At 45.7% G+C, this 72,089-nt stretch overlaps 1 protein-coding gene across 4 annotated transcripts; it reads right to left on the minus strand.

Annotated features, from left to right (window-relative positions):
- Positions 1 to 2,265: 2,265 nt before the first annotated feature.
- Positions 2,266 to 34,439, minus strand: CTDSP1 (CTD small phosphatase 1). 4 transcript variants are annotated; one of them, XR_008596500.1, is made up of 8 exons: positions 34,133 to 34,439; positions 12,727 to 12,875; positions 11,721 to 11,822; positions 11,314 to 11,370; positions 8,826 to 8,918; positions 8,142 to 8,327; positions 7,036 to 7,235; positions 2,266 to 5,018 (listed from the first exon to the last, which is right to left on the minus strand). XR_008596500.1 is itself a non-coding variant. In XM_054970812.1 (7 exons), exons 1-7 carry the CDS (start codon positions 34,197 to 34,199, stop codon positions 7,107 to 7,109), a joined length of 783 nt encoding a protein of 260 aa, XP_054826787.1. In that variant the 5' UTR covers positions 34,200 to 34,439; the 3' UTR covers positions 2,266 to 7,106. The 4 variants fall into 4 exon arrangements, 2 of the variants coding, with proteins under 2 accessions (XP_054826787.1, XP_054826788.1); XR_008596499.1 differs by having other exon boundaries at positions 6,509 to 7,235; XM_054970812.1 differs by having other exon boundaries at positions 2,266 to 7,235.
- Positions 34,440 to 72,089: the final 37,650 nt, after the last annotated feature.

Here is a 72,089-nt window from a genome sequence, read left to right on the forward strand (position 1 = left end):
AATGCAACATCAAATGACCACTTCTGCGTGGTGCTGGATCTACAAAAGTGGCTTCGCACAGAGCTTTCCTGTTACCATATATGTCTCAAAAACAATACTTACCAATGGAAGCAGTTCATACATTACACTGCAAGTCATTGGGCAATTTGTAAAAAGTGTGTCTATAAACTCAGATTATGGTAGGTTTTAAATCAGCTAACTTGGATCCTTGACAGAAGTTTGGGTCAAGTTCTATATTGTTTTGTGCAGTTTAAAGCCACTTGTTTACTGGCATCAAAAGAAATTAAATTTGTATGTACAAAGGAGGAACAGCCATTATATTTTCCTCATTATATTTTCCTCACATATTCCTGTGGAATATGTCCACAGAACAAATGCTTAGTGGTTACAGTGAAGCAAAGTGGCCTGGAAAGACGGCATACTGTGGCTGATCTCTGCTCCTGCAATTTAGTTCCACCCAGCACAACCTGGTTTCCTCCTTTGTAGACGAAAAAGCATGTTGTGTCTAGGAGAAACATAAGCCTTGGGTACCACGGTCTCAGCTTGTGAGTTAAACCAACCCATGACTTGCAGAAGCTGAGGTTCTGCATAAAAACCACCATGTTCTCCATCCACCCACCTAGAGAAAGAGCACCTTCTAGAGGCACAAGCTGAAATTAACCTCCATTTAAAAGCCCAGACAGAGAGTGGGACATTTCATTAGACTACCAGACTTCTTGGCACAATTCTGTTATTTTCAAACACAGGACTTGCATATGTACCTTCACGTAATGATACCAACAGCTGCTAAACAGCCATACAAGATGCAAGCAGAGTTAAGGAATCAAAATGATCAATAGGAAAGTGAAATTTCTTACTCCTTATCTGCCAGTCATTAGACCATATAAGGCTAGCACTCCCTACCTCCAATCTCCCTGCTTATTTGTTTCCTAGAGTATTACGAGGCCAGTTGTTTTTGGGGTCCCCTGTTCCAATGACGTGGAGGAATGCCAGAATTGGCTTTCTTTGGAGGAAGATATGCTTTGGGGAATAAGCAGATGGGCGCCCACAGGTACCATGCTGTGGATCACTATGCTACACTAAGCAATATAAATTAAGTAAGAGGATCTGTTTTCAGGGAACTTCTTCTACTGGTGTTATAGGTAATTGTTCACACAAAGTAACTCAGCAGACCAATGTGTTACTTATAGTTGTACACAGAGTGCAAGACTGGTTGAAGATGTCTTTTCAATCGCCTTGCTAAATTGGACCAAAACAAAGCTAGAACATTTTATTTCAACAGTGACTAGTCAGACACCCATCAGCAGCACAAAACTGGCAGCCCTCCCTCTCATTTGCTTTCAGCGTTTTGTATTCGTTACATTTAGTTTTATGGCTAATAATCACAGATAGAAATATCCTCCATGAATTTGTCTTATTTTTTTAAAAAGTCATCTAAGGTAGCAGATATACAGCGACAATAAATCCCGCAACTCCATTATGTGCTGTCTGAAATACTTCCTTCTGTCTACCCTGAATCTAACATCTTTTATTGACCCGAGATCCAATATTTCCAGAGAAATAGTTTTTCCACATTGTTCATATGCTTGTAAATTGATAAGCATGTCCCCACCTTATTTCTGTTTTTCCCCCAAGCGAAAAAGCCCCAAATGCTTTTGGTCTTGTTCACAGGGAAGATGTTCGAAGCCTTTATTTAGGTTACCCTTTTCTATACTTTTCTATCCTTTCCCCCCATACTCTTTTTGAGATGGGGGTGACCAAAATGGTAGATTGCATTTCAAATTCAGCTGCACTGTAAATTTATGTAAAGGCATTATGGTAGCGGTGGTTTTATTTTTCCATGGGCTCAGGAAGCCGGCTCAAGGTTGACTCAAGAAAATGTCGTGATGCAATGTTTCCTATGGGTCAGTAATGACTTGGTGCTTGCACAGGGGACTACCTTTACCTACTTTTACCTCCAGTTGAGACCTCAAGATTTTACTTACTAGGGCAGTGAAAGCCAATTTAGAAGCAAACAAAGCTTCTAATAGTCCGAGTTAAAAGCCAGTTGACCAACATGTGTGTGAGGGGGAAAGTGTTACACACCTAAGCATACAAACATATACAAATGTTGCTACAGTTAGAACCTATGGTTCTAAGCAATCCAAACTGAGCATATTAAAACAAAGCTGGAACAATAACTAACGGCCTTACTTGTTCTGAATTTCTTATTACTGATTACCAGTAATTACATAAGATGCACAAAAAAGACAGAGACTACTCTCATGGGTTTGATTTTCTTTTCTTTAAAGATTATTTTACAGTTTGAATCATATGAAAAGGCACTTTGATTTGTGATTTCTCACTCTCTTCCATTGTTAAAAGATCAGCTTGTGGTCAACAGATACCTATGTGACAGTATGAACAGATGGGGTGGGGAACAGCTTCTTCTCCAAACACAATAGCTTGCGGGGGTGGGGGGAGGACCAGGCAGTAGAGGTGTAACTTTAAGAAGCAAAGCATTCAGCTACAGGAGAGACTTCTTATGAAATAGAGAGTATGAAGTGGCACCTTACTCAGCCAGCCCAGGAAACACAAGGAGTGTCTGCAATGAGCCTTGGTCACACCAACATGTTTTGTAGATAACTTGTGTCTCTTCGTAACGTTCAGTTGGCACTGAGAAGACATCTGATTTTCCTTCCCCAAATAAAGTGCTGAGTTTTCCAATACTGTGTTAGCGTATTTTAACTTGCTATTCCTCGTGGCTAGCCCTGAGTCGCTACACCTTACCCCCAAAATAAGAAATTAAAAAGTTAAATTCGATAAAGGAGGAAAAATTCACCCTAAGGAATACCACTCTTAGGGGGACATGCTTGCTACCTCTCAGTCATTACCTTCTGGGGTAGACAACTAGCATCTTATGAGAATTTGGAGGGGGAGAAAGAAAATGGCCAAGAAGAGATGTGTGAATTTCTGTTGGAGGAAAAGGGATATGGAGCAAGGGCTTGAAATCTGATTTTAACCCTTGGCAAACACTGAGGCTACTGAATACCATAAAATGTGTATGTGCTGGGGTGCAGGGAAGGAGCCACAGGTATTTGGAGAAGAACAGCATGCTCCCCAATACAGGTGTCATCTCATGGGCAAAATCACTCCCACCCCATTAATGTTTACACCAGGAAAATTGACAACCAACCACACAAAAATAATTACCATCTCCCAAGAACATTGTTAAAAATACAGCTATAAAAATCCTCTGATGGTTTTTTATCCATTTTTTCAAGTCCCCCCAACTATATACACATGATACATATTTATATAATCTAAAATGTGCCCTGCTAGAATTGTTCTTCAAACATCCTTTAGAAAAGTCTTCTTGAATGAGGGGCAGCTCCCACATCAAATTTGTCTGAACGAACCTTAGAACTAGAGCAGTTTGTCTGCTGGGATTGGTGGGTCATTAGTGGTTCACTGGTCCAGAGAAAAGGGTATCTGAGGGCCAACTAGATGTGACCGCAGCATCGTAGCTGCCATGAAGACACTGCGGCCATTTTAAAGTTATTTAAAAATGCCATGAAGGCTGGATCTTGATCCAGCCCACTGTGCAACAGGCTGTGGTATTCGTTTCCCTCCTACACCTTATCCCCATGGGGGAGGTGGCTGTTTCGGCACTTGAAAAGGCCTGGGGGGGGGGGAGAACACTATGCTGTGGGCCAAATCAGGACTGGGCCCTTGCAGCATTTTTAAATGATGCTAAAATGGTGATGGCATCCTTGTGGCAGCCATGAGGATGGTGTCACATCTAGTTTTGCCCTGAACACTGCCAGAGCGGAGCAAATTGCTAAATGTTCTAAGCCAGAAGAGTGACAGTTTTTCTTACACTGAAATATGGTGTGTGGGGGGGGGGGGGGTTGCGGGATGTTTGTGAAGGCATCAATTCAATCTAGTGTTTTGGTAGATATTATCTGATTTTTGTGCCATTTAACAGTATGGCAGTTGATCCGGGTGGAAAGAGACAGGCTTGCAGTACAATCTTAAGCAGAGTTACTCTACTCTAAGCTCACTGGAATCAATGGGCTTAGACTGGAGTAACTCTTCTTAGGATTGCATTGTTAATTTAACTTGATATAGATTGACATTTATGTTCACATATATTGTGATAACAGATCCCATCCCCATATAGTAAGAAGGAAAAAACCCTCAAGTTTTCCCCTTTCAATTGTATTTTCTCTGTCTCAGTTTAGGTATACCTAGAATTTGGAGGTGGAGGGAAATTTGGAAGAGATAGAGTAATTAGGGTGATGTGGCTTATATTGTTCCACTGAACAATTATTTTTTAAAACCAACAATATTTAAGTAATAAAAAATTAAAAACATTCAAAGGGACCTCTCCCCACCGTATTATAATTTGCAGTTCTCTGTGCTGAGGAACAATATTACCTTAACTGTGCTTAAAACCAAACATGGATGTTCCTGAAGGATAAATCCAGCAGTAGCTATTAGACAATGTAATCACGTTTTTGTGATCGTTGAAACTTCCTGTATCCCCCCCCCCACACACACCCATAAGAAACTGGGACTGCCAGGCCCAACCTGACAGTGAAGAGGCCCTTCAACTATTCCTGATTTATTATAATACTCATTTTAGTAAGATGCTTTAAGTGCAATCTGGTGTGGTGGTGAATGATCTGCAAATGATGACTTAAATGCTCCCTGACAGTGAGGCTCAACATGACCCTTTGCTCCAGATCAACAGACTACGACGTGACCCACTCTCCAGAGTCAAGGCCTGCTCCGTCACGAAACATTCCATCCTGATATGGGGCGAAGGCTCTAAAGATTTGCTGCATCATGTCCTTTCTTTAACAAACAGCCGAGAACAATCATAAAAGGCACAAAGAATTCTTGAATCCCAACATTTTTAAGGCAAATTCAAGGTGGCACTGGAGAGAAACTGAGGAAAATCCAGATCTTGTGGAGGCCGCCGGCAGAGCGACCAAGGCAGCTAGCTCAAGGTTCTTTCTTGTTAAATGAAGCTCCTAGGTGAGGTGGGAAGAAATGTAGTTAAACAGGTGGCAGGGCTGGCTTGATTTCCGATAAGCAGTCTTTGGGAACCCAGAGCAACTGGGCCATTGACAAAGCAGTGGAAACAGAGGTCTTGCTCACCAGCACTCCCCCCCCCCTCACATTATGTGCTTTTCATCATTTCTCTCAGTAATACCAGCTGATCATTCATTTCTAAAAGGCACAATTTCCCCACATGCCCCTGCGAGCCCAAGAAGGTTACAGAAATCCAACTACAGCCCACAGCCAATTGTTGCATCTCAGGGCAGATTCAGTTGGGAGATGATGGGGTTTAAAGGCACTACAGCGTAAGAGACAACGCCACTGTGGCACAGGAAAAGACTGCCATCTCTCCCTTCCAGCCTATGCCCATATTATGTCTGGTCACAGCTACTGGGAGGGGAGAGGTAAGGGGAACTGAAGAACGGGCCTAGGAGAATCCAGGGTTTGGAGCAGAAAACTCAAGACTGGCATGGAATATGGAAAGGCTATGAGAAGGATTCTTAGGCTGTGTCATACCTGGGTACTAGAAGGCAGAATCATCAACCACACTAATAATCGGAAACCAACTGGACTGTTGTAGGTGGCAAACTTCCTCTATAGTGTTTATTGACCAACAGTGCTCACCTTGCCTATAGCCCAAGCATGATACGGACCACTCCAGAAGCCACTCCATATTATCTTAGTCCCTCAAAAACCATTTCTCTCAGATGCAACCAATCACAGAACTGGCTTGGGGCCCCTCAAAACAGTGGGGTTAAGCCAGGCTTTGATTGGGCTGTGGATCGGACTTGGGGCTGTTCAATCCATTGGATTGGTCATTCCCTCACCTCTAAGGCACTTACAAATGTGAGTGTACAAACTGACAGACCTAGTTTGCATTGCATCTCAGCTGGGAAAAGCTTCCTATCTGCTAGTGAAATGTCTCCTCCTGATCCACTTTTTTGTCATTTCTTCAGAAAGAAAATGAAGAGAAGCTTGGGTTTCTTTCACCCTCCAAAAGGGAATGAAAAATAAATATGACTATTTTTTCCTTTAAAGGAAATTTTCAGTGGAAAGCAAGACTACAGAGCTTCTGTCCCAAGAAATGGCTGAAAACCATTCTTAGTAGGACAACATTGGGTTGTATTCTACACTTAGCTAAGGATGGTACATTCCAGACAGGCAAAGTGCGTCCTACTGGTGGATCCTGCTAACCTTGTGTTAGCAGGATGTGCCTAGTGGCAACACAACATGCCAGCCTTAGCTGAGCAGAGTGACAGGAGATGGCCCAGCATGTCCTAAGTCACACAGCACACGTGAGTACATTATCTCGCATAAGATACAATCCTCAGACACCAGCCCAAAAATTATCAGCTGAGATACAGACACTCAGCTCCCTTTACAGATACAGCCAAATTTCTCTACATATTCTACCTTCTTAATGTATTTGCCCACAACTTTTCAGTCCCCCAATCAGCTATACCTTTTCTCTTGTGTCTCCCTTTCCCTCTTCAGTATTTTCCACCTTGGGGGATTCCTTAGCTCTTAGTACTGTCAGTGACCACCACCGGAAATATGGCAGTAGCACCAATAACCCTCCGCAGAATCTAGGGCTCAGCACCTATTAAGAAGGGGAGGAGAATATCAGGCAACAGTGGGATACAGGGAATTCCTGGGACCAGTCACTGCATGACCCTTCCCAACCTGGTGATAGGGGAATGGGCCAGGATGCCTTTTCCCTTTGTAGGGGACGGGGCCGAGTTTTGGTCCCACGGTGTGTGAAAAAAATGGGCTGAGGGCCTGGTCCCCACAGCCATAATACAAGGGGAACAAACCGTTTTTTAAACACAGCAGCAAGGATGATTCCTCTTTGGGGTTCAGGGTTCAAGGTGACATTCAGACATTGGTGTCTGTCCTGGTGCCCCATGGGAACCAGTGGCTCTCTGCTGCCCCCTGCTGGGTTTCCTGTGCACTGCTATGCCAGGGGCTAGGCTGGGAGAGCAGACTGACCTGCTCAGCAGAAGGAAGCGGCTAGATGGGCATACACCCCTCCTTCCCCTGCCCAAAGTCCCCTGCAGTCACTAGCTACTAGTCCGGTGCTGCTTTAGCACTGTATACACATCATCCACTTTGCTGAGTCTCTCAAAAAATGGCAACAAGTCGAGTAGCTCTGTGTCAGCCATGTTGTCAAACCATGAAGCCACAGGCACCTGCCAAGGAGGAAGACAGGAGAAGGTTAGGTTTCCCTGCTGAATTAGTAAAAAAAAAACAAAACCTCTCCATATATAGCAACCATAGATGTCAGATGTCTAAGAACCACTGACAAGAGGTGCCTGGGAAGCCAGAGGATCCTTGTATATTTCACTAACTCTGCTTGAAGGATGTGGCTTGTCATCAGCATCTGTAACAGAGTGGTGGATGCCTTTCCCCATAGTCGTATCTCAGCACTGGGTGTGAATGATCCCTGTATAAATAGAGCTCCATTCCAGAAGAAGCTGTATTTTAGGGCCAAACTATACCATGACAATGTTGGATCCTAAATTTGGAGCACCCATAGAAACAAGGGTCTGGGAGTAAGATATGAACAGCAAAAGTAGTACACAGATGAGTGGAGTTGAATCCCACCCTAGGGTTGCCAGTTGTTTCCCTGCTTTCTGTCTCCTGGCCCAGAAGTTTTCTCCTTTGCTGAGTTCCAGTACTGGAAGTGAGTTGCATTTGGGGAAAGGGGCTTGAAGGAAAGCAACAGGGGAGCAAGGGGAAGGTTAGCACTCTCATCTGCATGCACTTCTGGCTGTTCACATCAGACCCCTGCCCTCTCACATAACTGGAGGAGATCTATGATTAAAAACCTTAATCTGCTGCTTCCATCATGTCTAGCTTGGCTTTCAACACTAACCAAGTGCAGAGGTCTGGTGTTCAGCTGCATCATAGGATGTCTTTTCAAGGTACAGGAAATATACCATTCTGCCTGAGTCCCTGTTTGTCATGTAAAATGTTGTCCCTTTTCTTTTGTGGGGGCCTCATTAAACAGCATTGGGGCCCAGACTGGAAGCAGCAAACTAAATCTACAGCTCCTGCCCCAAGGTCTGAAACCTGCTGTCTGTCTGGCTACTTACAGCATTATCAGGGTGGAAGACGTAGGAAGCAGGTGAATTGTCCACAATGATAATACGCGTCAGGTCACGGCCTAGGCGGCTGAGATCCTTGACGTAGTTCCCCCGGTGGAAGACACACGACTCACGGAACAGGCGGGCACGGAAGGCTCCCCATTTATCCAGCAAGTCAGCAACAGGATCTGCATACTGAGGGTGGGAGGAGACAGAAAGATTTCTTATTGCACTCACCAGGTGCACATTTTTGGGGGGGAGGGATCTGTTATAGGGATGTGACACTGTATTTTGGAAAGATTGGATCATCTTTCTCCTGCCCTGTGATATTCCATTTCAGTTTCTCCTACTGCATCAGGTGTGTTTGGTTCTTTCCAAGATTTCTCAATTCTTTCCCCAGGTTGGACAGGAGAATTGGGATCTACACTAAATATGTCTTGATGGGAAGTAGCTAACAGCAGAGAAAAGGGGATAGAAGTCAGGATTTCTGGGATCAATTCTCAAAGTACCGTGGCATAAACAAGGTGGAATGTGCATGCTGGGGGGGGGGGAAGGGTGGGTTCTCCCATCTTCCCATATATCTCATTTTTTCTTCCCCATTTCTCTATATGGAAGTCACTGAGGGAGTGAGGCTGATGATCGCCAAGTCAGGAGGTGGGTTAATGGACAAGGAAAGGACAAGGAGAGTCTCACCTTTGCCAGACTAGCGGTGAAGAGCACACACTCAAAGAGCTCACCCATCCGCCGGAGAAACTCGTCCACATGGGGTCTCTTCAGCACATACACCTGGGGAGGGGAAGGGAGAGTGTGGGGGTGGGGTCATGGGGCACAGATCTGCTCACTACCAAGTAGATCCTACCTTCTTGGCCAGTTAAGAGCTTGGCTCCATGGTGCCATGCTGTGATGTCTTCTTTTGAGCAGCGTTATGTTGCGTATGAGAAGAAAAAACCTTCTGAGGATTGTACAAATGGTTGGGCAGTAAAAAAAAGTTGCCCAGACCCTGTCTGGATATTTTTCTACATAAAGCTTGAATAAGCACTTGTCTGAGAAAGTTGAGCTCTAGGAAATCTTCCCATGGCAAAGTGCTGGATCTAGAGAACTGTTAGCGCTGCTTCCATCTGTACATTATCCTGTGTCATTATCTAACCCCTAGAACAGTGCTATGTAATGTCAACAGAAACCTGAGTGGAAGAGTCTATGAGAGCATCCTGCTGAAGGAGGCTAGAGCAGGGGAGACTGTAAACTGACATCTTTCCAGCTGGAAATATGAAGACTGAGAGTTGGGTAGGAAGTTTTACTGGGCTTGGATAATTTTTGCTTGAGACATACAGGAGATGGGTCCTTCATGGATATCAAGTGACGATGGCCTAATGGAGTTTGAGGTCTGGCATTTTCAGAGTAAGGTCTACAGGCACATAAAATTATACTCTGAAAAAAGAACAGGAGGTCATTGCTCATGTATGGATACCTGAATACAAAACATGTGTGCTTCTTATCAACTCAGATGAGAGAAGAGCGCATGTGACATCAGCACATATAAGTTTTAAAAAGTCAAAAGCATGACTATGACGCTTTTGTGGTTACCACTTTCAAGTGTTGTATGTATCAACTAAAGTTTACACATGGATACCCTACAGGAGACTTATGGAGAGGCGAGTGTTTTTCATAATGGGGAATCCATAACCAAGTGCAAAACACAAGGTGAGAATCATCCCAGAATTAGGCAGTCTTTATGGAAGGATAACTGAAGGAACTACTAAATTCTGATTCCAAGAACTCCAGATTAAGAGGACATTTAGAAACAAAGTGCATTATAGATGGGGTACATGTGCATATGTGAAGGTTTAGACTTCTCTAGTAAAAGAGAACAGAGAAACAACCAGAAAACTCTACCACAAATTATGCAGTTGAGTTTCCCAGATGTGGGGAAATTGCAGGGGTCAACACACCCGGAATACAAAATAAATCATGTACATCATGTGATATTTGCACTCATTCCAATGGCATAACACCAGAGTAGTTTACAAAGTGTTTTCCATTTTAGATGGCATTGGAAAGGAAAAGGGATTATGTACATATGTGAGCAATACATGTGTACAAGCAGATCAGAAAGGACTGAGTAACTGTTAAAAAATCCCAAATGAGTCAGTTATCCTTCAGCTTTCTGAACATTTAGGAGAAACTGCAAGAAATTTACAAAGTTCCCCTATCTATGATGAGGACTAGAAACTTGTTCTTTTTGTATAAAGTAATAGAGATTCTCGTCTAAATCAGTTCTTAAAAAGTAGGGCCAGTGCTACAAAGCATGCAAAGCATGATCACAATCATCCTAAATTCTCAGCATCCCGGCCAGCCAGTTGCTCTCCATGACCACAGTTAAAGACTTTGGGAAGGAGGATACAACAAAGATTAAATAAATCTCTGAGAACAGAGGAAACTATTCATGACGCCTGTGGAATTCCAAGAACTGAGAAAAGAATGACAAAGGCCTGCCAGGGATAACTGAGGATTCCCTGCCTCTGTGCAGAAGAGTGTGTTCAATTGGCTCTGGAGGTCCTCCCTGGACTTAGCAATACAACCACAGGAGGGACTACCTGAAGACCAGCACCCTGATTCTACATCACATGCTGTTGTTGATTCATGGGCAAAACATCCTTGGAAAGGACCAAAGCAAGAGGTTCCTTTCCACATTCCAGTGAGTAACACTCCGTGGTTAAGCCAGTGTTGTTTCTGAGATGCAGCCAGCTCTGGAATTTGAAATGCTGTTGCGTAGTTGCAATCATTCAAAGTACGTGAGCCGTGTGCTCTGTGTTAAGCTGGTGTCTGCATTGTTATCTCCATTCTGGTGGAGGCTGCGGCTGCTGCTGGCTGCCTCCAAGGCCAAGTAATCAAGAACAGGCTGATTGCAGCACCCACAGCCTATCCTGGATTACTTGAAACTGGCAACAACCTTTGGAAGGAGGGATGATGGGTGTGACAAGTACAGAACAATGTGAAAGATGTAAAAACCCCACGGCTTCCACCAATGCAATCATTCCTTATAAGCACTGCATCCCAGTATAACTTTATAGCCTCAGTTGGCAGTTGGCTCATGGCTAAAAAAAAAATCCCCCACCCCAGACATCACTGCCATGACCACAGGCTCGCCCACCACCCCTCATTTCCCATTATGCCCCCATACCTGGTGTGTGACTCCGTCAATCTCCACTGGGATGATGAAATCAGCATTGTTCACTGGCTGGGAAAGGAAGGGGAACCCAGAGAATCTGTAAGACGGACTGCCTCCGTGGGGTTCCCTGTATTTCCCTCCCTCTCTCTTCCTACACACACACTGATTCTCACAGCCACACCTACCTTCTCATCATATTGGTTAACTCTGACGACTTCAAGCATACACACTATTATTTAGGCTCCTGTAACACAGCTGTTTGAGTCCCCTACCCTTTCTACAGAAAGGAAATGTAATATCACACTGTCCGTAATGACACACACATTCTGCTAGGGAATGGCTAGAGTGAAAAATCAGCAAAGGGGCCAGAAAACAGGTTGAGCAGGTAGTGGAAGCTGTATGTCTGGGGGAAGACTGACCTTAAAGGAGCTATGCACCAGTGTCTCATCCAGGTCAATGACCACACAGATTTTGCTGGCATCTTGAGGCTTGATTTCTGGCAGGAGGTATTTGATGGTGGCCTGCAGAGATAGGTATATAGGAGAAAGACCTGTTAGACCTTATAGGGCAAAGAGAAAGATTGTGATGGAAACAGGAGATGACGAATGCTGCCTCTAACAACTGACATAGAGGTGTCAAAATGCAGGGGCATTCTCTGGGTTCTGACACTTCTGATATAAATTAGGCATTCAAGACCACTGGCTTTCTCCTTCTGTTATATAGAGCACACTATGCTCTTTCTTTTAATCTATGAGAACTCCAGAGTTCTGGATTAGTGTTAGGGCTTGCTATGGTTGCCATGAAGAGCCACCAGTCTTCTGTTTCATTCTACCAAAGAAATCAGAGAGTTGCAGTTACAAGACTGGGCACCAGAGGGCACTAGCCGCAAGGCTCAAACTAAAAATCTTTTTCACTTTGGCGGCCCCCTTGCATGGCAGCCCATGATGATGCAGGACTTGACCAGCAGCCTTCTTTAAGCAGCAACCCTGTGCTTTCCTGGCTGTGCCATGGGATGAAAACAGTACTGCTGTCAAGTATGCTCTCTTAGTCCAGGATCAACGAGCATCCTACTAGATGTCCAGAAGAATGACATGAGGATGGAAGGATCCAGGAAAAGGCCACACAAGCTGGCTTGGCAAAAAAACCCCCAACATTTGGGTCTGTTGCTTGGAAAGACCTACACCATTTAGCTGGAGATGACACCAAAATATTGGGCACATATCTTATTGAAGCAGGAGACCACCCTGGTGGTCAAATCCCCCTCCCCCAGCAGAATTTCAGGCATATCGCACTACAGATAGATCCCTGTAACCAACCAGACCTCTCTCTTCAAGGAAGACGAAACCTGAGGAATCCTACTAACCAGGATCCTCAACCAGAGTCCTAACTCTTCTCTCTTCTTAGCAGTGAAGAAAGTTGGCCTACCTTGGGCACCGAACCGTTTTCCTCAACCAGCAGTGGGGCATTGTTGTTGACAGGGATAGGCTCAGAGTTGTCATGGCAAAGGCAGCAGAAGAGGGACTGGAAGATGCTGCGGTTCCTGGGCTTCTTGGAAGGTGACGGGTTCTGAGCACCTGCAGGGGGACAGAGACAAGTCAAAAGGGAGGTAGGACCTTGCCGTGTGACCTGGGCCAGTCACTCATCCAAAACTATCACACACATTTATGATGGGGACAAAATAGAGAAGGGGACGATGATATTGTAAGCTGCTTTGGGTTGCATTGGGGAGAAAGACAAGCTATAAAGATCTAAAGAAACATAAATAAATTTAAAAGATATGAAAGCATTCCCCCTCTCATTTCATGAGAAGGACATACACATCATGAAGACAAGGGCCGTTTTCATATGCACCCTGGGAGATCATGCAAACGCATGGCATGAAGAGTCTTCCTAGCACGATCTCCCGGCACAATCCCCTTTAATGGCCCAATGACGTCAGAAAAGGGGCCATTAAACGGGATCGTGCCACTAGGAAGACACTTTTATGCTATGAGTTTTGCCCGATCTTTCAGGTGCGTGGCTGTGTGAAAACAGCCAAGGTCTATGGTTATGATTCCCTTCCAAAGATACACAAGGTGAAAAATCGAAAATTGTCACTGCAAGGGAGAAAGAAGAAAGCATGGAGGCATCAAGCACTGGCCTTCAGTAGATACATAATTCAATCCACCACTAAGAGCTTGCCACAGCTATCAGCTAGATAGGTGTGGACTGGGAAAGAAAACGGACAAGAGATATAACAGCTCAATGACTCTGACTAGACTGGGGGGAAAGAGATGCCAGGAACACAGAATGCTTGCTGAAAAGAAGAGATACCGGGCTTGATGGGTCTGGCTGCAGATAATGGAGAAGTGCCAGGCAAACTGGACCTCATAGAGGTGATAAGGGATGGAAGAGGGAGACAAATGCTAAGTAACCCAGTGCTAAGTAACCCAAAAGCTGATGAGGAAAACTCAGCATGGGTTCTGTAAGGGAAGATCTTGTCTCACCAATCTGTTAGAGTTCTTTGAGGGAGTGAACAAACAAGTGGACAAGGGAGACCCGATAGATATTGTTTATCTTGACTTCCAGAAAGCTTTTGACAAAGTTCCTCATCAAAGGCTCCTAAGTAAGCTCAGTAGCTATGGGATAAAGGGCCAAGTCCTCTTGTGGATCGAAAACTGGCTAATTAATAGGAAACAGAGAGTGAGTATTAACGGGCACTTCTCACAGTGGAGGGTGGTGAGCAGTGGGGTGCCACAGGGGTCGGTATTGGGTCCAATGCTTTTTAACTTGTTTATTAATGATTTGGAATTGGGATTAAGCAGTGAAGTGGCTAAATTTGCAGATGACACGAAATTGTTCAGGGTGGTGAAAGCCAGAGAGGATTGTGAGGCACTCCAAAGGGATCTGTCGAGGCTAGAAGAGTGGGCATCCATGTGGCAAATGAGGTTCAATGTAGCCAAGTGCAAAGTAATGCACATTGGAACCAAAAATCCAAAATATAAATACAAGTTGATGGGGTCTGAACTGGCGGAGACTGACCAAGAGAGAGATCTTGGAGTTATGATAGATAACTCACTAAAAACGTCAGCACAGTGTGCGACTGCCATAAAAAAAGCTAATGCTATGCTAGGGGTTATTAGGAAAGGGATTGAAAACAAATCAGCCGGTATCATAATGCCTCTGTATAAATCGATGGTGAGGCCTCATTTGGAGTACTGTGTACAGTTCTGGTCGCCACACCTTAAAAAAGATATCATAGCACTGGAAAAAGTACAGAGAAGGGCAACTAAAATGATTAAAGGGTTGGAACACTTTCCCTATGAGGAAAGATTGAGGCGCTTGGGGCTCTTTAGCCTGGAGAAAAGACGACTGAGGGGAGACATGATAGAGGTTTACAAGATAATGCACGGGTTAGAGAAGGTAGAGAAAGATGTGTTTTTCTCCCTTTCTCACAATACAAGAACTCGTGGGCACTCTATGAAATTATTGAGCAGTCGGGTTAGAACAGATAGAAGAAAATACTACTTTACACAAAGGGTGATAAACACATGGAATTCGTTGCCACAGGAGGTGGTGGCAGCTACAAGCATTGCCAGCTTCAAGAGGGGACTGGACAAATATATGGAGCAGAGGTCCATCAGTGGCTATTAGCCACAGGAAATAGATGGTATTCTCTTTGTGGGGAGGTGGTGCTCTGTTGTCTTGGTGCTGGAAGGAAGGCAGTGGGAGGGCTTCTGGTGTCCTGGCCTCACTGACAGTCCTTTAGATGGCACTGGATTTCTAGCCACTGTGTGTGACAGAATGTTGGACTGGATGGGCCACTGGCCTGATCCAACATGGCTTTGCTTATGTTCTTATGTTCTTATGTCCAGTCCATGCAAGGGATATGTAGTAGGACAGGTGGACTTAACGGGATGAGGATGAGAGAGATTGGACCATGGGGGTGGGGAGAAGCACTGGGGCGGGGAAGCGGACACAAGGCTATCAGGCTTTCATCCTTGCTGGCAAAAGACTCTTCAGGAACAGCATCTTAATAACTCTGTCATTATTGGCCTTCTCCACAAAGGAGAATTTTGCCTCTCATACAGGTCTACCTCCTCCACCCACCTTTCTCATATCTAGCTAGATGAGAGATACACCCCCATCTTCCCTCAGTCCCACATAATACTCTGGGCATGAGGAGAATTCGTCTCTGTGCATGTGTGTCTATGTGCCATCAAGCTGCAATCAACTTATGGTGGCCCCAGCAAGGGGCTTTCAAGCCAAGTGAGGAGCAGAGGGGGATTGCCAGTGCCTTCCTCTGCAGTCTTCCTTGGTGGCCACCCACCCAATACAGATTCTGATGAACTTTTAAGATCTGATGAGATTGGGCTATATATCCCATGCCACCTTCCCTCCGGAGAACTTGAGGCTGTATGAAGCATGTGCCATCTCTACAGTTCTGGATTGATTTCACTTTCCCCTTTGCAGCGAGTGGCTCCTGCTTCCTAAGCTGGCCCCAGATAATGAGATTCTCACTATTCTTGGATGCCCTGAACCCTGAATCTTAGAAGCCCTGGCAAAGAGAGGCCAGGACCAAGCAGCAAGGAAAGCCAGCCAGCCAACGAAGGGTGCAGGCGTTGGCAGCCTCATCAGCTCCAGCACCTGTGTTCTGGAGTCAAACACCCTCTGGCAAACTCCAGCTCTACTGCTTTTTTCATTCAGACCCACAAGCCTTCTACTATTCTGTGTTCATGCCCCACTTCTGCCCAGCCAGCAGCAACCTGCCATCCTAGCAACACTCCAAGATGACTGCTGAATTTTGTTTGATGTGGGGAACAATCACCATTTGGGGAAGAACCCCGCTAAAACCTATTTCAAAAAAGGATGAATAGGATTCAAACAGAACCATTATGAATTAACCTAGGGGCAGGAGACAGTTCCCTTCCGCAGCTCATTTCCATCACACTCTCCAAGTCGCACTGTTTTAGGCCTCATTCAAACATGTAGGAGAACAAGGTGGAAAAGCTCTGAGGTGGTAGAATGGACTGCACCATTGCAGACTTCAGAAAGGGGATTCCAGTGGTGAATATTGCTTCACATGGAAAACTCAGTGCAAACAGAAAACTAGCAGAGCAAGAAGAAAGTTTCTCCTTTGTAGTTGTGCTGATTTTTTATTCATAGGGAGTTTATACACGTAGAAGAGCACTGCAAAAAGTGATCCTCCTCCAGCAGTATTACGTGGTGCATTTCCTTCCACCACCTCAGGATCTTGCCACTTCATTCTCCCTGCAAGTCTGAGCTGGGCCTCAGATAAGTGTGACACAGGTTGAGCCAGGGGTCCCTTTTTCTCACATGTGTATCAGAGAACTGACTTTTCCAAGAGTTGTGTGCCTTCAGGCTTCCTCCCCCTGCTGTTTTCCAAAGATGAAACTATCATGGGGGAGCTGTTTGCTTACGTGGACTTATCTTGTTAATTGTTAGACTGGAACCTTGGTTTGAAACAGAAGTCAGAAAAGGATGTTATGTATTTGCATTGTTACTGGATGCTATGAATTGTATAGGATGTTGACGCTGGATCATTTAAGTGATATTTTGCACTTTATATAAACACTTATAGATCCACAGTTACAAATGGTATTTAATTGCTCTTGCTGAAGTGAAACTTCTATTCCCTATGAAGCATTTATTGTCGGGGTTCTCTTCTGTTATCTCTGATTGCCGTGATACTCCTTTCTTTTGTACTCTCTTATGTGGAGGCATGAGTAGGTCACATTAAACATTAATCTTACCCAGCATTCTGTTTCTTACATAGGCCAGGTAGCCCTCCCAAGCCGCACCGAGATGCAAATTGGCAAGCACAATTATTAAAAGAGAAGACTGTAAGCAGAGGTCATTTCATAGAAAAAGAGCAGCAGGAACTCATTAGCATAACTCATTAGCATATGCCACGGCCCTTGACATCACTGGAAGTGTGCCCTTAGCATAATTGATTTGCATATGCCACACCCCCTGACATCACCTATCCTGGCTGTTTTGGACCCAATCCTGGCCATTCAGGGCTGAAAGTAGGCCCAAAATGGCCGAATGGGGCTAAAAATGGCCGAAAAGGGGCATAAAATGGTCAGGATCAGGCTGCTGCTGAGCAGGAGAGTAATCCACCACCCATCACAGGTCTGATCCTGGAGTTACTCCAGTCTAAGACCACTGATTTCAGTAACTCTGCTTGGGATTTCACTGTCAGACTCAAAAGCAGCTTCCCAGGAAGGGACAACATCAAGCAGGGCCATGATGCTTCTCCCCTGTACCATTTACCTCATCAAAATGACTCCTGCAGATGCTTTCAACCCCTGTAGCAAAAGAGTACAATACTGGCATCTGTCTTTGTTTTCCGCCTGGACTAAAAGCAGTCTGGGGACGCAGTTTGTGTCAGGGAAACAACACAGGGAGAATAGATTTAGAACTCCATCCTAAGCACCACAAGCTCGCTCCATACTCTCCCTGCCACAAGCCGGTGGCTGCTTTCTAAGATTTAAGGCTGCATTTGGAAATCGAGATGAGATTCTGTTCACAGTGGGCATGAACACGGCTTGTTTGTTGTGGTCATGCACTGGAGGAGTGGGGAATCAAACCTGGTTCTCCAGATTAGAGTCCTGCCACTCCTAACCACTACACCAAACTAGTTACAGGATGTCTGTGCATGAAAAAAGATAGAAATAGTAGTGGACAGCATCAGTCTATTCTAGTAGCTCAAAGTTAACATCAGCCTTTTGCTGCCAGTGCCCTCCCCTGTCATAAATGCCAGTTTCCAGGCCTATGTTTGAAAGTAGTTGTACAAGCAGCCTTTTGAGACAAACATGCATATGTCAAGAACCATACAGAAAATAATAAAACTATATCTAAAAAGAATGTGGTTGGACCGCATGCCAGTATCTGCTTAAAGATGCCCACTTGATATTTACCAGAACCTGATCCTTTTCCATAGTGGCCTTTACCTTGCAAATCAGTGTCCTGGGGTGGAGGGCGGGGGGGGGGGGGGGGTAGGAGGCATGTAAGGCTATCTTATTTGTTAGGGTTTTCAATGGAGTTTGAGCTGCAGGCATTTTGGTGGGGGGGTGGAGTTTTATTGTATCATGTATGGCTTTAATTTGGAATTGTATGCTACCTTGAGGCCCAGAGGAAAGGCAAGGTATACCTAACTGAATAAATAAATAAAAGCAGCTAAACCAAGCTACCCATAGACAAGTTGGAGTTTTCAACATTCTCAGGGAACTCTGTAGATATGGAGAAAAATATTGCCTTTTAAACTAATGAAAAGGATCTCCTCCCTCAAACTGATGCAAAAGGAACATCCAAAGCTGTGCAACACACATAATAGGAACATGGAATGTGAAAAGTATGAAGCCAGGTAAGCTAGAAATCGTAAAACAAGAAATGGGACGTTCAAACATTGCAGTCCTGGGTGTGAGTGAACTAATGTGGACCGACTCAGGACATTTTCAGTCAGAAAATCACACCATGTTTTACTGCGGAAATGAACTCAAAAGAAACGGTGTTGCCCTAATAGTGAGGCGAGATATAGCACAAGCAGTCTAGAGCTACAATGCAGAGTCTGATCATGTAATATCAGTCAGACTTCAGGGAAATAAACCAACGAAAAGGGAACAACTTCCCAACACGTTCCAAAACAAAAACAAAGAGCACGCAGGCTCAAGGAAGTCACAACAACATGCGTATTTATGCTGTACAAAATCACGACTATATCATATAGTCCCAATTTACAATATGACAAAGCCCAAACAGTAAACTGTTGTGCTACCAATCAAACATTCAATATAAAGTTTCCATTCAGTATAAGTTCTGCTGTTATGGGGTAAATTCACTTATTAGCTGTGTACATGGCAAAATCCTGGGCAAAGTGTCCAAAGTCAATATTATTAGCTGCCGAAAAGAATATCCACGGCAAAGGTTATAATCAGGGCAGTTTGACAATATTAGCAGCCGGAAGAAATATCCACGGCGAGAGTTATGATCACGGCGACGAGCTGCACCGGTCTTTTCACTTTTACTCGTTTCAACAACGAAAATTAGGTCGATACATGATGATACTAATTTTCGTTGTTGATAGATGGATTTGTGGCTAATAGATGGTAAAAACTAACGGCCTGAAGAAGAACAATCTGTTGAAATGAGTAAAAGTGAAAAGACCGGTGCAGCTCGTCGCCGTGATCATAACTCTCGCCGTGGATATTTCTTCCGGCTGCTAATATTGTCAAACTGCCCTGATTATTACCTTTGCCGTGGATATTCTTTTCGGCAGCTAATAATATTGACTTTGGACACTTTGCCCAGGATTTTGCCATGTACACAGCTAATAAGTGAATTTACCCCATAACAGCAGAACTTATACTGAATGGAAACTTTATATTGAATGTTTGATTGGTAGCACAACAGTTTACTGTTTGGGCTTTGTCATATTGTAAATTGGGACTGTATGATATAGTCGTGATTTTGTACAGCATAAATACGCATGTTGTTGTGACTTCCTTGAGCCTGTGTGCTCTTTGTTTTTGTTTTAGACTTCAGGGAAAGCCTGTTAACATAACCATCATTTAAGCTTATGCTCCAACTATAGTTGCTGAGGATGAAGAAATCGAAAACTTTTATGCAAGTGTCCAAGAAGAAATTGATCATATACCTAAACAAGATATGCTGATAATCATAGGTGACTGGAATGCAAAAGTAGGAGATAAAACAGAATCAAACATAGTTGGAAAATTTGGACTAGGATCATAAAATGAAGCAGGAGAGCGACTCATAGAATTTTGTGAAGCCAACAACCTGTTCATTGCTAATACATGTTTCAGGCAACCAAAAAGACGATTGTATGTGTGGAAATCACTAGGTGACTGATACAGGAACCAAATAGATGGCATAATTGGAAGCAGAAGATGGAGAAGCTCTATTCTCTCTGCTAAAACAAGACCAGGAGCTGATTGCACTACAGGTCATGAGTTGCTAATATCAAATATCAGAATAAAGCTGAATAGAAACACTAAAAGAATCATAGTGCCGAAATACAATCTTAATAATATTTCTGAAGAATTTAAAGACCAGGTAAGGAACAGATTTGCAATACTAAGTTTAATTGATCGTGAGCCAGAGGAACTATGGACTAAAACCAGAGATATTATCAAGGAAGAATGTGCAAAGACTACTCCTGTAGCTGAAAGAAAGAAGAAGCCTAAATGGCTTCTGAGGAAACTCTTAAAATTGCTAAAGATAGATGAGAAGCAAAAACAAAAGGTGACAGAAATAGGGTCAAAATTCTAAATACAGCTTTTCAGTGACTTGCACACAGAGACAAAGAAATTTATTATAATAACCAGTGCAAAGAAATAGAAGACAAAAACAAAAAAGGAAGAACAAGAGATCTGTTCCAAAAGATCCAAGAAATCAAAGGGAAATTCAAGCCACAGCTTGGGATGCTGAAAGATCAACACGGAAATACACTATCTGATCAGGACAAAATAAACGAAAGATGGAAACAATACAGTGAAGAACTATACAAAAGAGATGAAGGAATGACAGATACTTTCATCAAAGAATCCTTTGATGAAGAACCAGAAATCCTAGAAAGTGAAGTAAAAGCTGCACTCAAAGCAATTAGGAGAAACAAAGCACCTGGAGTAGATGGAATATCAATAGAGCTATTTCAAGCTACAGAAATGGAGTCCATCGGAATCTTAACAAAAATCTGTCAACAAATATGGAAAACAAAACATTCCAATTCCAAAAAAAGGGAATGCCAAAGAGTGCAACAGCTATCAGACTATCACATTAATTCCTCATGCAAGCAAAGTGATGCTCAAAATTCTACAGCAAAGACCTTATGTGAACAATGGAACAAAAATGCCAGATGTTCAAGCTGGATTCAGAAAAGGAAGAAGCACCAGAGATCACCTTGCAAATTTATGATGACTAATGGAACAAACCAGGGAATTTCAGAAGAAAATCAGCCTGTGTTTTATAGATTACAGCAAAGCTTTTTGACTGTGTGGATCATGAAAAGCTATGGAGAATCTTAAAAGAAATGGGGGTGCCACAACATCTGATTGTTTTGATGCGCAACCTGTACTCTGGACAAGAGGTTACTGACAGGACAGAAAACTGAGGAAAGAGTTGAGGAAAGAGTACAGTTGGCACAGGTGTCAGACAAGGATGCATTATTACCTTCCTACCTGTTCAATCTCTATGCAGAGTAGAAGTGGGCATGAACAGCAATATGAACAAAAAAAAGCCACAAACAGCCCAATCAGCTGTTCATGAGCAAGCTGTTTGTGAGGCCCAGTTCCTGATGAACATGTGTTCGTTCCAAGCCCTGTTCGTGGTGTTCATCAGCCGTTTGTCAAGCCAGACAGTCTGGAGCCTTTCAATCAATTCCCTAGGCAACAGTAAGCAGGGACTTTCTGAACTCTGTCTGAACTCCTATTGCCCTGGAAACCCCAATCTAAGCCCAGGGGCACATCACCCCCGACTCAGGGCCAAGCTACACATGACGAATGACACTTGAACGGCAAGTGTATTTCTCCCTGTTCACTTGCCCTCCACTCAATCCACTTGCCATTCAAGTGTCATTCGTCATGTGTAGCTTGGCCCTCAGCTGCTTGTCAGGGGAAACCCTGACAAGGGCTGAGTGCAGCCTGCTGGGGTTTAAATTTCCCTCTCCCTGCTGCTGCGCAGCACAGGAAGAGGGACATTTAAATCCCCCACTCAGCTGCTTGTCAGGGAAACCCCTGACAAACGGCTGAATGCAGCCTGCCCGGGTGAAATGCCCTTCTCCCTGCTGCTGCACAGCAGCAGGGACAGGGGCAGTTCCCCCCCAACTCAGCCGCTTGTCAGGGGTTTCCTGACAAAGTCTCCACCCCCTCCCTCCAGCCAGCTGGAAGGAGGGAGACTTTGATGGGAAGGAGGTTCCCCACGCCATTTGCAAACTGCGCAGGGAACTTTCTTCCCTTCCAAGTCTCCCCCCTCCCTCCCACGAACAGCCACCCATGAACATGTTTGTGAACAGAGTCATGTTCATGGTTGTTTGTGATTCCCTGTTTGTGGATGGCAATGAGCAACAAACATCGTGTTCCGTTTTTTTCCTGTTCGTGCTCACCTCTAACGCAGAGTATATCATAAGGAAAACTGGATTAGATCTAGAAGAAGGTGGAGTGAAAATTGGTGGAAGGAACATTAACAATTTGAGATATGCAGATGACACTATGTTACTGGCAGAAAATAGTGAAGACTTGAAATGACTACTGATAAAGGTTAAAAGAGAAAGCACCAAAGCAGGATTACATCTGAGCATCAAGAAGACAAAAGTAATGACTACTGAGGAATTACACCATTTTAAAGTCGACAATAAGAAAACTGAAATTGTTCAAGATTTTCTATTCCTTGGCTCAATCATCAACCCACAAGGAGACTGCAATGAAGAAATCAGAAGAAGACTGAGACTTGGAAGAGCAGCTGTGAGGGAGCTAGATAACATCCTTAAAGATAGAGATGTCTCTCTGGGAATCAAGACCAAGATAATCCAAACTATGTTATTGCCCATTATTATCTATGGATGTGAAAGTTGGAAAGTGAAGAAAGCTGACAGGAAGAAAATTGATTCATTTGAAATGTGGTGCTGGAGGAGAATTTTGCAGTTACCATGGACAGCCAAAAAGACAAATAAGTGGGTACTAGATCAAAACAAGCCTGAATCCTCCCTAGAAGCTAAAATGACAAAACTGAGGCTATTGTACTTTGGTCGCATAATGAGAAGACAAGATTCTCTGGAAAAGTCAATAATGCTAGGAAAAGTAGAAGGCAGTAGGAAAAAAGGAAGACCTAAAATGAGATGGCTTGACTCAATAAAAGAAATCATGTCCTCCAGTTTGCATGATCTGAGCAAGTCTGTTAATGATAGAACATTTTGTAAAAATTTTTATTGGATTAGAAACATTGCATATCATTTACAATCACATTCCCTGAAATTTTCCAATTCTAACCCCCTCCCTTCCCCCCCTTTTTATTGACTTCCAACAGTTTTCCAACCCCTCATTCTATTTTCCCTTTACTCATATCAACTTTGATACATTTGTTAAAATATACTTTCAAATTCTTCTAAGCTTGTCTATCATAATTGTGCTATTTCTAATTCCTTCCCTTACAAATAAATAATACTCTCTTAACCTATCTTCTTCAATGATACTAATAATATTCATTTTAATACTCTATGCTCTGTCTTATTCTTTCTAGTCTCTTCAGTACGGGACAAACAATTTGCCCCTCGTTATACATATCTTCTAATACTTCTATAAACATTGCATACATTCATGATAAATCAATCAATTTGACTTATATTCTATATGTTGCTCTTTACTTCCTTTTACATATCCTATCTATCTTAATTATCTTATTTCACCATTGTAAAGCTATCTGACAAAAATAATCAATATATATCCATTTAACATAAGTCAGTCTATTAAATCCACATTCCGTATGCTAGTCTATATTCATACTCCCTTGTACAATTATTGTTTGCTTTCAGAGAAAACATTTAATGTAATTTCTATCCTTATAATTCTTATAGTAATAGCACTACTAATACTCTATATAATAATTGAATATGATATTTGCTTAGAATTATTCTGTTAACTCTCCACCCCCGGTATAGTCACTTCTCTCTTCTTATATTATGTTTCAGTAATTTTCAAACTGCCACAGTTCTCCTCCCACCTCCCATTTTTTCACCAGATATTGTTTCAGCTTCTCCCAGTCCTTGTTAAACTGCCCTGGGCCAAGGTCTCTCAATTTTCTTGTCATTTTATCCATCTCCGCCATGTACAGCAATTTGTAGGTCCAGTCCTCAATAGTTGGCACTTCTTGTACTTTCCACTTCTGCGCATACAAAAGTCTAGCTGCTGCTGTCATATAAAATAACAATGTCCTATATTGTGCTGGGATATCCTCCATTCCCAAGTTCAGTAGCAGGAGTTCTGGGTTCTTATTAACTTGAAATTGTAAAATCTCACTCATTACTTTTGTTATTTCCCCCCAGTACTGCCTAGCTACCTCACACGTCCACCACATATGATACAAAGATCCCTCATACTTTCTACACTTCCAGCATTTATTAGACATATTCAGATTCCCTAGCGCAATTTTCTTCGGTGTCAGATACCAACGGTAGACCATTTTATAGACATTCTCTTTAATATTAGTACATGTCGTAATCTTCAAGGTATTTTTCCACAAGTATTCCCATGCCTCCATTGTTATTTCTTTGTTAAAGTTTATAGCCCACTTCACCATTTGCACTTTAACTACCTCTTCTTCAGTATACCATTTTAACAGTACTTTATAAACCTTTGAGATTTCCTTTTTATCTTCTTGTAAAATTACTTTCTCTAATTCTGAATCCTCCATTCTTATTCCTCCCTTCGCACAGTCCGATTCTCTCAAAAGAATTTCCTGCAATATCTGGATTCTGGAGTCATTCAGTGTGAGCAGGTATAGTTTACCAGCAAAACCTCCTCTGAAAAACTACAACACAATCCATATACAGGCACAGATAGGCAATTTTTTAAAAAAATGTAGAAGCCATGGAGGGAGGGATTCTTATTTCCCCCTAGAAAACTGATTTTTTTTAAAAGTTGAAATATATGAAATGTTTACTTTGTTATCAAACCTGAACTCATTTTACCCCTTTTATAACATAAAAATGCATCATTTATAACTCAGGTGGCATACGAAATTGTCCTATTTGGTATATTTATGAAGTTTTAAAGTATAAGTACACTGTTTAAAAGTATAATACAATGTTTAAGAGTACACTGTCATCCTTAGGCACTTATATTTTGAATTTTTAAATAAATATGTTGTTAAAGTAATAAAATAGGATTGGGTTTGATAAGAAAGTAGGAATTGCATAAATTCTATTTATTTTTTTTACATTAATGGATTTAGAAGGGTGTAACTCTAAATCCAGCATAGTGCTGTTAGCAGGGCTTTTTTGTGGGAAAAGAGGTGGTGGATCTCTCTATTATCACGTGTGCGCGCGAAGCGTGCGTGCGCCACCGGAAACACACAATGATGTCACTTCTGGGAAGTGACGTCACTTCCAGAAGTGACCTCGCAGCCACCCCTCAGAGCGCTCTCTTGATTCAGACCCGCTTGCCTCCTCGCCCCTTATCTGGCAGCAATGTTCCCTCTAAGCAGTGCAGTGTTGTGAGCCAGAAATCTATTTTGTGAGTAGAAAATTGCAAGTTTGATTACGCCTTTTCCAAAACCAGAATCCATTTGAGGGGGGGGAGGAAGGGAAAGGCCGGGGTAGAGGCTGGGGAAGCAGGCGGCCCAGGAGAAGCTCCACCCGGGAAGACAGCCCATGGGTCTTTGGACACCAGGGGCGGAGCCACCTCTGAAATCAGAGGTGCCGGATCTCAGATCTGGGGAGATCCCACTGAAAAAAAGCCCTGGCTGTTAGTTTTCTAGAAGCATAATTGTGAACATACTCAATACTAGATAGAGGGGAAGAGAGCCAGAGCTGTCATCTGCTGTCCCCTATGCTACCAAAGAACTTATAGTTCAGTTTTAAATGTCACTAGAGGAAGGCAAGTGGCAATCCGCAAGGAAAAAGGACACCTGTATACTCCTCTCACAAAGATGGCAGCATTCCTTAGATGCAGAAATGCATTTTAGATCGGAGTGTTGTCTACAGGAATTAACATTCTCTAATGTTTCAGATTGTCATACATTAAAAATCCCGCATTCTACTACACATTCCAAGTGAGTAAAATCTGACATGGAAAATTTTGAAAATCTATACAACATGGCAGATTTAATATCTAAAACACTAATCCTGGCTTCTCAACAAAAAACTGGTGTCAGCATCTATGGATTTGAAATATTTTTCAAACTCTGAGTTAGAAGATCATAAACTACTGAAACTAGAATGAAACCTACCGTGAGGTTTCAGCATTCCCTAGACCAAGGAGCAGTTAAACAACAACAAATAGTCTGTTAGACCAGCCACAAAAGGAGAGGACAAGAACAAATCAAAACAAGCAACCAGCAGAGGCACTACAGATTTCTTCTCAGAACCATTACACTTGCAAATTAGGTCACCGCAGAGAAACACATCTAAGTCTGGCACTCACTGAGCACAGAATGTAGAGAAGATGGTAAAAGAGTCCCAGACCTAGAACACAAGTGGTGGTAAGTTCCAAACACTAACGGGGGGTTCAGATTCTCACAGTGTCACAGGCATCTCTAACCACAGCAAACAAAAAGCAGGAGCTCAGTGTCTCCTGCTTTTGCTGCCTTCTTGAATCTGCAAAAACAGTGGGCTTGTCAAGTATCTTGCCATCCACATTACATGGTATTCAGGTTGGCATGCAGGCTTGCGTTCACAGTAAGAGATCAAATACCAGGCCACGATCCAGCATCAGAGTGTGCTAAAATACACTGAAATAAGGAAAGTTATTTCCCAGCATGTTTACTCAGAAGTAAATCTCACTGAGATTGGTAGGACTTACTCCCTATTAAGTGTTTTTAGAATTGTAACCCAAATGTTCCTACTGGACTGTGGTTCAAGGTTCTGCTTTGTTTTGCTTTCTCCAAGATGTAGTTAGTTGGCATTAGAGTCTCCATTCCTTTGTACACGATGGAGCACTGATGTCACTCAATACAAGCATCAGGATGCTCACCAACTATAGAGTCACTAGTAGTTCCAAGTCCTTCCACAGAACCTTATTTAAGTAAAACATTTAGTTGCTTGTACAAGGTGAACAATAGCGATGCCACTGTAAAATGGCAAGCCCAAACTTGGCTGAGCATGACAGGATTCAATACTGCAATGCTGGGAGAAACGATATCTGCCAAACCTCCTCCTGCCATGTAACAAAGGCAGCCCAAGGCCAAACAGCTACAAAACCATCTTTAACCCCCCCCCCAGCAAAATGTAACCATTTCCCAAACACACCTACACCTTGTAGATTTTTCTGAATGTGGGCTTATGTGCATGAACATACTCTGAAGTTCACATTCTGAAAAGTCTATGAAAAAATATAGATTTCTGTATATGAGTATGTTCTGAACAAATATCTTTACTTCTGCTTGACAAAATGTATAACATTTGATTCTTTTCCTAAAGTGTCTTTCCATAGTCCTAAGCAGTCACTTAAGCAGCAATCCATCTTGAAATATGACACTGGTACTCCTCAGAGGTACTTCTGTACAATGGACCTGCAATATTCTTTCCTCTCAATAAAAAGAGGAGGGGAAGGTCATGCTTTCATATATGCATGAAACATATACGTCACACGTTACTTTAGGTGACAAGCACATGTCCACTTCACAACCATGTAAGCTGAACCACTGTTAAGATCTTATTGAAAGGTCTAATTATGTCATAGTAAGCAACATATTATTTCAAGACAAAATGACCTTACTGTTGCCCTTCTTCTATCACCAATGAGGATTCTGTCATACTGCTAAGATGCCCAGCACACATGGCATAGATGCTCCACACATATGGGGAGGCCTTTTATGGGCTCTCCCCTCCTTTACTGGCTTGAAAGGGAAATAAGAAAGGAAAACAGACCTCCACCAAGATCCTGCGTTGCTGGATTTATCTAGTGCTCCAGGCCAACTTTTTCATGTTCCTAGCTTGCTGATGAAAGTAATCCAAGATTTTTACACTATGGCACATTTACTTGTGTTACACTGGGAAATATGAAAGTCTACGGATGGGATATGAACAAAAAAGTGATTAAGAGCATGGGAAGGTTTGCAGGTATGAGGAAATTGTTGATGTCCCACCAGCCACCTCATGTACTCCTACAGCTTGATTTATATCTAATGATTGTTTTGCATTTTAATAGTGCATTTCAGGCGTACAGAGAGTTTCACGTATCATCTCCCAAGTAATCCTTACAAACAGTCCTGTAAAGTAAATAATACTATTAGCCCACATTAGATATGAGGGTAATGGTTTGGCTTAGGCCACCTATGGAGTAGCTGAGATGAGATCTGAACCTCCTCCTCCCCTATACACACATACATATTTACAATGAACATTCACATGACAATTAGACGGGGATGACTCTAAGTTTTGGGGATCCTCAGACAAAACCCACCAAAGCTCCTTCATAACCTTTCAGGGGCAGAGGGAAAGAAATGTGTGTATGACTCAATGGTGCACTGTGAACATTCCTTCTTTTTGGCATTCCCCCATGCCTTAGTCTCCCCCAACACCACATATACCTGGTGTTCTAGCAAAACACAATAAATTTTACCATTTCTCTTTATGTTGCTTAGCTGTCATGGTGGTGGAGAGTTCTCACTTTGCCCTGGGAGGGTCAGATGCCACTCCTAGAGGAAGCAGCCTGATGCTGTTCTCACTTAGCTTCCATCATGATTAAATTACAACAACAACAACAACAACAACATTTGATTTATATACCGCCCTTCAGGATGACTTAACGTCCACTCAGAGCAGTTTACAAAGTACGTTATTATTATCCCCACAACAAAACACCCTGTGAGGTGGGTGGGGCTGAGAGAGCTAGAAGCTGTGACTGACCCAAGGTCACCCAGCTGGCTTCAAGTGGAGGAGTGGGGAATCAAACCCCGTTCTCCAGATTAGAGTCCTGCGCTCTTAACCACTACACCAAACTGGCTCTCCAGCAGCAATCCAATGCTTCCCATCATCCCATAATCCCAGTGCAAACGGCTGGACATTTAGCTCAGTGGGTCCCCACAGGTCCACCTCAGGCTGCAGGAGAAAATGGGAAAAAAATATTTCTCCCATTCCACCCCCACCTCAATTGTAACCGCACTTAATTTGGTCCCTGGGCATGTTTCCTGTAGGTTTTATTGAGGCAAGGAAACTAATCCATTAGTTTCTCCCCTGGCTTCTCAGTATTTGAGATGCTTCCCATGTTTATTCCAGGAATCAAAATTAAGCCATTTTAAGTAACATTGTGACTTAAATGTGTCACATAAATGTGTTCCTCTTTGATTGGATCATGCGCATTGCATACACTTCTACCAACAAAGTACATGGAAATATATTATCCAAGGCCAGTAATGCTACAAGGATGCTCCTGGTTTTATGACATATATGAGTCCCTCTCTGAAACAGACCTCAGCATTAACCCTTTTCTAACGCTTTGATACAGAGGTGAATTTGTGATTTAAACATATTGACTTGCAGCTGGTTACTCTCTTCTGCTAAGTCTTCCTTCAACAGAGAAAAATTTCCTCCAGTGGAGAATGACTTCTGATGAAGAAAAGGAATTCTTTATCTATTGAAAGAAGACTTCAACAAGATTGCCTGATCTCGCTGGGGCCCTTGAGACATTTTTAAACGGCCAAATTCTTATCTAAAATGGTGTCAAAGTCCACAGGTCCAACCCATGGACACCATAACATCTAGTTTGGCCCTTGGTGGAAGGGAGTCATAGGATCCAACTTGGTGGAAGGGAGTCACAGGATCAAGCCGCTTGATGTGAATAAAGCTAAAAACATGCTGGGATCTGGGAGAAGACTGGTTCAAACCTTACCCAGGCTACCAACTCACTAGGTGAGTTTACACAAACCACTGTTCTCTCAGGTTTCCACCTGCAGTATGACAATAATGATGTTGGTCTACTTTAATAATAAAACCACCACCACCACCACCATTCAATTTATATACCACCCTTCAGGACAACTTAACGCCCACTCAGAGCGGTTTACAAAGTGTTATTATTATCCTCACGACAATCACCCTGTGAGGTGATACTTTATAGGGCTGTTGCAAGAATTAGTGTGAAGGTCAGTGAATACAATGAATAATATAAATGCTATAAACAGTACACACAGTGTGTTGCTTATTTTTAGTAGTAGTATTTAATTATATTATCAGTTTCTCTGCCTTGGAAATATTTTATTGAAAGACTGGTAAAATAATTTGTTCTAAGTTCATTTTTAGAAGAGAAAACTTTTATAAAGAGGCAGTCTTTGTGGCTTAACAATACGGTTTTAGAAGGCCAGGGCATTCTATTTCTCACAGGGACATGAATGAAACATGTTTCCAAGCCTTTATGTTGACTGAAGCAGTTGACTGAAATGGTGGAATTCTGGATTGTAGCACTTCAGATTGAAGGTGAGGAAGTCATATTTTGACTACTCACTCACATATTTTTTTAAAAGAACTTCCCGTGTGGTAAATTAATATATCAGCGAGAAAGATTTAGCATAGCCATCTTGCCAAGGTGCTAGTTTAGTAAACTATACCCTCAACACACACATTTCCGACCTCAAAATGGTACAGTTCTGCAGCCTACCAACTAAGAGTACGAAATCAAAATGCTGCTTGCGAAGAGAAGGGCTGCAAAGGGCTAGACACTCAGCTGAACAGCAAGAGGCTGAAGGACCATGACTTGTCCATCTTACTGTAGAGTAGGTTGATAAGAATAATTAAGCACCTTGTGTGGCAAGGGGATCGTTTAAAGATTCTCTCTTGATCAAGAAGGAAACAAATAAGGAACTTACTGCAATCCTACCCTGAATTACTCCTATCTAAAACCAATGATTTCAGAGGGCTTAGACTGGGCTAATTCTACATAGGTTTGCACTGTGACTGGGAGTTTTAAAGATGGACACTCCCTTCATTAAATCCACAAAGCACAAACACATATCGAAGGAAATAAACTGCACCTACTTAAGCTGGTATAGAAAACCAGCCTCTGTTTCTCTCTTGATCCCATTAGTATACATGACACTTATGGAAGTCAGAGCTGTACTGACAGAACCAAATATGAAAGCAAAGGATGTGTATTTCTACAACAAGGTAAGTTTGTTATATTTTATACTGTTTTGACGTTTTGAGTTTAGGTTTCAAATAAGAGAGAGAGAATGTCATTTGTGAGATTTGCTTTGTACACACAGTTTGAACCCTTCATTTAAGATCCTTTCTCTATATTTTCCTCCAAGGATGCAAGAACTCAAGTCTCTATAAGAACTTTAAGTTTCTATACATCTGGCTCTAGGGCACAGCTCTGACACCATATAAAAAGTGAGCACAGTGTTTTCGCCCAGAAAGATTACAGGTTCTAATATAAGCCTGTGCAACTTGTGACTGTGCAACTTGTGACTCACCAAGGGGAACACAGCCCACCAGGCCCCTATTTTGGTTGCCAAGAGTGGCAGGGATTATAAAGCACCTGAAAGGCTAGAGATATCTGGCCATTGGCTTGGTGGGTCACAAGCTGTGTCCACCAATTCAACTGTTCAGTCACTGGTGTTGAAGCCTACGGCAATAACCTGCTGCCTTTAGCTCTAATTTGTTAACCCAAAGCTCTAGCCTGAACCCCCACCAAGACTGAGGCCACATTCAAAAGAGGCTGTTTCCCCCTTGACCATGGCTAAGAGTACCCCAAAGATCATAGCATCTAAAGACAGATCTATCCGTCTTGTAACTTACCAAGCCAATCATATCCCATTGGTCTTTTATTGCCAACTGCAAGGTGTTTGGCCCCCATTTTGGAGTTTTAGGCAGGAAACAAAAACAGAATGTTTACTGAGTCCCTAATGGGGCTCAACATGATCTATATTTGGTTCAAGAGGTTACAAGTGGGAGCAGGTCTTTGGAAATTTTTCAAGTTGGATGCTTCTGTAGTCTACAAAAAGAGCCATACCTGACCCTTCAGGAAGCTTCTTTAACAGCAGCCTAATACAGAGAAATTTAGCAAGTGAAGCTTTTCATACTGTTTATTCAACTTCTGCATGTCAGGCTGTTAAAGACACAGCAGCAGGGTCAAGAAAAAAAAGTTGGCTCCTGCTAACCAGCTTCTTCGCTATAGTGCCAAGATTACCAGGAAGTGTTGGGACAAAATCTAGGACAGCTAGCAAAGCCGCACGGGGGCGGGAATGCTTTGGTCCTTGTAAAATCCAGCATCCAGAAGGGCCAGCAGCAATGGCAACTTTCCATAGCTGGTGGGGTCCCTAGGAACAGCTTCTTGTCCATTATTCTTCAGCTTGCGTCTACGTATATACTTCATCTAGAAACAGGCTGGAGGAAACGAAGGTGTAAGAAGATGCTGTTTTTGCTAGCAAATCAAAGCCAAGCTACAAGTGACGCCTGACACAGGTTGGACACTTGTCAGCTTCCCTCAAGTTTTGATGGGAAATGTAGGCATCCTGGTCTTGCAGCTGTAATGGAGAGCCAAGCTGTAAAACCAGGACGCCTACATTTCCCATCAAAACTTGAGGGAAGCTGACAAGTGTCCAACCTGTGTCAAGCGTCACTTGCAGCTTGGCTCTCAGTGATGTGGCCAAATGGGGTGGGATCTGGATCCCAGATTCATCCACCAGTCTCCAGATATTTAATGGATAAGTACTTACTCATCCACCACATCTGGCTCCATTAGAAAAGAACCTTCTGCAAATGTTTATCAATACTTGGCACAAGTCTGTGCAACACTTGGGCTGAAATCCTAAGGATACTTTCCTGGGAGTAAGCCCTATGAATAAAATTGGACTAACTTCTGAGCAGATGTGCTTGGGATTGCTCCCTTAGGATCTCAGTAGGCTTGTCAGCTCCAGGTTGGAAAATTCCTGGTGATTTTGAGGGTGCAGCCTGGAGAGGGTGGGTTTTGGAGAATGGAGGGACCTCAGCAAGGTATAATGCCATAGACCCCACCCTCCAAAGCAGCCATTTTCTCCAGGGGAACTGGTCTTTGTCACTTGGAGATCTGCTGTAATTTGGGAAGATCTCCAGCCACCTCCTGGAGGCTGGCAACCCTATGGCACAGGTCTTTCTCCCATGGCCAGTAACCCAATTTCCCCACAGCAGCGATTATCCGAACCTACAGTACAATCCTAGGCAGCCTGACTTCTAAATCCATTGGTTTCAATGCACTTACACTGGAGTAACTCTGCTGAGGACTGCACTACCAGCCCCTCGGATGCAAACGCACTTTCGATTTAGATCCTCCCCAGAAAAGCAACGACTGAACACAACACATCCATCCGACATAAGGGGAAGGTATACAGAGACTAGCTTCTGTACCAAGCTAATAAAACCTGTTGCTGAAATACACAGCAGCACCGCACACACAGGAGGTGGGGACTGCACCCCAAAATCAGCAATGAATGATAAGCATTATACTTGATAAAAAATGTTTTTACAAACCTCTTCGGTTAAAAAACAAAACAGAGAAACTAATCTAGGAACCCACGACGTCAAGCAAGCCTACTGAAAAGCCTCCATCCATGCGGTGGGGTTGCAGTTGGGGGGTGGGGTGGGGGTTGCATAGTCTTTGCACCAATACACACAACACACACATGTGTGTGCAAAGCGATGCATTACTACCTCCGTGGACCGGAGCGGGGCTGGGCACAGGTTGGAAGGTGTATACCTATTTGGCGGCTCTGCACAGTTGCACAAATCTGTGTGTGCAAGAGAATGCTGTATCAGGAGGAGGCGGGCAGCTCGCTGGATGCATAAAATAAACAAACGGGCCATGAGCTCCAGTCCCCCGCAATTACTTGGCACAGGCGTCCAAGGCCGGCGTGAATCGCCGGTGCCCGCGACAGGGTCTGTATAGACTCCCTAGCACACGCGCGCACACACACGCCCCTATAGACGTACGCAAAGAAGCTCGAGGTCTGGGGGAGCGGAAGAGCTGCTCTGCCTGCCGGAGATAGCGGATCCGACCCCCTTTGGGTAAAGTGTGGCTCGGGAGGTGGGGATTGAGAAGCTGCCCTCCCCCGCTGTGGCCCCCGCGGCATCCAGCCACTCTGCCCTCCCGGAAGGGGGCTGCGTGCGGGTCACTGGCATTACCTTTCTCCTGCAGAGGAGTGTTCACCTCTTCCTTGCTAACCTGGGTGATAATGGACCCGCTGTCCATTAGACCAAAAGTGCGGAGCTCTGTCTTGCCTCCTCCAATTGTCTCTCCACCGCTTTGGGGAATTTTTCAGGAGTTATGGTTGTTAATAATTTGTTTTCAAAAATTAAAATTAAATTAAAACGGAAGGGGGGAAACAAAGGGTGGGGAGGGGCAGGGGGAGACGGGGAAAGGGGGGAAAACAAAACAAAAAAGGGGGAAAAGAAAAAGGCAGAGGCGAAGGAAACTTTGTTACAACATGGAGTTCCCTCTTCACGATTTCTGATACAAACATGGAGCCCAGGCGCGGTTTCAAGCTACCCCTTAAAAGGGCAATGGCTGCAGTTTGCGTTGGATAAGGGAGTAGCGGCGTCCGAGCAGCCCATCGCCGCCACCATTCCCGGGGAAGGAGCTTTTCTCCACCGGGATTGTTTGGAACGTTTTTGGAAAGAACGTGTGGTCGAGGGGCGATTTGAGCTGTATTTGCAGGCTGAACCGATCATCAGACCCCCAAAGCCTGTGTGCGTGTGGTAGCGGGGGTGGGTGGGTGATCCGTTCAACGAGGCAACCCACCAGCCCCGGAATGGGAGGTAGTGGCAGCATGCTTTGGGCCCATTGCAGCTGCCTCTGAGTTTGAGTGCAGCGTTTTGCAAAGGCACCCCTCGTCCGGTTCGTGGGACAGGCTCGCTTTCTCGATCAAATCAATGATCCCTACGAATCTAGAAACTCCCCCCCCCCCAATTTAACGCTCGGGATCCGATGCACCAGAAGGGAAGGAAGGTAACACGAAGTGATACACCCCCTACCGTTTGTTCACTCCTAGTCAGATAAGACAAGTCTTTCGCAGCACTGCTTTTCCTGTATAGAGGGCTATAAAGCTGTCTTTGTAAGGACTCTGCATCTTCCACAAAGATGGGTTCCTGATTAGTAGCCATTTTTCCAGCTGCCAAGAAACAGGCAACGCTGCCAGGTTATCCACTTGGAGTCCGATACTTCCACAGGGGTGGAATTATCTGTAAGATTTAAAATACATTAGCATCTTAAGCAACCTTACCCAGAATTTAAATTAATAGGACCCCAGAATAAAGCTCTGGGCTGACAGTTGCCAGATTACCTGGTTTACTTCTCTGAGGGCTTCTGAGACGAAGTCAAGGTTATTGGTGGACCAGTTTGAACCTCAAGCAGGGAGAGACGGCTTTCTGTGGGTCAGAGGAACCGAAGTGTCTATTGCTTCCTAACCCCAGGCCCTTTCCTCCAAACCCAGTTCAATACCAGAAGTTGAACTGGGGAGAAGTTGCCCATAGTGACAAGGCATGGTGAGATAAGATGCACCAGGGTCATGCACGCACATTGGGTTGTAAAAATCAGACACCTCCCCATCTTGTCGAAGGCTTTCACGGCCGGAGAATGATGGTTGTTGTGGATTTTCCGGGCTGTATAGCCGTGGTCTTGGTCCAAGACCATGGCTATACAGCCCAGAAAATCCACAACAACCTCCCCATCTGTTGCCTGACTTTAGATGTGAGCAGATGTCCGAACATGTATGGCTGCCTCATCTCATTTGGCTTGGCTCTTTGTGAAAATAGTGCAGTTTACACATACACTCCTTTTAAAGCTGTTTTTTGCAGACACTTTTTCATTATTAAAACATTTTACCCCACCTTTCCTTGCGGTTCAAGGTGGTTTACAATAATAAACACATTTACAATTAAAATCAAAATAAAAACCCACAAATCCCTCCCCTCCTTAAAGATGCCTCTCAAAACTGCCTGTCATTTAAATATCCTCAGAAACCATGACAAACAGGTCTTGCAGCACCTCCGAAATATCTCCAAGGTGGGGGCTCCCCCACCTCTTCAGGAAGCCCATTCCACAAAGCAGGGGTCAGAATGGAAAATGGCTGAGCTCTGGTCAGTGCCAGGCAGGTGACCCTGAGAGGTGGGATTGTCAACAGATGACTACTTGAAGACCAGAGCTGAAAGAGACTGTCCTTCAAATATGTAGGTCCCAGGTTGTGAAGGCCTTTAAAGGTCATAACTAGCAACCTGAATTGAGCTTGGAAACAGCCTGGAAACCAATGTAATTGTTTTTAAATGGTTAACATGTTACCAGCAGTTAGCCCCTGACAATAGTCAGGCTGTTACATTGTGGATCAGTTTCCAGGTTGTTTTCAAGGGCAGCCCCACATAAAGTGTGTTGCAGTAATCCAGCCAAGAGGTTACAGAGGTGTGGATCAGCATGGCCAGATTGGCAGAGTCTAGCTAACAAGAGAGTTGACAAACAAGATGTAGCTAATAGAAGGTGCTGCTGGCCAACATGCTAACCTGCTTTTCAAATAGCAAGGTAGGTTTATGAGTACCTCCAATCTCTTAACCTGCTCTGAAAAAGAAAACTTCACTCCACCTAGGACTAGTCAGATCCAGAATATCAGTCTTCCCAACCAGCATTACCTCTGTCTTGTCTGGATTCAGCTTGTTCTGCTTTAGCCACCTGACCACGGTCTCAAAACACCAGTTCAGAACCAAGATGCATACATATATTAAAGAATATGGGTGAGAGAATAGACCCCTGTGGCACTCCATGAGACAGATCCCATCCCATATTCTACACCTCTGGTGCAGATTCTTCTGTCAGACAAAGAAGAGTTAAGCCACTGGCTCTGTATTCAAGTGCTACGGACATAGAGCTATCATAAATATTGGTTTGAGTAGAAGAGGCTAGCCAATTAAATCTGCTTCTGATAATCAGTTTGCAGAAATCAGTGAGTAGCCACTTCCACACGGGTTATCTGTTCTGGGTTTAATTCTGCTGGGAATTGGGTTTTATCATTCATTCATTCATTCATTCATTCATTCATTCATTCATTCATTCATTCATTCATTCATTCATTCAATTTTTAGCCCACCCTCTCCCCAAACGGGCTCAGGGCAGAGTACAATGGGACAATCGATAACAATTCAAACATTTAAATACATTTAAAGCCCCGTAACAATACATATCTGAGCAACATCTCAGATGGTGCCCCCATCCAATTCCCCCAATCATAATATAAAACAGAAAAAGGATGTGGAGCATTATTAATATTATTCTGGTAACTTCCCTTGTAAGGGGGGCAGATGATTCCATAGCCCCAACCCAACCTGGGACTGGCCTCAAGGATATGCCTGGCGGAACATTTTATTCCTTACGACATTATGATGCAATTGTGCACCTCCTGGGTTTTTCCTCAGTCTTTCTCAAACCTGCTTCACTCTCAAGTTCTGGAAAACACACTTGTAATTATGGGGTAAAGTAAATACACTCAAAATGAATATTATACTTCAAATTATATATATGTTATGTGTGCAATTCCTTTTATATACCTTGTAGATATATTCATAAAATTAATACTTTGTTTTGGAAATGTATGTGGGGTTCAACACTATCCAAGATTTCTTTAAAGAGGATGCAACTTTCAGTTAATGGAGGCGTTGGTTTTCCAGACCTTAGTGCTTATCATCAGGCATATTTGTTAACATATATAATACTGGGATCACTCGTTCCAACTGGGGTATCCATCTTGGGCCCTCTTGGAGGCTTCTTTTTTGGAACCACTTTTAAGCAGAATGCATTAGGTCTACTTCTGTTTAAAAGGATTTTGTTCCTCTAACAATCTCTGCAGCTAGAGAAGTTTGGCGCATAATCTCACAACAATATCAATTTGACCCCTTCTCACATAGTAAACTACATTATGGTCAAATGCAGGTTTAAAAATTGGGAAGAAATCTTTCTTATGGAAGGTTTGGACAGATAAGTGAATTTTTACTTTGGATCAATTGATAGGAAATTATGAAGAATTCTTGTCAACATCGGAAAGACAAATGTCCACTTCCTGTAATTCACTGGATTGAAGACGTTATAAAATTATCAACATTTGAACGTATCGCATACAGAAGGCAACTGCATTTGGACTTATTTTTAGATATTTGGAAATCTTTTATAGAAACCTATGTATAATTTTATTAATAGTGTTTTTGTAGCTGGCACTGTTTTCTTTTTTTCTTTGTTTGCTTTTTTCTTTCTGTTTTAGTTAAATAAAATAATATTTTTTTAAAAAAAAAACTTTTAGAAAACACTGCAATAAAGTCTGGAAGGCAGCCATTTCCTTTGACACTGTCCCCATAGTGGCCTTTGCTTCCCCATCACCACCAGGGGGCTTTTTAAAAATAGGCAATTGAATGAATATCATATGGATATAATATTATAGCAATATGTGTAATATGTTCTCTAGCTCCTCTTGTTGCAGAGATATATCTATTGCTTTGGAGATTGTATGTATTGTACTGTTCCTATTGCAGTGTTATTAAATTTGTAATGTGCCTTGAGTCTCTGTGAAAAGGGCAAATTATAATTGAGGTAAGTAAATACATAAAATCAGGACTAAGGGCTCTTTTTAGATACAGAGTGTTGGAGAGAATATTATCCTGGCATAAAAGGGCAAGAGATTTCATACATCGTACAAATATCTTGGATATACATGAAGTCCTGCCCCCCCCCCCCTTCACATCTTTAGGGCGAATTTCCGCAGAATCAAAAGGTAAAGCGTTTCCTGGACTATACCATTTCAAAACGCAGGCAGGAAGTTACACATCCAAATCCGCGCACACACACACACACCCAGCAAGCAAGCAAAAATCCTCATGGTACTTAGATCTGCCAGGGAAAGAAGAGTTAAGTTTAGACTTTCACTCTGTTTTTATATGTTCATAAAAAGTCTGGGATTTTTTTTGTTTCATGTGGAAGAGATTTTCAAACAGGTAAGATTTCCACCTGCAGCTGGAATTGTACAGTCCATGAAGAACGTTGGTGCTGGATTCTTTTGAATATATAAACTGGCCCTCAGGGACTCATTAGTTTACCTGTATACTCAGGTAATCTTTGGAGGCCATGAATTTTGTTCCCCCATCACCTGACGTGGTGGGTGGTTACAGAGAACAAATTTTCCTCTCTGGTGACAAAGATGCGAGCTCTGCCCTTATATCTACCCAGGAAATACAATTACAGGACCCAATAGTGTCAACTACACTGTCTCTGTCTCTTACAACTGCTCATCCTCCAATGTGATATATGCCCTCGTGCCAACAATGTCCATCTGCTCTGTACATTGGACGAACCAGCTAACCTCTGCGCAAAAGAATAAATGGACACAAATCTGACAGTAAAAATGGCAACATCCAGAAACCAGTGGGAGAACACTTCAATCTACCAGGACATTCTATCACAGACTTCAAGGTCACTGTAGTTCAACAGAAACCTTTCAAAAACAAAATCCAACGGGAAGCTGCTGAACTGGAATTCATATGTAAATTTGACTCAGTCAAGCTGGGATTGAATAGAGACTATGAATGGTTATCTCATTATCAGAAGTAACTGACTTCCTTAACAGACGCAAACTGATCTCCATATCAGAAGCTACTGTTTGCATCTACTCCGCCCTCCCCTCTCCACCTATATATATATGACCAGTTTCTTCTTGCCCTCCATGCATCTGACGAAGAGAACTGTATTCTCGAAAGCTTATCCTACAATAAAGTTGGTTAGTCTTAAAGGTGCTACTGGACTCCTTTTGACTCTGCATCTATTTCCCTAGAGAGTTTAGCTTTTTCTCATCCTTACTGATTTTAAGGTGCCAATTTAAAATATCTTCTTCCAGAGTTTTTGGGGGCCTAGAAATCTTTATAACTGACTCATTGTTCATTTTTTAAAAAGAGTCTCAAATTTGTTTTTATTGGTGGTTTTATCTAAAATTTTGTGGAATGTGGCAGTCATTTTTTATTTTATTGTGGTTTTTATTTATTTATTTATCATATTTTTAACCTGCCCTCCCCACAAGCGGGCTCAGGGCGAGGTACAACATTGATTAAAATACAACATAAAAACAATAAACACAGCATAAAACCAGCAATCAATAAAACCATTCCAAGACAGGCAGTCCTGCATTCCTCCCATTAACATACAAAAAGGGGAGGTAATTAGCTTCCTTGCATATCTTTAATACAAAGGCCCTCCCTGAAATGTCTTCCTCCTGTACAGTGATGGAAAAATTTACCTGTTTCCACCTGTGTGCATGCTAAATAAATTAACAGCAGCCACCAAGAATATCTTTAATTTTTCTTTGCTGAGAACTAGAAAAATCATATTGCTGCAGAATTAATACTTGTATAATATCTTTGCAACGTGTGCATTTAACAATAAGCAGCTTATTACAGTGAGATTCATTTTCAACACTCTCTTTCCCCTAAAGTAAATTAATCCTGGAATAGAGTTGCAGTTATTTGGGGGGGGGGGGTAAGGAGAAATTCTCAAAAAAAACACCCCACCTTAGTTTTCAGAAACTCAAACATTACTTCAATCTGAATTCCCCACCTTCCAGTATTCCCAGTTATGGATCTGATTGTATTTAAGAGATTTGGGGGAGGAAGAGTATAAATATATCAAATATGGCAAATGGATGCCTATTGCTGATTAGACACCATCAACATGAAATAAGCAGTTAAAATATACTTCCAAGTCAATATGATAAGCAAAAAAATCTCAAAAGATTTTTTAAAAACTTACATTTCAATCCCAAAATGATGCCCACATTTTCAGTATACACAACATTTTACATCTCCTCTACATCTTAAAGAACGTCCTGGTGGGTAGGGTGGGAGGAGTGTGAAACAATGATAAAGATGCCCAAACTTCTTCCAGCCATAGGCTTACTGTGCTTTTGGTATATCTGGCTTTGCATATAGATCACCTGTGAACACTGGCAAACATGGTACATAGAAGTTATCATAAGTAAGGCTCTTTGGTTTGTGACTATCAAGCAAAATGTTGGCCACCTCTTGACTTTCGTTACTATAAATCCATCAGAAAGGACTTCTTTACTCTCACCATAACCATGCATAACTGTTCCAGGCTCATTTTTGTGATCTGTTTCTCCTTTTCATTTCTCCAGTGTTCCCTCATTGAATGCTAGCATCATAAGAGACCAGAATAATCAGAAGCCACAACCAAAGTTTGGTGCAATGCTTTATGAGTATTAGGCTGCAATCCTGAAGACACTTTCCTGGAAGTAACCTCCACTGAATACCATGGGACTTACTTTTGAGTAGGCCTGCTTAGAATTTTTCTTTTGGACTTAGAACAGAGTTCAAATTCCAGTTTGGCTACTGGCTCACCACATTAACACATAAAGTTGCCTTATATTGGGTCTAGCAATATTAGTATTGTCTACTCTGACTGGCAGCTGCTTTCCAAGGATTTCACCGATTATCTGATCCTTTTAAATGGAGATGCTGAGGACTGACAGTATGTGAATCTCTTTAGCTGAGTGCAAAAGTCTCTCCTGTGAGTGCATATAGATTCTTTAGATTCTGACCCTTAACCGCTGCATTAAAAAAGGTAAATTAGTCAACAAATGACCACAGTATTGATACAGATATAATAATAAATACAAAATAGAGCATGTATACTTCGACTGTATATCTATCTAGATAACATCTATATGAAGCATTTTGGTGGAGCTTTTCCAAAGCATAAGGTGGCATAGAGAGAATAAAATTAACACATTAAAATATTTTAAACCAACACATAAAATAAAGCCATAAAATAAAATGCAGCATACCATCAATAAGCGCAACCCCAAAGATGAATTGTTCTGACTAAAGGACAAACATAAAACATCTCCCTTACAGTTCCTCTGAAAGTCAAGTAAGGAGGAGCCAGAAGCATCCAGAGTAAAAGCATGGCACAGCCTCAGGGAAGCTACTGTACAGGCCCTGTTTATGGCTGCAACAGTTCTTACCTTGGATAATGTTGGAACACAAAGTAGAGTCTGACTCAATGTGTGTAGTTGGCATGGGAGTTGATAGAGGGGAGGAAGACCCTCAGATACTGCGAGGCAAAGCAGGCCATGAAGGGCTTTAAAGGTTAGCATCAGCACCTTAAACTGGGCCCAGAAACATACTAGAAGCCAGCATAGTTGCTATAATACAGGTTCAATATAGTCACATCCCCAAGTATCCGTACCAATGCAACTATTCATTTGAGCATAGTGTTCTGGCAGTTTAAAGGCTAACACATACATTGTTCTAGTCGCTTATTCTTTCTTTGCTGACAGTTTCTATCAGGCCCACAAGGAAGATCACAAAAAAGAATTAAAAGAATATGAAAAGGTTGCCACTATTTGATAAAATGAGGGAAGTCAGCACCGCATCCACAGAAATAGTAAAATCAAATAATGGTAAGTCAACAAAGTAGGTGAACATCAGCTCACAAAGGCCTTCTGAAATGAAAATAAAGTCTTGATCAGTCCTGCCTCTTGGAGCAGATACTATAAGTTGATTTAAAAACACTCCTAGGGGAGAAGATGCTCCCTGATGTATTCTGCAATGACAAAACTCCCACTGACCTAGAAAAACAGTGCTAGTTTCCCCACCCAGAGTCAGTATTGCTCTATATCCTTGCTCACAGAAGAGCTAATCCTGCAGAGACAGCCCTACTTGTGCAGGCTAAAGTCTTGCACAGTCCCACTGTACAGTTTGCTGCAGGCAGGCTGGCTGGCTGGCTATCTTATATATCAGTTCTCTAACATACTCTCTACTCTGTGTCCTGAAAGGGAAGTTATTAAGGAAAACACAAAATATTAGTTACAAAAAAACTAGTCTAGCTATATGGTCACTAGTTCTGAATTGCAGCATTAAGAGCTATATATTTAAAGGGAAAAACTTTTTAAATTGTTCCTGATTTTAAGGTCTGGCCCTCTTCAAATGGTGTCAGGTGCAACAGGGAAGTCAAAGTTTCTTTCTGTGGTCTAAGCCACACACAACTCTTACATTTCTCAGATGATCCCATTAAAGGAAGGGCAATTTTCATCTACATTGAAAATGCCTGGAGGGGTCTCTTTGAAGTAGGCATGATACTTTAGAAACTTAATTTCCTGCTTCCAAAGAACCTGCTGGGATGGGAGGGGGGACTTTTGGACTACTGGTTTATAAAGTGCAATAAATGTAGACTTGCTGCTCATTCATTGTAAAAATCCAGATTTAGGAATAGGCTCAATGAACAGAATAGGATGTTCTTGCAAGTAAACAGGCACAAAATTCAGCTGCATATCTAATTTGTTTCGAATCTTTTGGACAGCCTTTCTTTGCAACCAGACTTGGAGGGGAGGAGCTTTGAATATATCAGGAGCTATCAATAACAATGATGATAACTACATAGTAAAACCAAACTTTTAAATCCCGTATACATCATTTCTCAATAAAGAAACTTTTTATTTCAGGCATATCATTTCCCTCCCCGTGCCGGTCAATAAAGTGTTCCTTGGAAAAAGCAAATTTGTTTCTCCCAGCTAGTGAAGTTCACTGGAGAACGGTACAGAATGCAGTTGTGTAATTGTTACAGGTATCTAAGGATAGGGAATAGCACAATTCTGCTCCCTAAAGTGCCCATGACTTTTTGGCACCCCTTTTTATGCTATAAAAAGTGCTTTTAAAGTTCAACACCTTAATGATGATCACTGGTTTTTTTCATTTCTGTTTTACCATGTGGGCAGAGCAGCTCTTTAAAAAGAAACGGAAAGAAATGAAAAAAAACCAGTGATCATCATTAAGGCTATTCCATCCCGTACAGCAATCCCTTGCTGTTTTGTTAACTTCCTCTTAATTATGGATGTATATTTTTGACTCCCAAACACCAGAACGTAAACCTGTTATATTCCTTAGTTTTTAAGCAATGAATGGATGAAAAAAAAAACCCTCCCACCATGTGGGAAGATATGGTGGACCTGGATTGGGGTTTAAATGCTGTGCCAAGGAAGAAATCTTTCAAAATGGCATATGCAGTGCTTGCTGATTACAAAAATACCTTCACAAGATTCAAAGACATTTCTTTACAGTCAGCCTGTGAAGGTTTCCAAACATACAACGTCTAATTTACTAGGCATGTATCCAAAGCTTCGTAAGTTACCGTTTCTTAAATGTGAAATTGTACCCCTCCCCTATTTTACTAGCCTTTTATTCTCCTAAAGCACTAAACCACTGAGACCAGCATCAGGTGTTCAATAAACAGGAGCAACAGGGAAGTCGAAGTGAATTCTGTGAAACCTTTACGATGGGGTAGGATTATCAAAGACTTAAAGGCCGCTGTAGTTCAACAGAAACCTTTCAAAAACAAAATCCAACGGGAGGCTGCTGAACTGGAATTCATATGCAAATTTGACTCTGTCAAGCTGGGACTGAATAGGGACTATGAATGGTTATCACATTATCACAGGTAACAGATTTCCTTTACAGAGGCGGGGTCTGGGGGAGCTCAGTGGCACCTGGCGTGGGCTTTCGGGGACCACAGATCTCTTTGTCAGATGCATCTGGCAGGGAGAGCTGTGGTTATCGAAGGCTCATACTGCATTGGAATTGGATGGTCTAGCTGTTTGGCTGCTACAAACTAACAGGGCAAACTCCTTTGAAGCCAACTGATCCACACACCAAAAGGAGATGTTTACATATACTAGCAAAGGAATGTTTTGGTTGCACCCTCCCCTTCCCCCCCAATTGCCTCTTCTCTCTCCTCCCCCTCCTCTTCTATATTTGACCAGTCTCTGTATCATGCATCTGACGAAGAGAACTTGATTCTCGAAAGCTTATGCTACAATAAAATTGGTTAGTCTTAAAGGTGCTACTGGACTCTTTTTGATTTTGCTACCACAGACTAACACGGCTAACTCCTCTGCATCTAAGATTTTCAGAGTATAAGCTTTTGAGAGTAAGGTGATGAAGGGAGCTTTGAGTCTCAAAACCTTACACCTTGAACATCTTGCTGGTCTTTGAGGTGCTACTGGACTTGGATATCGCTGTTCTACTGCAGACCCTTAGGGATACCCACCTGAAACCCTCTTCAAAAGGGTGACTGTGCAAGCATCAGGTGCAAGGACAGCATGTGTATCTCCCCCCATTGGAATACAGAAATCTGCACTGTGGTTACTCCACAACACAGAGCAAAGCTCTGGAAGAGAAGTGGGCTGCCTCTCCGACCCCTCCTGTTGATCCTGCTTGCCAAACGTCTGGAGCGACAGAATAGTAAGTGAAGCATGTTCAGAGCATGGCTACTTGAGCATGAGGGTAGTGCAGAGGAACAGACCTTCCTGTCTTGTAATGCCGAACGAGTGATATTTCAGGATCCGGCTTTTATCTTGTGATCCCAGGCCACCCTAAATGTGGCGTGTCAAAAGGCAAACAGAGGCCACGCCTTGCTCCCAACCTCTTGTCCCAGATTGGGAGCAATACAGATTGGGCTGCATCTCCCGCTACTAGCAGAAAAGCAAGCCCGATCATTCAGCTTTCTCAATGTGAGTGGTCAGTTCTGGATGCTATAGAAGAAACGTATCCCATTCTGCTCGAACCTAAGACAGCCTAACTGTGAGGATAAGTTCTTCGATCCAATGAAGCTGATCTTGGGGATCCAAAGATTAGACATACGAATAAAGCAGCTATCACTGAATGCAACTGTGCGCCTGAATCTGAGACTAATTCGTGGAAAGCAGCCGCTTCACTGCCCGAACGCATTTCCTTTCTAGGCGCGCGCAGTCAAACTCTTTCGCCAAACTCAGCCTCACCTCCTGCCAGCCCCAGAGGAAGCGGGCCATCGCCCTTTTAAGAGAGCAGAAATTCTTTGCATAAACAAGCTTTTGGGCCTGGAAGCTGGATGCCCCGTAACCGGGAGATTCCAGAGAGCGGAGAGGTGGGGAGGGGGAGGGTGTCATTGGGCGCTATCCGGTGGGAAATCCTTCTCTTCCCTATCGCAATGGGAGCCGGCCGTGCATGGGGAGCAAATGCGGGGAGCAGCTCTGGGGAGCCTTTGGAAGTTGCTTTGGAAGGAGTTGGGGGAGAAAGGGAAGACTTGAAACTGGCAAGGGAGCGTCTTTCAAGAGCGATCCTCAGCCAGGGGCGAAACGCGTGTTTTGGGTGGGGAGTAGTAGTATCAGCAATGGAGGTAGTGGAAGTGGGACGACCAGGGTGCGAGAACTCCCTCTTAGGCAGACGGTCCCTATTCACTCTAAAGAATCTCGCATTTGTACCTGGCCAGCGCCAGTCCCACACGCCCCCGCTCTTTTCCCTGCTGGGAATGCGCCAGCGGGTCCTTCCCAACTCAAAGTCCTAAAAATATGGTGTGAAGGTAATAACAAGAATTCCGAATCTTTGATGTTCCGGGGACAAGGATCATTGCTTCGAAAGACAGACGTGAAGTCCTTTCTTAAAAGATAGCACGATGCCTGGGAATCTGAGCGAAGTTGACTGTGCCTTAAAGACCGCTGCTATTGCGGAAGGGGCACGGGGCCAGGGTCTCTCCAGGGAGCCATTCTTTTTGCTCGGGGACTCGGTTTCACAGGATTCACTGGGTTCCGCTATGAGTTGTTTCCACAGTAAGGGATCGAAGGCATGTTCCCTTACTACTTCTCGAGCGCAGGATGTTCGGCTGTAGGTTACGTTTCCCTTTGCCACCACCGAAGGGGTGACAACTTTGTTTTTCCTGTTCCTTGATCCTAGGAACGTGGCGGCGTACGCTACGCCTGTTTTTTTCCATCTGATCTAAGTTAATGGGATATTTTAGAGGGATGTACTAAAACGAATGACAGGATTGCCCATTGGAAATAATGGGAGAGGCTTGAATGCCCATAGGAAATAATGGGAAACTGGAATGCCCATTGACTTGCATGGGCTCCATTGAAACACATTAGAGCAAAAAAAGAGGTGCAAAGAAAACGTGGAATGGATTTTGAAGGAAAGTGTCTGGGCTCAGATAACCTGTTCTGGGACTGGATTGACAGGCCCCATGCTGGAATGACGGCCCCTGGGTGTGCCAGAAGGGCTCTGGGACTGGAATGACAGGCCCCTGACTGGAATGACGGGCCCTGCGTGTGCCAGAAGGGCTCTGGGACTGGAATGACAGGCCCTTGACTAGAATGACGGGCCCTGGGTGTGCCAGAAGGGCTCTGGGACTGGAATGACAGGCCCCAGACTGGAATGACAGCCCCTGGGTGTGCCAGAAGGGCTCGGGGACTGGAATGACAGGCCCCTGACTGGAATGACGGCCCCTGGGTGTGCCAGAAGGGCTCTGGGACTGGAATGACAGGCCCCATGCTGGAATGACAGCCCCTGGGTGTGCCAGAAGGGCTCAGGGACTGGAATGACAGGCCCCTGACTGGAATGACGGGCCCTGGGTGTGCCAGGAGGGCTCTGGGACTGGAACGACAGGCTCTGTGCTGGAATGACGGCCCCTGGGTGTGCCAGAAGGGCTCGAGGACTGGAATGACAGGCCCCTGACTGGAATGACGGGCCCTGGGTGTGCCAGAAGGGCTCGGGGAATGGAATGACAGGCCCCTGACTGGAATGACGGACCCTGGGTGTGACAGAAGGGTTTGGGGACTGGAATGACAGGCCCCATGCTGGAATGACGGCCTCTGGGGGTGCCGGAAGGGCTCTGGGACTGGAATGACAGGCCCCTGACTGGAATGACGGGCCCTGGGTGTGACAGAAGGGCTCGGGGACTGGAATGACAGGCCCCTGACTAGAATAAAGGCCCCTGGGTGTGCCAGAAGGGTTTGGGGACAGGAATGACAGGCCCCATGATGGAATGACGGCCTCTGGGGGTGCCAGAAGGGCTCTGGGACTGGAATGACAGGCCCCTGACTGGAATGATGGTCCCTGGGTGGGACAGAAGGGCTTAGGGACTGGAAAGACAGGCCCCTGAAAGGAATAAAGGCCCCTGGGTGTGCCAGAAGGGCGCTGAGACTGGAATGACAGGCTCCTGACTGGAATGACAGGCCCTGGGTGTGCCAGAAGGGCTCAGGGACTGGAATGACAGGCTCCTGACTGGAATGACGGGCCCTGGGTGTGACAGAAGGGCTCGAGGACTGGAATGACAGGCCCCTGACTGGAATAAAGGCCCCTGGGTGTGCCAGAAGGGCGCTGAGACTGGAATGACAGGCCCCTGACTGGAATGACGGCCCCTGGGTGTGCCAGAAGGGCTCGAGGACTGGAATGACAGGCCCCTGACTGGAATGACGGGCCCTGGGTGTGAAAGAAGGGCTTTGGGACTGGAACGACAGGCTCTGTGCTGGAATGACGGCCCCTGGGTGTGACAGAAGGGCTCAGGGACTGGAATGACAGGCCCCTGATAGGAATGACGGGCCCTGGGTGTGCCAGAAGGGCTCTGGGACTGGAATGACGGGCCCGTGACTGGAATGATGGACCCTGGGTGTGACAGAAGGGTTTGGGGACTGGAATGACAGGCCCCATGCTGGAATGACGGCCTCTGGGGGTGCCAGAAGGGCTCTGGGACTGGAATGACAGGCCCCTGACTGGAATGATGGTCCCTGGGTGTGACAGAAGGGCTTAGGGACTGGAAAGACAGGCCCCTGACAGGAATAAAGGCCCCTGGGTGTACCAGAAGGGCGCTGAGACTGGAATGACAGGCTCCTGACTGGAATGACAGGCCCTGGGTGTGCCAGAAGGGCTCAGGGACTGGAATGACAGGCTCCTGACTGGAATAAAGGCCCCTGGGTGTGTGAGAAGGGCGCTGAGACTGGAATGACAGGCCCCTGACTGGAATGACGGGCCCTGGGTGTGACAGAAGGGCTCGAGGACTGGAATGACAGGCCCCTGACTGGAATGACAGGCCCTGGGTGTGCCAGATGGGCGCTGAGACTGGAATGACAGGCCCCTGACTGGAATGACGGCCCCTGGGTGTGACAGAAGGGCTCGGGGACTGGAATGACAGGTCCCTGACTGGAATGAAGGCCCCTGGGTGTGCCAGAAGGGCTTGAGGACTGGAATGACAGGTCCCTGACTGGAATAAAGGCCCCTGGGTGTGCCAGAAGGGCGCTGAGACTGGAATGACAGGCCCCTGACTGGAATGACGGGCCCTGGGTGTGACAGAAGGACTCGAGGACTGGAATGACAGGCCCCTGACTGGAATAAAGGCCCATGGGTGTGCCAGAAGGGCGCTGAGACTGGAATGACAGGCCCCTGACTGGAATGACAGCCCCTGGGTGTGACAGAAGGGCTCGGGGACTGGAATGACAGGCCCCTGACTGGAATGATGGCCCCTGGGAATACCAGAAGGGCTCGGGGACTGGATTGACAGGCCCCATGCTGGAATGACGGCCCCTGGGTGTGCCAGAAGGGCTCGGGGACTGGAATGACAGGCCCCTGACTAGAATGACGGGCCCTGGGTGTGACAGAAAGGCTCTGGGACTGGAATGACAGGCCCCTGACTGGAATGACGGGCCCTTGGTGTGCCAGAAGGGCTCTGGGACTGGAATGACAGGCCCCAGACTGGAATGACGACACCTGGGTGTGCCAGATGGACTTGGGGACAGGATTGACAGGCCCCATGCTGGAATGACGGCCCCTGGGTGTGCCAGAAGGGCTCTGGGACTGGAATGACAGGCCCCTTACTGGAATGAAGGGCCCTGGATGTGCCAGAAGGGCTCTGGGACTGGAATGACAGGCCCCTGACTGGAATGAAGGGCCCTGGGTGTGAGAGAAGGGCTCGGAGACTGGAATGACAGGCCCATGACTGGAATGATGGCCCCTGGGTGTGCCAGAAGGGCTCTGGGACTGGAATGACAGGCCCCTGACTGGAATGACGGGCCCACGGTGTGCCAGAAGGGCTCGGGGACTGGAATGACAGGCCCCTGACTGGAATGACGGTGCCTGGGTGTGCCAGAAGGGCTCGGGGACTGGATTGACAGGCCCCATGCTGGAATGACGGCCCCTGGGTGTGCCAGAAGGGCTCGGGGACTGGAATGACAGGCCCCTGCCTGGAATGACGGACCCTGGGTGTGACAGAAGGGCTCGGGGACTGGATTGACAGGCCCCATGCTGGAATGACGGCCCCTGGGTGTGCCAGAAGGGCTCGGGGACTGGAATGACAGGCCCCTGACTGGAATGACGGGCCCTGGGTGTGACAGAAAGGTTCTGGGACTGGAATGACAGGCCCCTGACTGGAATGACGGGCCCTTGGTGTGCCAGAAGGGCTCTGGGACTGGAATGACAGGCCCCAGACTGGAATGACGACACCTGGGTGTGCCAGAAGGGCTTGGGGACTGGATTGACAGGCCCCATGCTGGAATGACGGCCCCTGGGTGTACCAGAAGGGCTCTGGGACTGGAGTGACAGGCCCCTGACTGGAATGAAGGGCCCTGGGTGTGCCAGAAGGGCTCTGGGACTGGAATGACAGGCCCCTGACTGGAATGAAGGGCCCTGGGTGTGAGAGAAGGGCTCGGGGACTGGAATGACAGGCCCATGACTGGAATGATGGCCCCTGGGTGTGCCAGAAGGGCTCTGGGACTGGAATGACAGGCCCCTGACTGGAATGACGGGCCCTCGGTGTGCCAGAAGGGCTCGGGGACTGGAATGACAGGCCCCTGACTGGAATGACGGCCCCTGGGTGTGCCAGAAGGGCTCGGGGACTGGAATGACAGGCCCCTGCCTGGAATGACGGACCCTGGGTGTGACAGAAGGGTTTGGGGACTGGAATGACAGGCCCCATGCTGGAATGACGGCCTCTGGGGGTGCCGGAAGGGCTCTGGGACTGGAATGACAGGCCCCTGACTGGAATGACGGGCCCTGGGTGTGACAGAAGGGCTCGGGGACTGGAATGACAGCCCCCTGACTGGAATAAAGGCCCCTGGGTGTGCCAGAAGGGTTTGGGGACAGGAATGACAGGCCCCATGATGGAATGACGGCCTCTGGGGGTGCCAGAAGGGCTCTGGGACTGGAATGACAGGCCCCTGACTGGAATGATGGTCCCTGGGTGTGACAGAAGGGCTTAGGGACTGGAAAGACAGGCCCCTGACAGGAATAAAGGCCCCTGGGTGTGCCAGAAGGGCGCTGAGACTGGAATGACAGGCTCCTGACTGGAATGACAGTCCCTGGGTGTGCCAGAAGGGCTCAGGGACTGGAATGACAGGCTCCTGACTGGAATATAGGCCCCTGGGTGTGTGAGAAGGGCGCTGAGACTGGAATGACAGGCCCCTGACTGGAATGACGGGCCCTGGGTGTGCCAGAAGGGCTCGAGGACTGGAATGACAGGCCCCTGACTGGAATGACGGCTCCTGGGTGTGACAGAAGGGCTCGGGGACTGGAATGACAGGCCCCATGCTGGAATGACGGCCTCTGGGGGTGCCGGAAGGGCTCTGGGACTGGAATGACAGGCCCCTGACTGGAATGACGGGCCCTGGGTGTGACAGAAGGGCTCGGGGACTGGAATGACAGCCCCCTGACTGGAATAAAGGCCCCTGGGTGTGCCAGAAGGGTTTGGGGACAGGAATGACAGGCCCCATGATGGAATGACGGCCTCTGGGGGTGCCAGAAGGGCTCTGGGACTGGAATGACAGGCCCCTGACTGGAATGATGGTCCCTGGGTGTGACAGAAGGGCTTAGGGACTGGAAAGACAGGCCCCTGACAGGAATAAAGGCCCCTGGGTGTGCCAGAAGGGCGCTGAGACTGGAATGACAGGCTCCTGACTGGAATGACAGTCCCTGGGTGTGCCAGAAGGGCTCAGGGACTGGAATGACAGGCTCCTGACTGGAATAAAGGCCCCTGGGTGTGTGAGAAGGGCGCTGAGACTGGAATGACAGGCCCCTGACTGGAATGACGGGCCCTGGGTGTGACAGAAGGGCTCGAGGACTGGAATGACAGGCCCCTGACTGGAATGACAGGCCCTGGGTGTGCCAGAAGGGCGCTGAGACTGGAATGACAGGCCCCTGACTGGAATGACGGCTCCTGGGTGTGACAGAAGGGCTCGGGGACTGGAATGACAGGCCCCTGACTGGAATGATGGCCCCTGGGTGTGCCAGAAGGGCTCGAGGACTGGAATGACAGGCCCCTGACTGGAATAAAGGCCCCTGGGTGTGCCAGAAGGGCGCTGAGACTGGAATGACAGGCCCCTGACTGGAATGACTGGCCCTGGGTGTGACAGAAGGGCTCGAGGACTGGAATGACAGGCCCCTGACTGGAATAAAGGCCCCTGGGTGTGCCAGAAGGGCGCTGAGACTGGAATGACAGGCCCCTGGGTGTGACAGAAGGGCTCGGGGACTGGAATGACAGGCCCCATGATGGAATGACGGCCTCTGGGGGTGCCAGAAGGGCTCTGGGACTGGAATGACAGGCCCCTGACTGGAATGATGGTCCCTGGGTGTGACAGAAGGGCTTAGGGACTGGAAAGACAGGCCCCTGACAGGAATAAAGGCCCCTGGGTGTGCCAGAAGGGCGCTGAGACTGGAATGACAGGCTCCTGACTGGAATGACAGGCCCTGGGTGTGCCAGAAGGGCTCAGGGACTGGAATGACAGGCTCCTGACTGGAATAAAGGCACCTGGGTGTGTGAGAAGGGCGCTGAGACTGGAATGACAGGCCCCTGACTGGAATGACGGGCCCTGGGTGTGACAGAAGGGCTCGAGGACTGAAATGACAGGCCCCTGACTGGAATGACAGGCCCTGGGTGTGCCAGATGGGCGCTGAGACTGGAACGACAGGCCCCTGACTGGAATGACGGCCCCTGGGTGTGACAGAAGGGCTCGGGGACTGGAATGACAGGCCCCTGACTGGAATGATGGCCCCTGGGTGTGCCAGAAGGGCTTGAGGACTGGAATGACAGGCCCCTGACTGGAATAAAGGCCCCTGGGTGTGCCAGAAGGGCGCTGAGACTGGAATGACAGGCCCCTGACTGGAATGACGGGCCCTGGGTGTGACAGAAGGGCTCAAGGACTGGAATGACAGGCCCCTGACTGGAATAAAGGCCCCTGGGTGTGCCAGAAGGGCGCTGAGACTGGAATGACAGGCACCTGACTGGAATGACGGCCCCTGGGTGTGACAGAAGGGCTCGGGGACTGGAATGACAGGCCCCTGACTGGAATGAAGGGCCCTGGGTGTGAGAGAAGGGCTCGGGGACTGGAATGACAGGCCCCTGACTGGAATGATGGCCCCTGGGTGTGCCAGAAGGGCTCTGGGACTGGAATGACAGGCCCCTGACTGGAATGACGGGCCCTCGGTGTGCCAGAAGGGCTCTGGGACTGGAATGACAGGCCCCTGACTGGAATGACGGTGCCTGGGTGTGCCAGAAGGGCTCGGGGACTGGATTGACAGGCCCCATGCTGGAATGACGGCCCCTTGGTGTGCCAGAAGGGCTCGGGGACTGGAATGACAGGCCCCTGCCTGGAATGACGGACCCTGGGTGTGACAGAAGGGCTCGGGGACTGGATTGACAGGCCCCATGCTGGAATGACGGCCCCTTGGTGTGCCAGAAGGGCTCTGGGACTGGAATGACAGGCCCCTGACTGGAAAGACGGGCCCTGGGTGTGACAGAAAGGCTCTGGGACTGGAATGACAGGCCCCTGACTGGAATGACGGGCCCTTGGTGTGCCAGAAGGGCTCTGGGACTGGAATGACAGGCCCCAGACTGGAATGACGACACCTGGGTGTGCCAGAAGGGCTTGGGGACTGGATTGACAGGCCCCATGCTGGAATGACGGCCCCTGGGTGTGCCAGAAGGGCTCTGGGACTGGAATGACAGGCCCCTGACTGGAATGAAGGGCCCTGGGTGTGCCAGAAGGGCTCTGGGACTGGAATGACAGGCCCCTGACTGGAATGAAGGGCCCTGGGTGTGAGAGAAGGGCTCGGGGACTGGAATGACAGGCCCATGACTGGAATGATGGCCCCTGGGTGTGCTAGAAGGGCTCGGGGACTGGATTGACAGGCCCCATGCTGGAATGACGGCCCCTGGGTGTGCCAGAAGGGCTCGGGGACTGGAATGACAGGCCCCTGCCTGGAATGACGGACCCTGGGTGTGACAGAAGGGTTTGGGGACTGGAATGACAGGCCCCATGCTGGAATGACGGCCTCTGGGGGTGCCGGAAGGGCTCTGGGACTGGAATGACAGGCCCCTGACTGGAATGACGGGCCCTGGGTGTGACAGAAGGGCTCGGGGACTGGAATGACAGCCCCCTGACTGGAATAAAGGCCCCTGGGTGTGCCAGAAGGGTTTGGGGACAGGAATGACAGTCCCCATGATGGAATGACGGCCTCTGGGGGTGCCAGAAGGGCTCTGGGACTGGAATGACAGGCCCCTGACTGGAATGATTGTCCCTGGGTGTGACAGAAGGGCTTAGGGACTGGAAAGACAGGCCCCTGAAAGGAATAACGGGCCCTGGGTGTGACAGAAGGGCTCAGGGACTGGAATGACAGGCCCCTGACAGGAATGACAGGCCCTGGGTGTGCCAGAAGGGCTCGGGGACTGAAATGACAGGCCCCTGACTGGAGTAACGGCCCCTGGGTGTGCCAGAAGGGCTCTGGGACTGGAATGACAGGCCCCTGACTGGAATGATGGTCCCTGGGTGTGCCAGAAGGGCTCGGGGACTGGAATGACGGGCCCCTGACTGGAATGACGGCCCCTGGGTGTGCCAGAAGGGATCTGGGACTGGAATAACAGGCCCCTGACTGGAATGACGGCCCCTGGGTGGGCCAGAAGGGCTCTGGGAATGGAATGACAGGCCCCATGCTGGAATGACGACCCCTGGGTGTGCCAGAAGGGCTCAGGGACTGGAATGACGGCTCCTGGGTGGGCCAGAAGGGCTCTGGGACCGGAATGACAGTCCCCTGACTGGAATGACGACCCCTGGGTGTGCCAGATGGGCTCTGGGACTGGAATGACAGGCCCCTGACTGGAATGACGGCCCCTGGGTATGCCAGAAGGGCTCGTGGACTGCAATGACTGGCCCCTGACTGGAATGATGTCCCCTGGGTGTGCCAGAAGGGCTCTAGGACTGGAATGACAGGTCCCTGACTGGAATGACGGCCCCTGGGTGTGCTAGAAGAGCTCTTGGACTGGATTGACAGGCCCCATGCCGGAATGACGGCCTCTGGGTGTGCCAGAAGGGCTCAGGGACTGGAATAACAGGCCCCTGACTGGAATGACGGCTCCTGGGTGTGCCAGAAGGGCTCGAGGACTGGAATGCAGGCCCCTGACTGGAATGATGGCCCCTGGGTGTGCCAGAAGGGCTTGAGGACTGGAATGACACGTCCCTGACTGGAATGACGGCCCCTGGGTGTGCCAGAAGGGCTCTTGGACTGGATTGACAGGCCCCATGCTGGAATGACTGCCTCTGGGTGTGCCAGAAGGGCTCGGGGACTGGAATAACAGGCCACTGACTGGAATGAAGGCCCCTGGGTGTGCCAGAAGGGCTCTGGGACTGGAATGACAGGCCCCTAACTGGACTGATGGCCGCTAGGTGTGCCAGAAGGGCTCTGGGACTGGAATGACAGGCTCCTGACTGGAATGACGGCCCCTGGGTGTGCCAGAAGGGCTCGTGGACTGCAATGACAGGCCCCTGACTGGAATGATGTCCCATGGGTGTGCCAGAAGGGCTCTAGGACTGGAATGACAGGTCCCTGACTGGAATGACGGCCCCTGGGTGTGCGAGAAGGGCTCTTGGACTGGATTGACAGGCCCCATGCCGGAATGACAGCCTCTGGGTGTGCCAGAAGGGCTCATGGACTGGAATGACACGTCCCTGACTGGAATGACGGCCCTTCTGGCACACCCAGGGGCCGTCATTCCAGTCTGGGGCCTGTCATTCCAGTCCCCAAGCCCTTCTGGCACACCCAGGGCCCGTCATTCCAGTCAGGGGCCTGTCATTCCAGTCGCAGAGCCCATCTGGCACACCCAGGGGCCGTCATTCCAGCATGGGGCCTGTCAATCCAGTCCCAGAACAGGCTATCTGAGCCCAGACACTTTCCTTCAGAATTCCATTCCACGTTTTCTTTGCACCTCTTTTTTTGCTCTAATGTGTTTCAATGGAGCCCATGCAAGTCAATGGGCTTTCCAGTTTCCCATTATTTCCAATGGGCATTCAAGCCTCTCCCATTATTTCCAATGGGCAATCCCCGGAGGCGGGGCGGGGGGCGTCGGGGGGAGCGGCGCAGCCGCGACCCCCGGGGGGCCCCCGGCCCGCCGGAGGCGGGGCGGGGGGCGTCGGGGGGAGCGGCGCAGCCGCGACCCCCGGGGGGCCTGGCTGTCCTTTGTCTTTGTCTTTGTCTTTGTAGAGATGGGTTGAAGGTTTTATCATAAATCCTGAGCAGCTTGAAACCTTCAAGTGAGAACTGAAAACATGTTTCTCTGTTTTAGAGAAACTGCTTTTCAGTACAAAGTAAACGGGATGTATGTTTTTGTTGCACTCTCCCAACCAGGAGACAGACTCCTCCTAAGAGTTTAATGGCTTCTTTCATTAACAAACGCTAGTCGTTTTCATTACGTGAGGTATCAAAATATAAATGTTTATTTAAATAAAACATAGAAAAATAGAACAGATGAACGCAACAAGAATTAAGTTTCCTAACATTTCTTAATGAAATCTAACTCAGTCAGATTAACGATGAAATGCATTCAAGTTACCGTAGCACATATTACAAGGGTAAGTTTCCTGCCTAGATATTCATGAGATTTCTTTTGGCCAAAACCCTGATCTGCTATTTGGATTACCATTTTTATATATTATCTTATGCAGAAATCTAAGATCTTTTCATATGATAACAAAGATAAATATCAAACCAATCATAATTTAATTCTTTTTTACTATTTCCAATCATGTGACATTTTACCTAGCCAAATTACCACTATGCCCAGCGGTAAGATAAGAGATATGGATAGTAAAAGTGACAAGAAAAGTTACATGACCAGATCATCCTTGGTCTCTGCTAACAATTACAGAACATGTATCTGATACTGTTCACTATTTTTAATTGGCTGTCAAAGATAAAGAAGCACCAGTTATACACCATACTAGAAAAAGAAGTACAGTGATGTTCATACAGTGTTATTTAGAATGCATATGTTTCACTAAGTATGTGTTCTAAACCATAATCAGCAGTCTACTGGTTTGAATCCCACTACTGACATGAGTTCAGTAGGTGGCCTTGGGTCAGCCACTCCTCTCAGCCCCAGCTCCATTGTGGGGATAAGAATAACACTAACTTGTTCACTGCTCTGGGTGAGGCACTAATATGTGTAGAAGAGCGGTATATAAGCACGGTTATTATTATTATTTATATTTCCATGACACCATCCCTTGACCTGTGAAATTAAGTATTTTGATAAATATGAAAGTGATACCAAATATAAATGCATTGCATAATGTGTGAGTGTACATATACAAACTTTAAAAATTGTATTGGATAATACCGCAAAGCATGATTACTGAGAAAGCTGCTTTCACTGCTTTCAGTGTGGAGAGCTGCTTGTAGATCAAAACAACCTGACGAGCTGTCTTCATGCAGAGTGCGCTTGATTCTCTTGGCTTTCAATTCTGCTTTCGTTCAGCATGGGTAAATCAATGTGTCAGCAGTAAACATTTGTATCACTCCTCTCTGAATGACCTTTAAATTTTACTGCCTATCGTGTCAAAGCAATTAAAATTAACAATACAGTTACTAAACTGCTAAGATCAATTAATGGCTCTTAGGCTTTATCTATTGATCTAGTGACATCTTCAAGACCCACTGGTAACTGACTATACATACTTCTCTTCTATCCACAATATATACACAAGGATTGATTACATATTCTTATCTTCTAAATTACATATTTAAATGACATATTCTTATCTCCTAAATTAATTAGTCAGACTCTTACATCAAGGATTGGTGACAAGTTGTGGACAGACTATGCTTCGACAGAATGTACACTGAGAATAAATGACATCAAACAAATTGGAAACTAAATAAATCACTTTTATTTAACAAATAAATTTCTTCTGAAGTCTCTTTAGAAATTAAACAATAGAAACAAACTATGTGGCATTCCTCAAATCCACGTGTAGGATGCTATGGAAGTGGTACTTAGAGGGAAATTAATCTCCATTGCCTCCTGTCATGAAGAGCAAAAAGAAAACATTAGAAATGAAATGATATCTAGAATAAGAAAACTAGAAGATAAACACAAAAAAGGCCACCCAATCTATAAACTTGCTTGCATGAAAGTTAGAGGAAAAAAACTCCTCACATTCTATACAAGCTATTAAAGGCACCCAGGAAAAACTCAAACTAATTCTGTAAAATTAGCCGATGTATTTGCTGAATACTACCAAACCATTTGTACATCAGACAATCCTGACACTAATCATATTTTAACTTATTTATCATCACAGGAAATTTGGAAAAAAACCTCACAAGAACATAAACAATATCTGGACCAACCAGTCACAACAGAAGATGTTACAGTCACTATCAAATCCTTGAAAAAAATAACAAAGCTTCAGACAGGGATGGATTCCCTGTCAAATTTTTACAAAAAAATATATTCACCTACTTTCAACTCCACTAACTGCCACGTGCAACTCTGTTATGTTAGGAGGTAGCATCCCTCTATCTTGGTCAGAGGCTGAAATAGTAGTTACTCCAAAAAAGGACAACCATATTACAAATACTAAATCTTCTCAACCAATACCCTTCCTGAATGAAGACCAAAAGATCTTTACAAGCATATTTGCCAAAACATTGTCTAAATTTAAATAACCAACTACATTCACCTTGACCAGACAATACACGTAACACTTTAACTATAATTAATTTCTGTGAAGCATACAAAACCCCTGCATTACTTCTGGCCTTTGATATAGAGAAGGCATTTGGTTAAGTAGAAATACCATATCTAAAACTTTTACTTCAGAAAATGGGTTTTGGCGACCAATTCTAAAATGCCATTAATGCTCTTTATCTTTCTCCAAAAGCTACAGTTAGGACTAACAATGTACATTCAATAGATATCCATATAGCAAGGGGAACTAGACAAGGCTGTCCCCTTTCCCCATTTCTGTTTGCCATAACTATAGACAGGGCCAATGCTACCATTAGACCAACTAGGCAGCCGCCTTGGGCACAGACCTCAAGAGGGGCATAGTTTTATACAGATTACTTTCTTGAAAAAAATGCAACTGAGAAAACCTATTGCGCACCCCCTAAATGGTTCTGTCCACAGACATCAAGCAGCTCAAAAGCTCACCGTAACGTTTTTATTTATTTATTTATTTGATGTATACCCTGCCCTCCCCACAGATGGGCTAAGGGTGGCTAACAACATTAAAAAATACATTAAAATCACAGAAACATAAAATCAATATTTATTTAAAAATGATTAAAATGGTCCAGGAGCAGGCTATTTAAACAAATATTGGGAGTCCGTATACAGGCATGGCAGATGGCTGAGGGCAGCTCCGGAAGAAATGGTGGTCTTAGATGGAAGAAGAAGGACACTCGCTGGCACTCAGCCAAAGGCCCAGCAGTACATCTCCGTTTTACAAGCCCTGCAAAACTGTAACAGGTCCCACAGGGCCCAGATCTCCATGGGGAGAGCATTCCACCAAGCCAGGGCCAGGGCAGAAAAAGCCCTCACCCTGGTTGAGGCCAGATGGATGTCCTTTGGGCCAGGGACCACCAGGAGTTGCTTGTCTGCAGAGCGCAACACCCTGCAGGGGACGTAATGGAAGAGGCGGTCCGGCAGGTATGTAGGTCCCAGTCCATGAAGGGCTTTAAATACCAAGGTTAACACCTTGAACCGGATCTGGAACTCCACTGGAACCCAGTGCAGCTGGCACAGCACATGATGAATGTGCGCTTGGATGGGCGTTCCGGTAAGGACACATGCCGCTGCATTCTGGATAAGCTGTAACTTCCGGGTCAGACCCAAGGGCAGTCCAGGATAGAGTGAGTTGCAATAGTCTAGCCTGGAGGTGACCGTTGCATGGATTACTGTGGCCAGGTCCTGTGGTGAAAGATAGGGCGCCAGTTGCCTGCCCTGTCGAGGATGAAAAAAGGCAGACCTGGCAACAGTCATGACCTGGGCCTCCATTGAAAGTGTAGCATCCAAGGTCACACCCAGACTCCTCACCATCAGGGAAGGTTTCAATTGTACCCCATCAACAGCTGGGAGCCAGTTCCCAGCTCGATTGCCCCATGATACAGACACAGAACCTCTGTCTTCAGGGGATTCAATTTCAGGTGACTCTGATGTAACCATACCGTCACAGCCTCAAGACCCTTGACCAAGGAATCCAAAGCAAGATCAGACTGGCCATCTGTAATGATTCCAAGTAAATGTGTGCATGTATCTTTAAATGCTTGATGAGATAGGTGAAGAGTGGGGGGTGAAGGAGATGGATGAGTGAGTGATATGTGTCACGCTATGGCATTCCATACTTGATAGTCTGTTTCACTCCCTTCTGCAAGAAGACGAGGTCTTTTGATTTCAAAAGGTTTATTGTGAAAGACAGCATTCAAGCCCAGATGTGCATATTCCAGGATTAGAGATCCTGGCCGAGCAAATCGTTGCTAGGAATGAATCATAGAGCAAAGGTTGTTACATTTCACACTCCCGGAGTCCAGCCTCCCCCCCAAGTTCATACAGCAAAACTTCTCAGAGGTGCGCTGAGCTGGCCAAGGTCGAAACAGCAGATAAGATAGGATCCTTTCCCATGGAATCGGCTCCTTGCTGGTGTTGCCTGGAGGGAAAGAAGTCTAAACACTACACGATTAAATATGGCATTACTTAGGTTAAAACAGTTTCTGACAATATGATTGGTTGAGGACTGAGAGGGTGGGTGGAGTGAATGCAGTTTGAGACGGAGAGTAGAGAGAAAATTTTTAGTCAGAAGAAAGCAGGCTAGCTGTGTGCTGCCTGAATATGTTGAAGTGTTTATGAGAGAAATATAACCTGTGTGGAACCTGAACTGAGCATGTTTGTGAAAGGACACTCAGTCAGGGAAAGAGAGGCCAGCTGTGTGAATGAGAGTAAATGAAGTAACTTTAAGAACCGAGAACTACGTTTATGAGACCAATACGCTTCTCGAATAAATAAAAGCTTATTTTTGTTTTGCTATATCCCAGTGTAGCTGTCATTGCTATATCCCATTCTTATCTTCAGGGCCACATAGAACCACGAAGGAGCCTGACGCTTAGGAACGTTACCAAAGGGAAAATTTAAATAAAATATCTTGGAATAAAATATTCCGGGTGGCAGCAGACTACCCAGAGGGTTAAGGGATAGATTAAAAGAAAAATATACCCTAAAGAAAGTAAAGGTCATAACACCATCCATCAGCAGATAGAGCTGAGTGTCATCCGCATACCAGTGACAACCTAGCCCAAAGCTGCGGGCTAACAGGGCAAGGGGGCACATATAGATGTTAAATAGCATCGGGGAAAGAATCGCCCCCTGAGGGATGCCACATACCAAAGAATGGTAAGCAGACATCTGTTCCCTGAGTGCCACTCTCTGTCCTAGATTGTGAAGGAAGGAGTTCAGCCACTGCAGGGCTGTTCCACGAATCCCCACATTGGCAAGGGAATGGGTCAGAAGATTATGACTGACCATGTCAAATGCTGCTGTAAGATCTAAAAGTATCAGCAGTGCCGACCCACTCTGGTCCAGGTGTCGCCGCAGATCATCTGTGAGGGCAACTAGAGCCATCTCTGTACCATGGCCAGGCCTGAAGCTGGACTGGAATGGATCCAGGATAGAGGCATCACCCAGGTATACCTGCAGCTGTTCCGCTACTGCCCTCTCAATTACCTTACCCAGGAACAGAATATTCGAAACTGGGCGATAATTGGCTGGATCAGCAGGATCCAGTGATGGTTTCTTTAGGAAGGACCGCACCGCTGCCTCTTTCAGTGAGTCTGTAAAAAACCCAGAACTCAGAGAAAGATTAATGATGTCAGCTAACGGTGCCCAAATCCCATCACCACCACTTTTCACCAGCCATGATGGGCATGGGTCCAGTGAGCTCGTGGTAGGTTTCACAGCATGAAGGACCCTGCCCACCTCCTCCTGGGAGAGTGGCCTGAATTGATCTAATATCAACCCTGAGGACGACCAAGGGGCCTCCAGTACACATACTGCATCAACTGTGGTGGACAGATCCCAGCGGAGTGACAAGATATTATTCGCAAAATAGTCTCCAAAAGCCTCACAGCTTATTACCGAATTTACATTTTTATTTGTCCCATGTGTGAGGGACGTTAAAGACCAAATCACTCTGGAAAGTTGTGCTGGGCGAGAACTAGTGGACGCAGTGGAAGCTGCATAGTAGTCTCTCTTTGCAGCTTTCAGTGCCATCTCATAGGCCTTCATAAACGTCCTATAAGATGTTCTTGTCATTTCATCATGGAGTCGCCGCCACACTCGCTCTAGCCGTCTCAGCTCCCATTTGATTTGTCGTAGCTCATCAGTATACCAAGGAGCTACTCTAGTTCGGGGGCGGAGAGAGCGATGGGGAGCGATCTCATCAATAGCTTCAGAGAAACGGACATTCCAGTCCTCTATCAGCTCATCCAATGAGCCACCAGGGGGCATCGGATCCTGCAGAGCGTTCTGCAATTCAATTGGATCCATTTGACTCCACGGGTGAGCATAAATCAGCTCATCGCCCAAGCAGGAGGGGGTCATGGTGCCCAGACAAGCCCTCAGGATGAGGTGGTCTGACCATGGCACTGCTATAGCTTCATCCAGATCCACCTGTATCCTGAACCCAAAGATCAAATCCTGTGTGTGTCCTGCTCGATGTGTGGGCATTGATACAAACTGGGAGAGTCCTAATGCTGCCATGGAGGCTATCATGTCCATGGCCTGTGAGGAGGTAGCATCATCAGCATGGACACTGATGTCCCCTAAGACCAGAAGCCTGGGGTACTCCAAGGCCCAGCCAGCCACCGCCTCTAACAGGCCAGGCACAGCATCTGCTGGTGCGCTGGGCAATCGGTACACCAGACAGATGGCTATACTCTCCTCGGCATCCCACACCAGGCCCACACAATCAATGCCAGCAATCTTTGGCAAAGGGAGCAGCCTGATGGAGAAAGACTCGAATGAGCACCACTACCTCAACAAGACATTTCCCAATATGTAAAACAAATATGAGAAACCTGTACCATAAATGTGTTGGAATATATGTGTGTTGCAAGGTCTGAGATTCACTCATTATGGGGTTAATGTGTTTACCTACCATGCTATTGTTTAGATTGACCTGGAAGGGGAACCTGGCTCAAAGCCAATAATCTGCAAGCCCAGAAAACTTGAGTGTTTGTAAACTGTTATTGGTCTACAGGTCAGGTGATTTTCTTTCAGGGTCAAGAAGACAGAGGGAGAAGAAGATTCTCCATTCAGTTATCCCAGCTCTTTGTTTGTAACTAGTAGTGAGAATGTAGCTCCAGGCATTTGTTATTTTGTAGGCAATCCTGTTAACAAGCCCAATGCTCGACAATGCACGCATTGTCATCAATCTGACAGACCGTCAACTCTCACCAGAAGAAACCTCCATCTTGGCAAAGGGAGGAAACTTTGCAGTCACCCCCACCAGAATTCCTGTGGAAGACATCATTGCAAATGTAGAAGCTGCCATCCATCATCTACCTGAAGAGGAAGCTGAGGAAATAAGAGGAGAGACAGCCAGGATTCTACGAAAGGCAAAGCTTCCCACCAGCAATATACACGCAAGGAGAGAAATGCCATCAAGACCCTCAATGCAGATCCAGACATCATCATTCTACCAGCTGATAAAGGCAATGCTACAGTGATCATGAAAACGGAGGAATACAAAAAGAAGATTAAGGAACTCCTGGACCCCTCCACCTACAAAAAACTAAAACGAGATCCCACTTGCAAAATCACCAGGCTAACAAATGCGCTGATCAAGAATTCCTCACTACATCCCGACACGCACAGAAAACTATGCAAGACTGAAGCACAGCCACCTAGACTATATGGACTCCCCAAAATACATAAAGATTCAGTCCCACTCCGACCCATTGTGAGTGCCATTGGTTCACCGACATATGAATTAGCTAGCCATCTGGCAGATCTCCTGCAGGACCACATCGGGAAAACCTCATCTTACATCAAAGATTCAGCAGATCTCATCAACAAAATCAGTTCTCTGAAACTCAATCCACAAGACATACTTGTCAGTTTTGATGTTGTATCCCTGTTTACCAAGGTTCCAGTAAAAGACACTATTGCACTGATTAATCAGATTTTCCCAGAGGATGTAACAGCCTTATTCCATCATTGTCTGACAACCAGTTACTTCCAATGGGACAACGAATTCTATGAACAGATGGATGGGGTGGCCATGGGGAGCCCACTCAGCCCAGTTATAGCAAACTTCTACATGGAACATTTTGAAAAAACAGCTCTAGAATCAGCACCCCACAAACCCAGTGTATGGTTCCGGTTTGTGGATGATACATTCATCATTTGGAGCCATGGGGAGGAAGAATTGAGGGAGTTTTTGAATCATCTCAACAACATCCACCTGAACATACAATTCACAATGGAGAAAGAAAGTGAGGGAAAACTCTCATTCCTGGATACCTTGGTCATCCGCAAAGCAAACTTTCAGTTAGGTCACAAGGTCTACAGGAAACCAACTCACACTGATCGGTACTTACACAAAAACTCCAATCACCACCCCCGACAGAAAAGAGGCATAATGAAAACATTAGTGGATCGTGCAAGACGGATATGTGAGCCGCGCTTTCTCAATGAGGAAATTAATCATCTAAACCACGCACTTCAGGCAAATGGCTACTCCAGAAATGAAATCCGAAGAGCAATCAAACCCAGGATGAATCAAACAACCAAGGAAAAACAGTCACCTACAGGAAAAGTGTTTTTGCCATATATCAAAGGAATTACTGATCAGATGGGAAAGCTTATGGAAAAACATAACCTTCAAGCAGTATTCAGACCCACCCGAAAAATACAACAGATGCTACGATCAGCAAAAGACAGCAGAGACCCCCTCACCTCTGCAGGAGTATACCGTATACCCTGCAGCTGTGGACAAGTTTACATCGGGACCACAAAGCGTAGCATCCAGACAAGAATAAAAGAACATGAAAGACACTGCAGACTTGGACAGCCTGAAAAATCAGCAGTGGCTGAACATAGCCTAACTCAAACAGGGCACAGTATCTTATTCCAGGACACCAAAATACTGGACAACACTTCCAACTACTTTGTCAGACTGCACAGGGAAGCCATTGAAATTCACAAGCATAAGCAAAACTTCAACAGGAAAGAAGAAACCTTAAGAATGAACAGAGCATGGGCTCCAGTTCTGAAAAACACCAGGCCAACAAAACACTCCACACCCGACAATAGCCCTGCAGAGAAGATTAGCACATCAAGCACCAATCCATATGCAAAAGAACCTCCTCAGGATACAGTGAAGCCTCCCGCCATTAGCATTCCACACCCTGGGAAACTCTTACAGAATGACTCAGCTCAACCCCACCCCTCCTGAGTAGATACAAATGACCTACATCTTTTCCACACTGTGACACTGAGAGATCTCTGTCTTTTGGTGCTACACCTCTGAAGATGCCAGCCACAGCTGCTGGCGAAACGTCAGGAACTACAATGCCAAGACCACGGCAATACAGCCCGGAAAACCCCCAACAACAATCCTGTTAACCTTTTTTCCTTTAGAAGTAAATGTTTTTAAAAGCTAAACTCGTGTGCTGACTCTCTATTGATTCAAGATCCATTGCACCTCTGAAGAAAAGCTATTTTTTAACCTTTTCCCCCAACAAAGTGGACCAGTTGAAGTAATTATTAAGGTGAAAAAGACGCTAGCGATTCGTGTATATTGTTCTTTGAATAACAGCAGTATGGTATGGCTTTGGATAGGCAATATGAGATCATTAACTCTCAAAAAAGGCAAACCTTATGAGTTATATCATCCTGCTTTCAGATAACACTGCCAGTCATTGCTGCATCTCAAAATAGTCTAGGAGACTCAAAATTATCTCAGAAGTCTCAGTCAACTTGAGAGGAACAATCCTTACTGAAACTACTCCTTTTTAGCTCTCCAGAGAGCCAGCTAAAAAGAAGAAAGCAAACAAACTAAGTAACTGCAGACAAAAGTATCTCCTTTTCAAGTACAACATAATTCTCTCTCTCATTGTCTCACAGCAAACATGAGAAGGGGGTGGGAGTAGAAGACAGTTTGTTGTGCCAGCCAGGAAAAAGGTGGGGAAATAGCTTCCAATGTAGCTGAAGGAAATACCAATTGTTTAATTACTAATAGATTGCAAATGCTGAGTGCCATTAATACTGAATGATTATAATGAAAAATAAACTTTGTTCTCACATTTTACAGTAGCCTGCATTCAAAGTGAAAGAGGAAGCTATGTAGACATGCTTATCTAAAATAGCCTGCATTCAAAGTAAAAGCGGAAGCAATGTAGACATGTTCATCTAAAATGTCAGTTGAAGTGCCTCGCTGTTAGATGGGAAAACAGATACATTCTAGCTAAAATGAGCTTAGCTTACCTGACACCAACACCATGTGATGTGTCTATATGCTGTATGTATAAAATGAGGAACTGTGAATGAATCGGGAGCTCAGTTCTTTGTGGCACTAGTCATGCTGAGCTCTGCTGGCAATAAACATCATTCCTTCCTGAAGATTCTGTCTAGTCTCAAGTCTTGGGAACACTGAACCCTGCTACATTTTTGGGGGCTCGTTCTTCCAGGATTGAGGGGACCCTTGGGGTACCCCCTTGACCCCCAGTCCGTGGCCGCTGGTTCTAGACTGGTAGTGGACCTGTGGGCGCCCCCTGAGTTTTTCAGAAGCAGGCCCTGCCTTCCTCGGGTGACAGCGGTGCGCCACTGGGGCGTCAACGACCCGGTGACGGAATCAGGAACGAGTGATCCAGGAAAGTCCCGGGACATGTGAGTATGGAGTAATTGGGGTTACCGTTCCACTTTGGAGCGAAGAGGGGCTTGATCACCCCCTAGCACAGCCCAAGTAAGTGAGTCAGAGGGATTCAACTGAACCTGCTGGTGCTTGTAGGAACTGGGATGGAAACTTGTCATGTGAATGACATGAATGGAACGCCTAGGGCGATTGGTGTGTGAATCTCCGAGACGCATTTCCTGGCTGGGCGATTTCGTCAGGTCGTCAAAGACGAGAAGCGAGTGCGTAGGGCCTCGTGAGAAGCAGACCCCTTACTGCTTTCTCACTATTATTAATCCCTAGACTGTCTTGTCTTGTCTGGGCTCTGTGTTGATAATGGGTGGTTCATGCTCATCCCCAGAAACAACCCCCTTGAAATTGATGTTGAAACATTTCCAGGAGGTGTATGGAGGATGGGTCCAGTCAGGGGAGAATCCAACCCCTGAGCTGTTGGGAAATTTTCTGGCCTACATTTGATTTAGGCTGGCCAAAGGAAGGGACTTTTGATGAAACAACTGCCCTAAATGTTTATCACTTTACTCTTAAGTAACATGATGATCAGATTATATATGCACAGTCATGGTTTGATACTTGTTTGAATCCCCCTCCCTGGGTTAAGAACTGGCCGGGGTACCGGGCTAGGAAGAAGGAGGTGCAGCTTATGGCCCTAGGGAAAGGAAGGAGGATGAATCCATAGTCAAGAAGGCGACCACCAAAGGGAGGCATCTACCCGGTGGTGCCAGTAAAGCGAGATACTGCCTGCCCCACTGCCCCTCTAGAAGCTAGGCTCCAGCCGAAGTCTAAGCCTGTTCAACAAACCCAAGAAGAAGAGGTGCCCCCACCACCATATGCTCCCTCACTGCCTAGAGGAGGAGAGAGAGTGGAAGGGCCTGTAGAAGAGAAAGTAAGGGGAGCTGGGGGTGGACCAAGAAACCCCTCCAATGCTACCCCTGCCAAAACCAGATCTTAGACACGGAAAGAAAATGTAGAGGCAGAAGATGAGTATAAAGATATCCCAGAGCTAGAAAAAGAAGGGGAAGAGAGCAATGTCTATCCCTTGAAGAAAACTAAAGCCTGTCCCTTAAGAGAGACAGTGGACCCTCGCTCAGGGACTTCGCATTTAATATATATACCCTTTCCAACTACTGATCTGTACAATTGGAAGACTCACACACCTCCATTCTCAGATCAGCCAGAACCGGTGACTACTTTGTTTCAGTCCATAATTAATAGCCATAAACCAACTTGGCAGGACTGTAACCAGCTCCTAATCACGTTCTTCAATACAGAGGAACGCAAACGTATTATACAAGGAGCTAGGAAATACCTAGCAAAGCTAGTGAAAGAAGGGGAGGATGCAGAAACAAAAGGTGAAAGAGGCATTTCCTATGGCAGATCCGAACTGGGATGCCAATGAAGAGGGAGGCATGGCTAAACTAACCTGGTACCAGCAGGCCCTGATGCAAGGGATAAAGGCTGCAGCAAAAAGGGCAACCAATATGAGAAAAATACAAGAGTGTCAACAAGGACCAAATGAGCCTCCTGGTGCTTTCCTAGAAAGGGTCTACCAGACCTACCGTCAATACACTCCCTATGACCCAGAAGCAGAAGAAAATAGGAGAATGGTTTTGAACACTTTTGTCACCCAAGCAGCAGGGGACATTAGAAGGAAAATACAGAAGCAAGAAGGGTTCCTGGGAATGAATATAGAGCAGCTGCTTGAAATTGCCCATAAAGTTTTTTCTAATCATGAACAGGAAGCACAAAGAGAGACAGATAGAAAAATGAAAAAGAAGGCAGAATTGCTGCCTGTAGCACTGGCCCAGCAGCCCCAACAGGGACAGTACCCCCCTGGAAGGGGACGTATGGGGGGCACCCTGAGAGAGAGGAGGCAGGCAGCCCCTAGATTTTGAAACATGTGCATGGTGTTTTAAAAGAGGGCATTAGAAAGATGAGTGCAAAGAGAGGCTACAGAGTATCAGGGGATGTGGAAGAGGACGAGATGATAGAAGAAGGAAAAGATGGGACCCCCAGAGCCGAGGGGAAGTCCGAGATGGAATGTATAAAAGATGAGGACCAGCCATGGAAGCAGCATTGAGAGAGGACAAATATGGATGGCAAATAGACTCTGAATGGGACGAAGAATGGGAGGCATAAGCCAGACTGAGCACCTTCAATCTTGGCCCCCAGGAGCCCATGGTTGAAATTTGCATGAGGAGCCAAAATATTTCTTTCTTAGTGGACACTAGAGCTGAACGTTCAGTAGTAACTCAGCCAGTAGTCCCCGTGACAGATAAAACAATCATTGTAAGGGGATTTGTTATGAGGCTACCCAGAAGTTGCTAAAGGTGCTATACAAAGCTGGCTACAAAGTGTCACAGAAGAAAGCACAGCTCTGTCAGCCCCAAGTAAAATATTTGGGATTTGATATATCAGAAGGAATCAGGTCCCTGGGCCATGAATGTAAAGAAGCAGTCTGCTCCATTCCAGAGCCCTCCTCCAGGAGGCGAGTGCGAGAATTTCTGGGGTCTGCAGGGTATTGCCAAATTTGGATTCCCAACTTTGCAAAAACAGCAAAGCCCCTTTATGAAGTTACAAAGGAGGGAGAACGGGATCCTTTTTCTGTGGGGAAAAGAGCAGAAGCAAGCATTCCAGACTCTTAAAGGACAGTTGCTGGAAGCCCCTGCCCTGGGTCTGCCAGACATTATGAAGCCTTTTTGCTCTTCTGTGCATAAGCGGAATGGCACAGCAGCTGGAGTATTAACCCAGCATCTGGGAAATTAGGAAAGGCCAGTAGCATACCTGTCTAAGCAGTTGGATGCTGTAGCAAAAGGCTGGCCAGCCTGTCTCCGTGCTGTAGCAGCCACAGCAGAGCTAGTCAAAGATTCGCAGAAGCTGACTTTGGGACAGAAGGTCTATGTTAAAGTCCCACATTCTGTGCTCGCCCTGATGGACTACAGGGAAGAGATTCGTTCACAAATGTATGCATGACCACGTATCAGGGATTGCTGAAAACCCACAAGTGAAGCTAACTGTAATTAGTGCTCTCAACTCAGCATCCTTACTGCCAGTAGATGAGGAGAGCCCAACCCTTGATTGTCTCCGAACCATCGATGAAGTTTACTCTAGCCGAAAGGACCTGACTGATGTCCCCATGCCAAACCCAGACATTATTTTACTGACAGCAGCAGCTTTGTCGAAAATGGGGTTAGAAACGCAAGGTATGCAGTAGTAACTTGGACAAAGAATATAAAAGCTAAACCCTTGCCACCCAATACCTCTGCTCAGAAAGCTGAACTTACTGCTTTAGCCAGAGCTCTTCAGTTAGCAGAAGGATTAAAAGGTTAACATTTGGACAGATTCTAAATATGCATTTCTTACTCTGCATGCTCATGGAGTTTTATACAAAGAGAAAGGTCTCATCACTGCTTCATGAAAACGAATTAAAAATGGACCTGAGATTTTGCAATTGCTCCAAGGCTTTAAAAAGTAACTGTCATGCATTGCAGTGGCCAGAGAAGAATTTTTGCAGCCATCCCATTTTCAATGTCCTTTTCCAAGTCCAGATATCTGATTGGACTCCAAAGTATTCCCATGAGGAGGAGGACTAGGCTAGTCCTCAGAATACCCAGAGATGTGATGGCTGGCTTCAGTTTCCAGATAGAAGACTCTTTGGGCCAGAATCAATTGCTCATGCAGTAGTAAAAGCTGCCCATGAAGCCGCTCATTATGGAAAGTCAGCACTAGCAGAGTTACTAAACAAGGACTTGTACATTGCTAAACTACATGGACTGTGTGCAGCTGTTTCCAGAAGTTGTGTCGTGTGTGCCAGAAACAACCCCCGACAAGGACCAGGTCCACCTCCTGGGTTCCAACCCCCGGGGTCTCTGCCATTTCAGTCACTAGTTGTAGATTTTACTGAATTGCCACAGTACCAAGTATTCCGATACTTGTTAGTGTTTGTTAACTCATATTCTGGGTGAGTAGAAGCGTTTCCTTGTAAAACTGAAAAGGCCAGAGGGGTAGTTCGGTGTCTCTTAAAGGAAATTGTAGGACGGTGGGGTCTGCCAGCAGTTATTTTAAGTGAAAATGTCCCCATTTGAGTTAATGTTTGGTAGGCCACCTCCTATTTTACAAGGTGTTACAGGAAACCCTTGTCAGTTGGGAGATCTGAGACTCAGGGAACAAGTTGTGGCCCTGGGCAAGACTTTGCAGAAAATTCAAAAGTATGTAGGAGAACAATAGCCTTTGCCAGTGTTTAATCTAGTCCATAAGTTTCAGCCAGGAGCTGAGATTTGGGTAAAGGACTGGCAAGTAATTCTGCCAGGACCTAAATAGAAGGGCCCATACACTGTCCTGTTAGCAACTCCTACTGCTGTGAAGGTAAAAGGCATTGCAGTTGGGGTTCATTGGACTAATATTAAACCTGCTGCCACGCCTTGAGTTTCAGAGATCTGTCCAGACGATCCCCTCCGTTTCTGACTGAAGAAGCTACCCTCTGGATCTCAGCCTACCGGAAAAGGCTAAGATTCACAGGCAACAGTTCCAGGGCCTGGTACCTGAGCACTCCAGGAGGCTGTTCAGGTTCAAGGCTGAAGACGCTCTGGTCTAGCCACTCCTGGGCTGGCTAGTCTACCCACAGCTGAAGCTTCGATCATCGGTGGACTACAGTAACAGTTGATGTTTTTTTGCGTTTTCTCCTATACCTTTACTGGCTGTGCATTTTTCCTGTTTTGTTCTCCTTATCTGTTGTTTTTATAAGATCAGGACAGGCATCCAAGAGGTAGTTTGTCCTGACTGTGGTCAACAACATTGTAGTAACGTACCCTGCCCCCAGTGTTTCTTATATACTCCTCCTACTCTCCCACTCCAGGGAGTGGTGCTACTCACCCACCGCTCTGATATTATATCTAGATTAAGCTTTGCTTGACTATATTATAAGTGCTTTGCTAAAAAGCCTGGTCCAGGGAAAATGTGCTAGACTCAGGCTGCAATTTAAAGTTAAGTTTTAAGAAGAGCTTCATGTCATACTCTGCCTTCATTATTATATCGGGGTGTGTGTTTGGGGTCTGGCTAACCCTTCTTTTCAGCTG

This window comes from Eublepharis macularius, chromosome 2, assembly GCF_028583425.1.
Source record: "Eublepharis macularius isolate TG4126 chromosome 2, MPM_Emac_v1.0, whole genome shotgun sequence".
Taxonomy (NCBI): domain Eukaryota; kingdom Metazoa; phylum Chordata; class Lepidosauria; order Squamata; family Eublepharidae; genus Eublepharis; species Eublepharis macularius.

What these genes read in the sequence shown, in the direction of transcription:
- CTDSP1 (XM_054970812.1), bottom strand. Translation starts at nt 34,199, where the DNA reads ATGGACAGCGGGTCCATTATCACCCAGGTTAGCAAGGAAGAGGTGAAC. An exon ending in AAAACGGTTCGGTGCCCAAG is followed by an intron (nt 11,823 to 12,726) that starts GTAGGCCAACTT and finishes CTATCTCTGCAG; the next exon opens with GCCACCATCAAATACCTCCT. An exon ending in TTGACGGAGTCACACACCAG is followed by an intron (nt 8,919 to 11,313) that starts GTATGGGGGCAT and finishes TCCCCTCCCCAG; the next exon opens with GTGTATGTGCTGAAGAGACC.